Source organism: Panthera uncia, assembly GCF_023721935.1.
Source record: "Panthera uncia isolate 11264 chromosome A1 unlocalized genomic scaffold, Puncia_PCG_1.0 HiC_scaffold_17, whole genome shotgun sequence".
In the NCBI taxonomy this organism is placed as follows: domain Eukaryota; kingdom Metazoa; phylum Chordata; class Mammalia; order Carnivora; family Felidae; genus Panthera; species Panthera uncia.
This window is the reverse complement of record NW_026057577.1, coordinates 130092646-130164734: the sequence shown is the minus strand read 5'-3', so window position 1 is coordinate 130164734 and position 72089 is coordinate 130092646. Positions and strand designations below refer to the sequence as shown.

At 34.9% G+C, this 72089-nt stretch overlaps 1 long non-coding RNA gene across 1 annotated transcript; it reads right to left on the bottom strand.

Annotated features, from left to right (window-relative positions):
• Window positions 1-23340: 23340 nt before the first annotated feature.
• Window positions 23341-57851, bottom strand: LOC125934690 (uncharacterized). The gene is made up of 3 exons (XR_007461494.1): window positions 57670-57851; window positions 54468-54596; window positions 23341-23500 (listed from the first exon to the last, which is right to left on the bottom strand). It is a non-coding gene; the product is annotated as an uncharacterized LOC125934690 (long non-coding RNA).
• Window positions 57852-72089: the final 14238 nt, after the last annotated feature.

Sequence of the window (72089 nt, the reverse complement as noted above, 5' to 3'; positions counted from 1 at the left end):
TGGGAATCAGAATGAATACAGACAAATATTTAAGATGACTTTGAACGGGAAAAATGATTTAAAAAATCAAGTTAGAATATTTTTTTGCACATGCACCCTTTAAGGATTCTAACAATGGAATGCTAATAATGAGATAAGGGAAGGAACATGTTAGTATAGCCTAGATAATGAATTAGATGCCTTGCATAGAGTGGACTAAATGTTCACACAACACTGTTTTGCCTCCAGTGTTTTAATATATGCTATTAGAATGTTAACATTTCAGACACAGACGTTTGGTCAGAAAACATACTTACATTCATGAGTAAAAAAAATGAAACAAAGGCAAAAACATTATCAATGCTATTGATTAATTCCTATTGAAAAATTAGTTTCCATTATGAAATTTTATAACCACTCTATATTAGCATTAATTTTCTATATGGACGATAAACATTCTTATCACATGTCTTCACCTAATGTAACTTAAATTAGTATTATTTTAATTAATTTCCACATAAATATTATAGTCATTTTTCCAAAAATATTACAAGAAACACTAAAATAACATTTTTCTGAGTTGTGTCTCAAGTTCAATTTTCCTGGGTCAATTTAGCTGATCTACATTTTAAAATGAATATTTAATTATTTCCTTTATTTTAATAAAGAACATATTTTATTGAATGCTATTGTAGTCACTAAAATTTGTGGAATTTATACTAGCAATATAGATTATTAATGTGCTATTGAAAAAATTGTGAGAAATATTTTTGAAACAGAACCAGATTATTATCAATTTGTATTATTCAAGAAGTATAATCCCCATTACAGTATTTTTTTTCCAGTGAGAAAAACTGAAATAGCAGGGCCAAATATTTTGGGGGCAAATTTTTCAGGCTCTAAATGAAGGATTCAAAATAGAGTGACAAAATCCTTGTTTTAAAAACAGAATCCCATTTCAATGCAATAAGCACATTGCAGAAGTATAAGTAATGGGATTAAATCACAGTGTGAAGATTTCTTCTACTGTTGCTCTAACTTTATTCAGCGGGTTGATTTTAACCTGTCACAGAAAATTTTTCTGATTACTCAGTTTCCTAGATATATTAAATTTGCCAAACTATCTTATTTCAGTAAAATCAAACGTCCAGTTCTTGAAACAATCTGAATTTTTAGTTTGCTTGTCTTCTTCATGAGCAAGGGCTCACAGGGAGTGGTAGTCCTAAAACATGGGAAAGGGGTACAAGAACCTTTTCTCCCATTTTCAACTTCGTATTTTTTTTCCTAGACTAGTCAGCACCTATTTCTAACCCCTAAGAGAGGTGGGAGAAGGGAGAGAGAAAGAAGGAGGAATAGTAGTAAAGTCTTTAAACTTACTAAAGCAGTTTCAAACTGGCTTCCTGGGGCTCCTGGGTGGCTCAGTCAGTTAAGCGCCCAACTTTGGTTAAGGTCATGATCTTGTGGTTTGTGAGTTCGAGCCCTGCATCCGGCTCTGTGCTGACAGGTCGGAGCCAGGATCTTGCTTTGGATTCTGTGTCTCCTTCTCTCTCCGCCCCTCCCCTGCTTGTGCTCTGTCTCCCTCTCTCTTCAAAAATGAAGAAACATTAAAAAAATTAAAAAATTTAAAAAAATCCCACTTCTGTGTATGCATACAAAGGACATCGAAAACACATCGACACTCTCATGTTTCTTGTGGCCCTCCCTATTCACAATAGCCAAGATATGGAAACAATCCAAGTGTCTGCCCAGGGATGAATTGATAAAGAAGTGTGGTGTGTGTGTATATGTGTATATATATATACATACACATATGGCATTAGGCTAAGTGAAATAAATCAGAAGGAAAAGGATGGATACTGTATAATATCACTTACATATTGACTCTAAAAAAGCCAAACTTGTAAAAACAGAAAGTAGAGTAGTGGTTACCAACAGGTGGGGTGGGGGTAATGGGAAAATGCAGTTTAAGGATACTGACTTGTCACCAGTAGATAAAAAAATTCTGGAGACCTAATGCAAAACATAGTGATTAAAATCAACAATACTGTGTTATAAACTTCAAAGCTGCTAAGAGATTAGATCTTAATTATTCTTTCCATAACAAAGAAATGATAATTATGTGATATGATACAGGTGTTAGTTACCAGTAAGTTTGTAAACATGTTGCAATATATAAATGTATGAAATCAACATGATTCGTACCTTAAATTTATTCAATGTTACAGATCAATTATATCTCAGTAAAAATTAAAACATAGGGATGCCTGGGTGGTTCAGTCACTTAAGCTTCCGACTTCAGTTCAGGTCATGATCTCACAGCTCATGGGTTCGAGCCCTACATTGGACTCCGTGCTGAATAGAACCTAGAGCCTGTTTCAAATTCTGTGTCTCTTTCTCTCTCTGCCCCTCCCCGACTGAGTCTCTCTCTCTCTCTCTCTCTCTCTCTCTCTCTCAAAAAGAAAAAAAATTAAAACATGAATAAAAATTTTGCTATACATATTTCTAAAAATCTTTGTGGTTGGACTTCGGTTTCCTTCTCTTATATTTGTGTAAAAAGTAATTCAGAGAAATTAACTAATTCCGTTAAACTCTATACTTAACAGGAGTGATAGCAGCTATTTGAAGCCAGATTTTTCTCCCTATTTTTATTGTGTCTATACCACGTGTGTAGCAAAACAAAGCACTATGGTGCAGTGAAGTTAATCTTATCTTGATATAGTATGTATACGTATATGTATATGTATATGTTCAAACAAACACATTTATGCTGCATTATTCTATATATTTTATTTCCAACTACTCCCTTTGCTATTTTCATCCTAACATGTGTTAATATACTGCCTTCAATAGTTAAAGACAGAATTAGCAAATCACTCATTTGCGGTGATTATCAGCATGCTACTAATTCTCTAACCAGATAAGCAATGTGTTTATACACCACAGCCTTGGGGGTATGTGCCATTAATTACACATGCCCAGCAGCTGACATATGATTAATTAGAAGTGGGAAAACTATTCTTCAGGTGACCAGAAAACTCCTTCCAGTTGTCAATGTTTATCTCTTTTTCAAAGTTGCATTATCCCAGAAGATATAGGAAATAGTATTAAAAAGAATAAAGCTGATTCAGAAACTTTGACAATCAAGCTCCTCTAAATATATTTAGAGGATCAATGCCAAAGCTATTTGAGAAACCAGATCAAGAGTATACCAACAAAAACCCAAAACCCCAAACCAAACAAACCACAGGCCAAGATCACTGATAAATATTAACAAAAAAATAGGGCTAGAAGGAATTTTTATTGTGTAATTTAATCTGAAATATCATAAATAAAAATGTTCTAGAGTAAGGTCTCTGGACTAAAAATTAAATGTTCATTCTGTAATTATACCCATTTTCACTCAAGTTCCAAAAATGCAATTTAGAGTTCTCTCTTAACCCTAATGTTACGAAACTTTTTCACCTTTTAATCTATGTTGAGTCTAATGGTTTGTATGGAATGAGAATGAATGGATTATTCAGTTGAAACTCAACCGCAATTTTTTTAACAAAAATTTTAACGTTTATTTATTTTTGAGAGAAAGAGAGAGACAGAGACAGAGACAGAGACAGAGACAGAGCATGAATGGGGGAAGGGCAGAGAGAGAGGGAGACACAGAATCCAAAACAGGCTCCAGGTTCTGAGCTGTCAGCACAGAGCCTGACACAGGGCTTGAACTCACAAACTGCGAGATCATGACCCAAGGCGAAGTCAGATGCTTAACCGACTGAGTCACCAGGAGCCCTTCATCTGCAATTTTTTGCTTAAACTTGGACTCACAAGCTTTGGATTCTATACAGGATTACTCATTTATTGTATTGGTGTTGAAATTCTCCAAGCATCTTATAATCATGAGATTAAAATATTTTTTTTTAAATAAGGGCTAAAATTGTCAAGGAGAAGCTAGTCATAAATATGTACTTTCATATCTGACAATTTTATAAATGTGAAAATAAATCTAAATTTCTAATTACTAATAGTTAAATGATAAATTGTATATCTAATTATATGAAATCTTAAAAAAAATTGTGTTAATTTGAAGGAAAATAGTGTTAATTAAAAAATCACAATCAAGCATACGTTGGTGGCCCAGTCAGTTAACTGTCCGACTCTTGGCTTCAGTTCAGGTCAAGATCTCATGGTTCGTGAGTTTGAGCCTTGTGTCGGGATCCACACTGACAGCAAGGAGCCTGCTTGAGACTCCCTCTTTCTATCTCTCTCTGCCCCTTCTCTGCTCACTCTCTCTGTGTCTCTTTCAAAAAGAAATAAACTTAAACAAAAATAACAATCAAGTTTTTGCAAATACACATACATAAATACACACATACACATACACATACTTGTAGATTATTATACTAATGTTTTTTATCAATTTTCTGAGTTTTTTACACAGTGTTCTAAATGCATGTATATGGAAATAGCCTCTTAAAAAAATCTGACAGTTTTGTCTAAATAGGATCTGCAGACCATTTGTTAAAACACCAATTCAGGTAAGTATCCCTCATCTACAAAATTGGAATCTTTGGAGTTGGGTTCAGGCACAATTTTGACAAAGTCTCCAGTATATTTTCACTAAGCTACATTGTTTAAATCATTGCTATAGGAGGTATATGCTATTCTTCCATTATAGAGGCAAAAATATTGGGCCTCCGAGAGACGATGTGACCTCAAAATGTTACACAGCTGCTAAATTGCTGATCACTGAATCCAACACAGAGTGTTGTCCCTCTAAAGCCCAGGCTCATGATGATGATGAGATATATATATATATATATATATATATATATATATGTAAAACCTTGGACTAATATTGTTTTTAAGCTCTTACTATAATAAAAGGATGCCCCAACAAAAATCATATATTGGTTCAGAAGAGTGAGTTTAAAATCAAACTAAAGTATAATTTCAAAACATTAAAGATTTGCAAAGCTATGTTTCATAACCATTATTCCATCAGTATGTTCTGAATTTTTCACTTCTTGTTTTGCCCATAAATAATAAATTCAAGCTAAATTTTATAAAGTGAATAAAAACAAAGCAGAAAAACGTCAATCTGAAATTTATAGGTAAAGACATATGTGTGTGTGTGTGTGTGTGTGTGTGTGTGTATACATATATTTTCAAATTACGAGATGTAACAGTGAAATAAAAAATGCTATGAATGAAAAGATTCTCAAGTCCAACCAAAAAGACTTTCACCTTCAGAAGCCCCACGTGTCACCTCCCTTTGAACTGCCATTGTTTCAAACAACGGTCAAGTTTTACTTTTAGTTTAAAAAAATGAGAAACCGTGACCTTAGGTAGTGGTGGCAACAGTCTCAGAGGACAACCACGGGTTCCAGGCCCGGCAGCAGCCGCTGTGTGTGGTCCAGCCACGAGCAGTATGACAACAGCAGGCTTAAAATTCTAATCGGATTAATTCTGCCCTGTGCTTTGGAGAGGTGTTCCTGGCTCAGTAATGCTCAGCTTACCCAAACAACTCCAAGTCCTTGTGACAAATTAACTTTCTGCAAAAATCCCCAAAACTTAGTTTCTGTTGTTCACATACATGTAGGTATGACAATCTCATTTTCCGTTTGACAGTTAATTTAGGGAGGTTAATTTATTATCCAAGTGATGGAGCTGGTAGGCAGCAGAATCAAGTTCCAAATCCAGGTCTATCTCACCCCAAAGGCCACTCTCATTTATGTCCTAAGAGAAGCCACACAATAGAGGTAAATGGAAACTAACAGATGTTCCCACGGATATACATTTGCTAAGTACCTCAGATAGCTACAGCTGTTTTGAAGCCCTATAACTTAAATTTACAGTGTGTTAAATTTAAAATTTATTTTAAACTTAAACCACATTCTCTTTTGTGATTCGGTTATGATTATGCTTGTTCTGCTGCTATTTTCTGGTTTCAAGCATGCATTTTGCATTGTCATAATTTATATGCTGGTAACCCATCAGCGTATCTCTGATCACCATGTTTTTGGCTCCCTGAGCGGCGGTTAATGTTGTGATTCAGTGCAATGTAACCTTATTTAAATTCATCTCTTCATCATAACAAATAAGACTTACTGCATGCTGTTTGCATGCCGCATAGATCCATGATACAGTATTTAGCATGATTCACAATAGGAAAACTACAGAAGAACTTGAACTACCAAGAGACCAGACAATGGAGTCGAGATGAATATCGGCTTCTGAGTTTAGCGACTGACAGAGATCATACAACAGGAGCACTTTGGTAAAGAGGTAGATCTTGACATAGTATTAACAATCCAAGCTGGAACAACTGAAACCTGCCATGAAGTGATTCATTGGTTCATTAAGTGGAAAGAAAAAGAACACTCTTATTGACTGATGATATCTCTGGGACAATGTCTTTGAGCCTAAAGCTAAGAATCTGAAGAAAAGTGAGAGGGAGAAGTATAGTAGAATGTGGAGGTAAAGGAGGAAATGATCAGGGAACGGCTAGGGGGACAATGGACTGCAGCCTCTGTGCTCTGGTAGCTGAATCAGAGTATAAAGTCATTGTGGATGGGGTGGTTCCGGGAAGCCATGATGGATCTTCACTTTCAAAAAAGGAATGGCTCCACCGAGACCTTATCAATCAGTAGGGCAAAGACACCACATGAAAGTCCAGAGAGTTTTCCTGGATTGACCCCAACTCCTCCCTTTTTGTCTCTGCCTGAACTTGTCTTTGCAATTTTTCCTGATCCCTCTTTCCATTCATACAATGACTTTGTTTCCATTGTGTTCCAAAGTTGGCATCTCATCGCATTATCCTGTAAACTCAGGTAAAAGTTCAGAAGTAACAGAAGTAAAACCAATGAATCATTAAAGTGGGAATTCGTAAAAGTTTATGGTGCACGCATCAAAAAAAGACAGTTTCTAACTAGCAGCGCTCAAACCTAAACATGGAATGAGGCTCAGGGGTGTATTATTATAAAGCAGCTTATATGGTGGGAAGGCAGTGACTACTTACTCTTCAGAGTGACTGGTTAAATTTTTTTTAAATAATAAAGAATTGGTCAGTAGTTACATCATATCATCCCTAGGAAACATGTGTTGTGCTTACGATTCCCAGAAGTATGGACGAGAAATGACCCAGGGCAAGTTAGTCTTTCAAAAGAAGCTAAACTAAGCTTTGTTTGTGTAACTAAATTGGTTGTGTCGGCTCAGGGAATTTTCAAGCCTGATCACCACTTTTTTTTAAATTTTACAATCCACTATTTTAGCCTTACCTCATACTTTATCTTCTATATCAGGCTCCTATCAGAAATTCTTTATGGTAATGAAACTCCAGACTTGGAAAATTACTTCTCAAATTTCTTCAGGGATGCCTCTAGAGGACCATTCCCTGCTGGCCCAGGTAGTAAGTAGCCTTACATAGGCATACTGAAAGATGGAGAAGTGCTTGCTTTCAATTTGTCTGTCTTCTGGAGTTACAAATGCATGCCAACAAATTCCCAGCAGAAGGCAGGAAAAAAGGGACATTAATTTTATATGCATAGGACAGTAGCCACTCTCTGTCATTATTTACCTTGAAGAAAAATTATAAACTTAGAAGAAAAATTGTATACCTTATAACTCATAAACATATAAGTCAACAAAGAAGCTCTAAACTTTCACAAACATAGCCTGATCACAAATAAATATTATGAAAGATGAAAATTTCTGCTATCATGTCATTTAAGAGACTGTACTAATGACGTCAGTCTGCCAAAATTTGAAACTACTTCAAAAACATGGGGTTTACCACATATTAGTATAACTTTGCTTTTCTGCAGAAAATGCTACCTTATATGATGGACTGTGCACAAGAACTGGGGCCCAAGACACTCAGTATAATCTACTCCGCTCCCTGGAGCTTTGCTGGCGTCAAGGCAGTATTTGACTGATACAAATTCAGTGCACACACTTTTGATAATATGGTCAACCATCATATTGCAATGTTTTAACGAAAACATTGTGTACCCAGAGACCTCTCTTCCAACCTTCTCATTAGCAATTATTTGAGAAGCAACTATCGATTAAAATAATAACTAAGAGTAAAAAGTTCCTTGTAGGACATTATGCTGAAGTTGATGTTGCGTTGCTACTAAGGTAAAATTCAACTCTCTCAAATATTAATCTATGGCAAAAGTAATCAGCTTTTGCTCAGTTAATCCGAATCCTTAGAAAGGCATTGAAATTTTCATGAATATTTCTGAGATAATTAGAGAATTTCTCTATTTGCAGTGTACTGACATCTCATAAATATCACATTGTGCTTTTCTCTTCATTCGTGCCTCTTCTCACTAAATATAGACAAGTGGTAATTAGCCTTAAAAATATCCATTAAGCACAAAGGAAGATAAATATAAGGACTGCAATACCATTAACTCATTAGATTTTACAAAATAAAAATACCGTTAATTCTTCAGTTTCAGTTATTAACATGGCAAAATATTGCCTATTCACATAAAAACCCGAAACTCACTGTACTCCCTGTGCACTAGAGGTTTACTAGGATAGCATTGACCATGAAAACAAGATATGATCATTAAAATTGGAAGAAAAACTAGTAAGAGTGTGATCTTTTTAAAACATTATTTCTTTTAATAAACTACAAAACAGGGTAAAATATTAAAAATGATTTAAAATGTCTACAAATTTTTATGGCAATATTAAAATATTATAGATATTAAAATTTTTGAGCATGGGCAAAGGGGGTAAAAAATGTAAACTAAATTACATTCCTGGATGAAATAATTAAAAAAAAATTTTAAGTTTTATTTTATTTTTTGAGACAGAGAGAGACAGAGCGTGAGCAGGGGAGGGGCAGAGAGAGTGAGACACAGAATCTGAAGCAGGCTCCAGGCTCTGAGGTGTCACCACAGAGCCCAACGCTGGGGCTCGAACTCACAAACCGTGAGATCATGATCTGAGCCGAAGTCGGACGCTTAACCAACTGAGCCTCCCAGGTGCCCCCCTTGATAAAATAATTTAAACATCAAATAGTTTGAACACATTGAAGTAGAGATTGCTGCTATAGGCCTCTAAGATTATAAATATAATTCTACTTTTATTCCTGCTATAATATTTAATTATAAATATTAGGATAGCTATTTATTTGTATTTATTCTCTCAGACTATGTCTTATAAAGACAAGGTTAAATCTGTAAAACAAAAATCTAAAGAATAATATACGGCACACTTGTGTCCCAGTTGTAATAATTATTAGTAAATTACTTCTAAGGGCCAAATTACAATTTTTAAATGTCACTTTTAAAATGTTGCATGTTTGACACAGCTTCTAAGACCTGTGTAAATTTTTGTCCCTCTTGAATATTTATATTTCTCAGTTAGTTATATGAAAGTATTTCTGAGTAAGAACAAATCTATATTAAAAAAAATAAAGTTAAATAACACCCCATTTCTCAGTCTGATGAATGAATTACATTAGTCACCATTTGTTTCTAACAGAAACTTACCTTTTAAAAGGATTTCTTATTGGAAAAACTGCATATAACATTTATGTATGCACATAATTATTAAAGTAGTAATGCACTAATTATTTAAGTGTAAAACAGGAATATGACTAGAACAAAATACAAACTTTAATAGTAAGAAATAAGGGCCATCCATTTTCCCTTATTGAAAACAATAAAAATTATCATTATTAATCTATCAATGAGGAGGATGCCACCCTATAAGAGAACCAGTTATTTGAATGTGAATATAAAAATCCAATTTAAATCCAGCTAATATAAGCTAATATAAAAATCCAGTTTAAAATCATGTAATTGATAAATATAATAAAATTAAATCCAAATGTCAAGATCATCTATACAAATGGAAAAATATAAGCAGTACGTTTATTTTTAGTTTTAAACAGAAAATAAAATGTCTTGATTTCTGTACTTTAATGAAAACTACAAGTAAAATTAAATGTCATATAAAAAATTGGGAAAATATTGACAATTTATGATAAAAATTGAAAACCATATCATATAAAAAACATAGTCTAGGATAAACCTCAGATTGGTAAAGAGTATTTACAAAACACCCACAACTAACATCATACTTAATGGTAAAAGACCAAGTGCTTTCTTCCTAAGGTCAAAAAAAGAAAGGAATATCTATTCACTACTTTCATTCATTGTTTTACAAGAAGTTCTAATTAAGGCATTTATGCAAGAAAATTAAATAAAATCCATTCAGATTAAAGAAGAAGCAAACTCATCTGTATGTTGAGAAAAAATATATATATATATATACCCAAAGAATACACTAAAAACAACATTAGAACTAATAAGTAAAGGAAGCTTATAGAGTACAAGACTAATGTATAAAAATAAACATTATTTACATAAACTATCAATAAATTATCTTAAAATCAAATTATATAAAGAATTCATGTTCTAATAGTATTACAATAATATAGTTTGGCATACTTTTTTTAAAGTGCAAATGTATACTCTGAGAATGGCAAAATCAGTTATAAAGGAAATTAAAGACCTGCGTAAGTGGTTACCATCCTATGACCATGGATCAGAAGACTTAATATTAAGTCAGAGCTAAAACTATCAAACCCTTAGACAAAAATATAGGAGTAATTCCCATGACCTTGACTGAAGCAAATCTTCCTAGATATGACACCAAAAATATAACAAAAGAAAAAAATAGATGAACAGGACATCATCAAATTTAAAAATTTTGTGACTGAAGACATACCTTTAAGAAAGTGAAACAATAGCACACAACAGGAGAGAAGATGTTTCAGATCATATACTGATAAGGAGTTTTTATCTAGAATATATTAAGAACTATTACAACTCAATTATTTTTTAAAAACTGATCATGTAGTTCAAAAGTGGACAATTTGAATATACATGTTACCCAAAAAATTACACAAAAAAACAATAAACACATGCAAAACTGTTCAATATCATTATTCAACAGGAAACGTAAATCAAAAGCACAAGTTGGGGTGCCTGGAGTATCAGTCAGTTAAGCGTCCCAATTCCCCTCAGGTCATGATCTCACGGTTGGTGAGTTCGAGCCCCGCGATGGGCTATGTCCTGACAGCTCAGAGCCTGGACCTGCCTCAGATTCTGTGTCTCCCTCTCTCTGCCCCTCCCCCACTCACATTCAGTCTCTCTCTCAAAAATAAATAAACATTAATTTTTTTTTTTAAATAGCACCAGTCATGCGATCCCATTTCATGCCCAATAAGATAACTATAATCAACAAGAAAGATTATAACAAGTGTTGACGAGGATGTGGAAAAATATGAACATGTATATATTGCTGCTTAGAATATAAAGTGGTGCAGCCACTTAAAATGCATCTTGACAGTGCCTCAAAATATCAAAAATAGGGTTATGGTATGACCCAGTAGTTGCACTCCACGGTATATACACAAAAGAAATGAAAACGCAAAAGTGCATAACAATATATTCATAGTAGTCAAAAAGTGGAAGCAACCCAATGTCCATCTATTGATTAATAAATACATTGTATATCTATTCTATAAAGTGGAGTATTATTTGACAACATAAAGAAATGAAGTATTTTTTTTTAATTTTTTTTTAACATTTATTTATTTTTTTTTTTGTGAGACAGAGAGAGACAGAGCATGAACAGGGGAGGGGCAGAGAGAGAGGGAGACACAGAATCGGAAGCAGGCTCCAGACTCTGAGCCATCAGCCCAGAGCCCGACGTGGAGCTCAAACTCACGGACTGTGAGATCGTGACCTGAGCCGAAGTCGGACGCTCAACCGACTGAGCCACCCAGGTGCCCCAAGAAATGAAGTATTAATGTGTGATAAAACGTGGATGAACCAGAAACATTATGCTAAGTAAACAAAGCCCGTCACTAAAACCTGAACTAAAAATGTGAAAGAAGCCAGCCACACATTACATGATTTAATTTATATAAAATGCCCAGAATAGACAAATTTATAGAGACAGAAGGTCGATTAGTGGTTTCCGAGGGTTGGGAGGCTGGGGAAGGTTAATGATAAGTGATTGCTAAGTGATTTTAAGAGGATAGATTATCTAAAATTGATACTGGTAATGGTTACCCAAGCCTGAATATACTAAAATCCATTGAATTGTACTCTTTAAATGAATAAATTGTATAGTCCGTGACTTTCTCAACAAAGCTGCTATGTGTTAAAAAAGAACAACAACAACAACAAAGGAAACGGCTTCTTAGTAGATATCACTACATAAAAAGGGAAATATATGGGGAATTTTCTTACATATTTGGCTTTTTTTCTTTAATAGAAAACATTGTTGGTGTCATAAATTGTATAATAAATATGCATTCAATTGTTTTAAGTTTTCCATTTTACTTGATCTTCCGTAGTTCTCTAATTCTATCATTACAATAGTTTGATGCAATAGTAAAGAGGATTTGGTAATATTCTTATATCTATAGATTGTATCACCTGACGCTTCTCAATCTGGTCCTGAACACCAGATGATGCTCTTTGAAGGCAACGCAAGATGTGGGAAAATGTGAAGAGAGATGAGGCAGAGGAGATAATAGCCCCCCGTTCCCACTTTGTTCAGAATATTTGATCAAATCAAAGTCTCCACTTGAGAAGTGAAGGTGCCCAGCTCCAAGATACGCAAAGACTTTATCGTTAGCCAAAAATGTTCGTAAAGAATTAAAACTAGAAATCAGATTCCCTGATTCTCCATTCAGTGAGTTTTCACTGTAGCCTACTTAACTTAAGGAGATTTAACTATTTCATGAACAACTCTATGGTTCAAATAAAAATCAGATTGATATGACAAGTGTGAGCTGTTTCTGAATTAATTTTTGAATATTTATTTATAATTTGCTATTTTTCCCACCCTTGTTGTATTCATATTCATTGAATAAATTTATTATTTCGACTAATCCTTTTTGGGGGAAACTGGCCACCCCTTCCATTTTAATCATGTTTTTTGGAATGGACAAATTCATTACAACATTTTCTGCCTGCTAGAGCCAAGGCATGGTGATTACACAGAAATAGGTGTGTACCCAGGAAAGACGGTATACACGAAAAGACGTGCCTTCTTGGTTGGAAGTTTTAAATATGTGAGGTGTATGATATTTTTGTATACAATGTATACATTGTATACATGTATATAATTGTGTCTGCAATGTATACATGTATACATGTATACAATTGTGTCTGCACTAGGAAATTCAGATGAAAATAAGGAACCAATATGTAGATAGAAGCCAGAAATGAGGCAGCAATGACTTCTAATGGTGCTTAGGTCCCTAAACTTGGTTATATCTGAGTTCCATCTCATAGTTACTTTAGTCCTACATATCTGAAACCACTTTAAAATTACCAACAGTTCTGCTGTTTTCAGTTATTTTACCCTTATTTTATAATTGTAAACTTTCCTGTTCCAGTAAAAAAAGACAGAGGCATGCTTGTATCTAAGAAAAATACTGAATAATAGAAGATATAAAAACATATTTAGTGAAACTGATATTAAGATACGAGCCAATTATCTGTGTGTGACCTTGGCTTAAAGGAGTTCTATGTATTGCTCTGTATGTGCACTAATAAAATAAGTTTGACATATGAATATTAATCCCATAAATTTTCTTATCTTTCCCACATTATGTAAGTCACTTGAACATGATTTCATTCACTATTTTCTTCCTGGCTCTTTATAGACACCATCTTGTTCAATGTTCCTAACAAATTTTCCAAGAGGGAAAATTAGATGTGACTGGCTTTTATTAAATTTCCCATGGTACAAGGAACAAGGGGACTGTCATTCAGAAAGGCCAAGGGAGCGATGTCAGTGACAGAACTGTGAATAGTATACATTGGCTCTTAGCCAGACCCACCGTATTTGGTGTTGTTTTGGCCATAAATTGAGAGGAGTTTGTGAATTCACATAAGTGCTTATACTATGCGACACATCTCGGATTACCTAAATTCTCTCTGCCAAAGCTGGAAAAAGATACATATGAAATATTTATGAGTTGGAAGGAATCCTGGAGAGAGGTAACAATATCAAATGATTGATTAGGATTCAAAGGTACAGACAAATTCAAATGTGCCTAATATATTCAAGTCAATCCTTAAAACTAAGATTTGCCCATAGATGGTTACTATTCCCTAACATGGCCTTTTCCTCACTTCTAGTCAGCTACAACTGAGTGTGAGAACCCTAGTATAAGTTGTAAATGGTTAGAAATAGACTTTTCCTTGAAATACAAGGTAAGACTAGGTATATATCAATAATACATATTTTAACAAAAATTATTCAAATTTGATATCCTCTTTTCTTAAATGGTTTGTTAGTATCTATAGTATGTTTTCCCTGTTTAAAAACAACCAAAATATTATGTTAAATCTGTGTCACAAGGTAATTCTCATCATTTTGTAAAAAATTCCAATAAGTTGCTTATTTTAATAACAAAAAGAACCATGTTCTATAACAAAACCTATATTTTACAAAGAACTCTTCCCAAGTCCTAAACAGTGATGTAAGGATCACAAGTTTATTGTAATTAAAATATAATTAATGTTAGAGGTCTTAATTAATATTGGTAAGAATTCAGAAGACATACTGCCTTGCATAAAATTAATTTGACAATCATGTTTTACATATCTTTTATGTATGTGCCAGAAAATAGAATCATCAAGTATATTTTCATTATATTCCTCACAAAGTCACGCACGGCTTGGCCATTTTTATTTAATGTGTGTCAGCTCATTAGCAATCCCTTCTGTAAAAATATTCCTTTAGGCTCTGTTTCTTAAAAATTTCCCATCTATAAACATATAATTAAGAGACTGTATTTTTATTCATTTTATCATAATATTTTATCACTCCATCTTGTAGACCCTAGAGGATATAAAGAGATGATTTGATTGGTATAACTTTTGAAGATAATTTGGAGTGAATCAATGTCCCTTACTGCATCCGTTACCTATTGCTGCTCGTAAAATCTACCCCAAAACTAGTTCCTTAAAACACCACTTACTTAACTCGCAATTCTATGACCTGACTGGGATTCTTTATGCATCAGCGGTCAGCTGTGCTAATATTAGCGTGGCTCTTCCATTAGTTTTGGACCTCACGTGGGAAAGCTGGGGAGACCTGGCTCAGATCCCAGTGACCTCCCATCTTCCAGCAGGCCAGCTCGCTGTTCACTCAGAGGGGGCAGATGTCCTGAGAGGGCAAGTGTGCATAACCTTTTGAGTGCTGGACTCAGTATTGACATTGTATAACACGTGTTATCCTACTGGACTGAAAATGTCACAAGGCCAGTCCAGATTCAATGGGTAGAAAAATAGACTCCACTGCTTTAAAGTGGAAGCTTGAAGGGTCACGTTGTAAAACACGTGCATACAAGAAGGTTGGAGAAATGGTGCAGTTTTTATACTCTTTCTACCTACTGCTGAAGCCTGACTCTGAGTGAGACTTGAATGAAGTCTCATAAATTTCCAAATTATAACAAATATCAAAATGTCATACCCTTTAGCTTATCTTCTGCTTTCTCAAAATATCCACCATTTAGAGATATTGAAATCCCCAGACTGATGATTTCTATGATGGTAGATCTTTATCTTGACCGATCTCTGTTAATATTTTTTCTTCGTGAATTTTGGACATCATGGCCTTTAGATTCTGCCTGTACATACTGGGACATTAATAATCAAAGCTCAAAGTTGTATACTAACAAAAGAGGAGAAGGCTTTGTTGCCATCCCATCTTACACACTTATCTCCTTATTTCCAGAAAATGATGTCACACATGCTCACACTTATACAAATGCACAAAACATGTCCATACGTATAATTATACAATGATTGCCCTCCTTGTATCCACGCTTCCTTGTAATTTACCTTTGAAATTCCTCTCATCAAGAGAAGATTATTTTCCCTATCCCTTGCATATGCTCTGGTCTTATGACTTACTTTGACCTTTAGAATATGGCCGATATGGCAGTGTGCCAATTCTGAAGTTGGGCATTGAGAAACTTTGAACACTTCTGCTAGACTTCTTGGAACTTTATTGCTTCAGGAATAGTAATCCAAGCTAGCCTTCTAGAATCATTGGGTAAGAAATGCAACACCCAGCAACTTGATCCCGCTACCTAACAACTAAGCAACCACTAAGATATGTGAGTGAATCCACTGAAGACAAGACAGTCTTAACTAACCCATCGTGTTACCACACACACATGAATGCACCCAACTGAGGTCCTTCAAAACTAAGTCTGATTGCCAATGGTGCCCAGTGACCAATAGATTTGTGGAGAAAAATAAAATCGTTGCTCTATTGTTAAACCGTGAAATGTACGCATCACTTTTTACAGCTAAAACTAATACATCTCATTGGTATATATGCCATAAATTAGGGAAAAATGAAAATAATTATTCAGATATATATGTCATAACTCCTATCATTGACTAGAAAGAAGATGATTTTAAGAATCTTGCACTCTTTAAGTACATTTAAATTCTGGTGTATTTTTGGACTTGTATCATTTTAATGTTATTTCTCAAAAATTTATTCTACAAATTGGATCAAATGGATCGACCAGTGTGCAAAACAAGTACATACTGATGAACTAATTCCTTCAGGACATTTGCATTTTCAATCATAGCCTAACATATGCATTGCCAAGATATTTAGTTAGTAGTTTGAATTCTTCTTTGCGAGACCTATATTTTGCTGTAGTCAGATACACTATGAATTTGAATTAGACCTCCCTTGGTTTTTTCACCTGTCAAACTCTATCCTATTATAGCAACATCAAAAGCTTAACTGTCTTCCCTGACCTAATTTTTACTCAAGTGGCCAGATAAAAGGGAGTGGAAAATAAATTATAAAACCATCAGTTGCAGCACAAGAAAGTAAATATGAAAAGAGGTTAATGAGAGGACAAAGATCAAACAGCTTCCGCCAAAATAACAAGCAGCCTCTTCTTAATGACTGCACATGTTCACAAGACTTTTACTTTTATCCTGTAAAATAAAACATCCTAAAACACAATGAATTATATTGAGATGTGAGTGAATACCACCTCAAGGCCAGGGTTCATTGTCCTTATGTTTTTATCAGAAGATTGTTTCTCACAAGTCTCTCTACATCAAAGCTTTCTATCAGATCACGGTGGTTATTTTTTAGTTGGGTGTTTATTCAACAGACTCATTCAGCACTGCAATAGGGCAAATGATTATGTTCTTATATACTCCCTTTATCAAGATTGTGTGAACTCACAATTCTTTGCCTACACAAAACTGAAATAGAATCACGAGATGACCGACTTTATGACTCAAGAGAACACCTTACCTCTGTTGACCAATTACTTACTTGTTATTATACATATTAAATCAAGGGCTTTGCATTGCAATGTCAGAGCTTCTTATAAATTTGTATCCATAAACAATGATAAGAACAGACTTAGCAATTTGCATTTTGATAAATCCGGCTATTCATTCCCAAAGTAGAGGAGATAAATTTCAGAAACCACTTTTTCAGCAACTTGAATCATTCTGTCACAAGTTACATCCAGTCTCACGGTATATAAAAACACCAAGAACACTCCTGGAATCTTGCCTCTTAAAAGGCCTTTTTTAATATATGTGGAATTATAAAATTCTTGAATTCAAGTAACTTGAAAATATCTTGATCGATGTATAGTAAGCCCTAAATGAGACCTTCTATTTTTAATATAGTGACTTTTCACAAATAAGTCTGATAAACCAGGAAGTAATTTTTTAACCAGGAAGTATTTTGTCAATGATAATTTCTGTTCCATTTTTTTTCTTTTTTCTTGCAAAACCTTGGCAGTATCTAGGTTGTGTATCTCATTTGTCTTCCTGCAACTTTTATGTTCACTTTTTCCTCCTCTTATATGTAAAGCTTCAGGTGAGTTTATTGCACAGCTAAAGCCAGGAAAGCTTCTTTTCTAACTATATTGAAAGTTTTCTCCATGCACGGATGTGAGTTCTAGTCCAGTGAAGGTGTGATCTGCTGGGCATATCAGAATCACTTGACGCATTTATTAAAATTACATTCCTTTGGTTTACAATAGAAAAGTTATTCTTTTTTTTCTTAATGTTTATTTATTTTTGGGAGAGAGTGAGACAGAGTGCTAGTAGGGGAGGGACAGACAGAGAGGGGGACACAGAATCCAAAACAGGCTCCAGGCTCTGAGCTGCCAGCACAGAGCCTGACGCGGGACTCAAACCCAGAAATGGCGAGATCATGACCGAGGAGAAGTCAGACGCCCAACCGACTGAGACACCCAGGCGCCCCAAAAAGTTATTCTTTAGGTCAAAAGTGGGCCAAGAAATCCATGTTTAGTTTTCCAGGTATCTGTAATGTGCACCATTCTTTCAGTGAATTTAAAATCTCTTTAGTTTTTTTTTTTTTTTTAATAAAAACTCTATGTTGCAGAATTATAATTTTCACTCTGAAGTACTTCTTAGGCTGTAAGCATCAGTACTTTTCCTCTAGGAAGGGTCTGTATGCTTCTGTCACATCCATACAGCCCTCCTGGGTTGCGTAAAGTTAAATGGAAAGGTTGGCTAAACATCCCTAATTTGAGGATGTGTAAATCTTGTAATTAATTACTTTCTTTTCTGTTGGCTTACATTCTACATTTCTAAGTTAGAGAAAGACGATGAGATTGGAAAAACTCCTCCTCTCTTCTACCCAGGCAATAATGATATTCAGTGACGGTCTGTGAAGCACATTTTTCAATTCATTTCAACTCAAGTGAATGAAGTTGTACCCCAGATTCTGTTGTGTTCTGTTATTCTTGCTTCTAAACAGTATATATTTGTGTGTGGTATTCACAGACAGATGAAGAATGATGGTCTTCTGACTTGTTTTATAATCATGGGGATCCTTATCACCAAATAAATCTGTAATCATTTATAAAGATATAGATATGAAGACTTTGATTATAATTGTTTCTGGATATTAATTTCTACATACGATTTTAATTTACATTTATGTGCTCTCCATACTGCTCTTATTGTAGGTCCCACTTATTCCAACCTTTCTCTTGTTTTCAAAATTTAATGAAGAATGTAATCTCGTTATTCCATAATTCCATAATTCTATTGAGATAGAAAATGGTTTGATACAAATTTTTGATGCAACATTGTTTATTCTAGGGAAATTAATAATAAGTAGTAATAATAATAGATCTTACCATATCTCGGGCTACAAACAAACACCAAATTAAACATTTTCTATAACTAATGACCAATGATTAGGCCTTTGTTCATTTTGATCTATATTTCATATATGTAAGCTGTCTTTTAATTTAAACAGTTATAAATCAGAAAACTACTACCATAGAATCATGTTACTTATGTGATCTGCTTTTCCAAAGAGGAATCTAGCAAGCGTATGAAATAAAAAATAGAGTACATTTTTTTAGATGAAAACCAAAACAAAAACAGAAAGTTTTTATGTATTTCATATGCAATTATATACTACATAACTTATTTGATAAAATAGACATGATTTGAACTTGATGTTCTAATTTTATGGTTGGCTACTTCAAAAGTAACAAAGTGCAAAGTCTTGGAAATGTTTAGAATGAAAATAGTTGTAAAAGATGCTTCACAAATACTGGTTGCATCCAATCAGCAGCCTTGGGAATGTGCTTTGGCAAGACACAAATGAATACACAATCAGAAGTGTAAAACAATGGAGGTTTATTTCTTTTCTGTGCTCCATGTTCATTTTGGGCAGGCTGAGAGCTCTGCTTCCCATCTTCTGCATTCTGGGGCCCAGGGTGAAAAAGCAGTTACTATCTAGAATATTGCTGGTTATAATGGCAGAGGGAAAGAGGATGGCATATTATGTACTGGCTATTAAAACTTCCATTCAGAACCACATCCCTTCTCAAATTTCATTGACCTAAGCAGATCACGTGAGCAACATCAACCAGCAAGGGCCAACCATCAGTCGTCCAATCCTACAGGTTCCCATCACAGAATCAAAAGGTGTAGTGCATATTGTGACCACCACCGTGGTTCTTTTTTTTTTTTTTTTTAATTTTTTTTTTTTCAACGTTTTTTATTTATTTTTGGGACAGAGAGAGACAGAGCATGAATGGGGGAGGGGCAGAGAGAGAGGGAGACACAGAATCGGAAACAGGCTCCAGGCTCCGAGCCATCAGCCCAGAGCCTGACGCGGGGCTCGAACTCACCAACCGCGAGATCGTGACCTGGCTGAAGTCGGACGCTTAACCGACTGCGCCACCCAGGCGCCCCCACCACCGTGGTTCTAATCATGACAAAACATAGATCAATTTTTTAACATATTAATTGCATTGCAAGTAGCTGCATAATTCACAAAAATTTTATTAAAATTAATCTTATAGTGTTATGTTTATTAACTATTCTGAATTTTTTTAGGTTTGATGTTGTATTTGAGCTGTTTTATATTAAGTCATGTTTTATTCAGGTACTGATAAATTAACTTTTGAGTTGTACTACTGGGCATAATTCTAGATGTCATGATTTCACCTTTTTTAGAAGTCCAAAGAAACTTGTGGCTTTTTAGTCTACCTGTGTTTTTGTCTAACTGCTGCCTAATGAAGTGTCAGATTCCCTTGTGCTTCTGCTGCTACTTTAACTATCCAATGGTAAGAGCTGGAAGGGTCTATGTGGATTTTAATTTAGTCACCATGGTGAGGATTTTAGTGTTACAAATGTTACAGATTACTTCTTGAAAAACAGCTGCTGGACTAGGAGTTCAAAGGCCAACGCTTTATGTTATGTACGATTGGTTTAATCTTCATTCGATCTCTCTTTTTATCTTATTCCCTGGAAGGTTGATTCAAAAAATGGGCTTTATTTCTTTTTTGCTATTATCTTATCAAGGAAAATATATTGAAGACAATTTGACAACTTGACTGGAGAGTGCTTGATGGTGTAAGACTTTCAGCCCAGTACCTTTTATTTCAAGTCTAAAGGAAAAACATCCAACTCTAGCTAAGAGAATAGACCACATGTTTTCTCGAATAAGAATCCACAAACTTGTAGGGTCGCTAGAGGACTCTGTAAGTGACATATTTCTTGGGATGTTTTAGTTCATTGAGACTTTAAAAAAACAGGTTTTTGTTTGGTTTCAATCCTAATCTAACAAAATCACTATACTACATTCTAAGTCATCCAAATGGCTATTATAATAACAAGGCAAAGTAAATGAATTTAGTGCCCACAGGTGTGTTTGCTTTTGAATTTATGATTACTTTTAAACACGATAGATATCGATGAGATAAGGAGTGGCTGCACAAAGGACATTTTTACCACAATTTAAGAACAAATATTCTAAAAATTATGTCACCTTAAGCCATTACATACCAGCATATTTAGGACAAGGTCAAAAGTATGTAAATGGTATAATGAGTGACAAAGTCACATGAAGAGTCTAAGCATTACTCAGATTCTGGTTTTGCATATTTGAACTTGAACTGCATTTTTTTTTATTATTATGAAAGTCAGTTACAAATAATTATTGGGAAACATTTAAATACTACTTTGAACTTCAGTATCTCATTTTATGACATTAAATTAACTCATCCAAATGATTTATATATGATGAATGTGACTTCACTCTTCAAAAAATAAGGTAACAAAGACAAAAAGTGATAGTGTAAATATTTTTCACCATATTCAGAAAAAGAGCTAATATAAACAATTGATATAAAAACAATTGATTCTTCCACTAGAAAAATCATTTCACTACACCTCACTGTTCAACATTTAACTTTAGCGAGAAACATTTTTCACATTGAATTTGTATTGCCAATTGGAATTATATAATAATTTTCAATATTGCCTGTGTCTTACTTATAAACTTGTTTTGAGTTTATAATTTTATTGCTTATAAATGAAAGTAACTTAATTTTACTACTTCAACTGTTTAAAGATTATTGGAATAAAAAATTGTGAAAAATTGGAATCAATGAAAATATTTGCTTGCCACACCAAACTATGGGTTTAATGAAAACTGACGTTTCTTTCCCATTAACTTCTCATCTCATGTCCTATTTTTCTGGCGATTATTCATTGTACTCCAGTAAAATTGGCCTACCTCTTTTCATAGGAAAAAATAATTATATTTTTTTACATTTTTTTTTAACGTTTATTCATTTTTTGAGAGACAGAGCGTGAGCAGGGAGGGGCAGAGAGAGGAGACACAGAATCCAAATCAGACTCCAGGCTCTGAGCTGTCAGCACAGAGCCTGACGTGGGGCTCAAACTCAAACTGTGAGATCATGACCTGAGCCGAAGTCAGACGTTTAACCAACTGAGCCACCCAGGCGCTCCCCCCGACCCCCCCAAAAATATGAGAATTCTAAGGTCACAGTTTCTTTGAATGTGTTCATCCCTCTGGAATAATTTTTCACTAGAAATTTTATGGCTTCGTCCAAGGATCACACTCTTGGGGAGGAGTTTCTATACTACTCCTTATAAAATTGCACTCACTTCAAAGTCTCAATTCCTATCTGCCATTTTCATTTCTTTTCTCTGGAGAATGCATCTCTCGGTTTACCATTTACATATTTATTTTGTTGACTTTCTATTCTCACTAAAATTTAACCCTGAAGAAATATGGATTTTTGCCTCTTTTGCCTATCTCTGGCACACAGGTTATAGATATTTTGATTAGTTTTCTTTCTACCATCCTCACTCAAGTGTTTATAGACATAATTAAATTAATAACTTTGTAATGGTATCACAAAAGTTATCTTTTCCAAAGTTGTTAAGAGGAGGCATGTCTTGATTAACCATTGGCATATAATTCTAATTCATTACTTATTCAGTTAAAGGCAGATGAAACAGATAAATGTACACATCAATGCATAAGTAAGTGTTTAAACACATGAGAAGTAATTGGAGATTTTTAGTGTTGAATGAAGTATTATGAAAATGTTCAGCCCATTCAGAATTCAGACTCAGAGGTAAGTCTGAATTTCTAAACCTCTATCTTTATTCTTTTATCATTACTTTTAGTGCATTTTGTCTATTCTTAAAATATATAATAATATTTGAAATTTCATTCTTTGAGCTCTAAAAAAAATAAAAGGAAGGGCACACACCTACATGGGCTTGGGAAAAAAATGCTTTACCCAATATGTGTTGGGGCAAGAAATGAATTGCGGTGGTAAAATCCACTGTTCCTTTCAGACTGACTTGTGAACAGAACCATGAGGCACTGAAAAAAATCCCTCCACAAAGGAACACAGTTGACAAATGAAAGATTCTCCTTGCATGACCTTAAAATAATCTAACATTACTCCATTATTACACTGAGCGATCACTGCAGTTTTATTTTTGGTCCCGACTGAATTAGGGCTCACCTTTCGATGGTTGCCATTTTCTGCTTTTTGTGCGTAATAACTGACTTGACATTTGTGATGTTCCAATGTGTCTTTCTTAATGTTAAGGAATCATCTGTGCATTAATGAACTGGCTTGATGGATCTGCCAAACCTTTCAAAGAAGCAATTAAGTCTCGGTAAGAACTTGCATGAATGGCACGATTTATTGTAATCTAAGAAGAAGAAGTATAAACAAAAAGTAATTAATTTTTAAAGGTGGCAGTCAAGTGGTACAACACGAGAACTGCGTCTTCCGAACTTCATCTACAGAGAGCATAAAAACAACATGCTATTTTTTAAATGTCTTCTCAAATTTCAAATATGACTTTTGGGAAACTGTTCAACTTTATTACTGTTCAAAATGTTTAAATGAAAATGACGCGATATCATTTTTATCTATCAAACGAGAGAGGCTAAATTGGACACAAAGCACATGAATATTCAGGGTTATGACAGAAATGATAAAGTAAATTTCGCTCACCATTGTTAATGGCAGGCTGAGCTGCAATCATGTGGCTTATTGATACATTTTCAGTATGTATGAGAAGCTTAGGAATACCACATACTATACTGCATAAACTACTCATAGTAAATAACCACAAATATAACCGTACAAAGCATTGATGCCTGAAGATCCGTAAATGACATTTATTACGTATTTTTCACATCTACCATGAAAGCAAACATCCGAAATGTTTAACAATGAAGGAATGGTAAGTTAAACTATGTTAGTGCACCTGTGAAATTGTATACAGCATTTTCAGTGATTTTTTTTATACAAAATGAATTTTCCATCTTGCATATATTGAACACTTTTGTGCTAGGCACTATGCTAATTGATTTACATTTCACTTTTACAAAGCCTATTTCAGTTGTAGGATCTAATATTTTTCTCAACTTACTGACAAAGATCATTTTGATTAAAGTAACTTGTTCGGGGTCACATTGTTCAAATGGGATGCAGCAAAGCCCAGAAATATGTCTGGTTAGAAAAATCCACGTTCTTAACCCATGAACCATACTGACTATTCAGTGATGTAATCTTATTGAGCAAAAAAAAAAAAAAAAAAAAAAAAAAAAATCTTCAGGGACACTTTGCGTACAGGTTAAGTGGTTAAACTGAATTGTTATACTCCAATAACTTCTTTTTTTTTTCTTTTTGCTATTATTACTACATGTTATATCAGGAATACATTAAATGGTTGACTAGGTAAAGGAATTATTCACACAATATATTTTTCCTCTATAGGTCATAGCAAGCTTTTGCTTTTTCAGTTGGCTTCCTTGATTTAATCTTTGAGAATTCATATTATATTCATTTGGACAGTTTGGAGGCTTCTCAAACAGGAATCTGTATCTTTGGGGAGGTTTCCTCCATGCACTACAGGTATATTTGCCATAGTATATGTTTAGGGAGATCTGGAACATAAGGAAAGGACTCAGGGATTCAACAGCCTTTGTGGAAAACAATAATATAAACCCATAAATTTTTATATAATCTGATTGGAAAATAAACAGAAAAATGCTATGATCCAGAAAACAGTTTTTAAAAATATATAAAAGTAGTGTATGCTTTTATGTAAATTTCATTATTTTTTTTCATGATTCATTATCTTCCTTCTTGCTTATGGCACATTTTAGCTGATGTTTGTAAGTCACTCTCAGTGTCAGTTTGTCAGAAATGTCTTTCTTATTCCTTCAGACATGCCATTTTATCCCTTATCTAATACCCTGGTAAGTGGCATTTAATGCAATTGGGTTGATTTCTTTGGTTAAATACTTATTTAACTAATGTGACTGTGAATTCTATACAGGCAGGGCAGGATAGACACTGTCATGATCTCTTCTGTACCACCAGGGTATAGCACAGTGATTAGCCCATAACCAGTTTTTAATAAGTATTTATTGAATAAATAAATGAATAAACAAATGTATATTTCAGATATGTTTATAATAAATGTGAAGAATGTATTATTTTTTGATTAAGTACAATACACATATTATAGAAAATGGGGAGATCATATCATGAGCTCATGAAATTGCACTGATTTTAAGAAGCCTAAACTGAACCCCACATGGGGGGTGAGATGATATTTTTGTTTGTTCCGTATGAGAGGTAGAAAAAGTTATATTTTCAGGATGGATTTTCAAAAATACACTATTCTTTATAAAAAAAGATTTTGTCGACTTCATTATATACTCTTGAATTTTATTTCATCTTTATAATTCAGGGTGAGAATAGTGTGAGACAAAAGTAAGAATATATGACTTTAAAAATATCAAGTTTTTATGTTGACCAATGGGAGCTTTTATTTATTTTAATTTTTTATTTTCAACTTTATTTATTTATTTTGAGAGAGCAGAGTGAGCACAAGCAGGGGAGGGGCAGAGAGAGAGGAAGAGAGAGAGAGAGCCCCATGCAGGGCTTGAACTCATGAATTATAGATCATGACCTGAGCTGAAACCAAGAGTTGGACACTTAACCGACTGAACCACTGAGGTGTCCCAACCAATGGGAACGTCTAATGACATCCAGAAATATAGAGGCAGGTATTGATTGTTCTATGGTTTCTGATAATATAATTAATAAGATAAAAGCTATTACCACCATTTCTTAGGCTTTCTTTCAGGAATGTTGGTAATTTGTCTACAGTCACAAGTAAACGCATATATTGTGGCTCAATGCACATCTTTTTGCTTAATTTTCATGCTCTTTTAAATCATTATAATTTCAATAATGTTGGGGTAAGTTAGGATGAATGCTATTTTATTCTCCATTTTTTTTCCTACTAGTTTTTGATGGGTGTGAAGAAAGAAAATTGATATTATGGTCTGCCCAATGTTTTAAAAATCTTTTTGATTATGGACCTAATGCTCAATTTAAGAACAAGATTTAGCAGGGCAAAGTAAAACACCCCCAATGTCTCTTTTCAGTAATTACTCAGGTTCATAACACCTGGGATGAGGATGTGACAGTGAGAAAGAAATAGTGATGTTTGATGACTTTTTTGTTTAAGAAATAAAGAAACAATAAAAAATTATATGAAACTAATTGAATGCTATGGTTGAGGCTAGACATTGTCTTCTCATGCTTGCGTGTACCATATTTAAAATGCGTACAAAAATTGGTTAGGGTGATTTGGACTTACAGTGCTGTTTCCCGCTCAGTACAGGTAAAAGTGTGTATTTTGTGTCTTCATTTTTACTTATAACACCAACGTCTTTTGTGAATATATAATGATGAAAAATCTAATGTGCTAAAGTAAGTTTATGTATGAATTAACACATTACTATCAGCTGCTTTGAGGAATGCAAAAATCCCTTTAATCTTTTTCAAAGACTAAACGTGCTTTGAGGTACTTTACAATTTTACTGAGCATAGTTATGTAATCTATTTTATCTATTAGTCCTTATCATAAAATTGGGCTCTCTAATATACTATCAATAGAAAAGGTATGGTGTGCAAATAGAATACTTCTTTCTTCATTTTCAAAAGTCACTTAAGTGTGAATACATGCTGTGCTGACTATTCTAAAAACAGTGGACTGATTTCCTGACTTGTTTCATAGGATGGTCATAAAATTATAGTTAATTTAATATTCTTTTTTATGTATATATGAAAAATAATTTCAAGGACACTTCATTACTTTTGAAATGACAAAAATAGCAGTATTACATAAGTACAAAAGAGGAAGTCTTGTCATATTTATTTTAAAAAGTAGATGTTACTCAATCTATAGATTCAATGCAATCCCAACCAATATCCTGGCAACTTACTCCCTGACAAAGTGATTTTAAACTTTATATGGAGAGGCAGAAGACCCAAAATAGCCAACTGTGACATAAAAATACATGAACAAAGGTAGAGCACTGACATTATCAGACTTTTAAGACTTACCTTAAAGCTAGAGTAATCAAGAGAGTAATGCATTAGTGACAACATAGACAAACGGATAACTGGGATGGAACCCAGAGCCCAGAAGTAGACTGCATAAATATAGGCAACTAATCTTTGACAAAGAGCAAAGGAAATACAATGGAGGAAAGATACTCTTTTCAAAATATGGCACTGGAACAATGGGACATCCACATGCAAAAAGAAAAAATAAAATCAATCGAGGCACAGATGTTATATCTTTCACAGAAATTAACCCAAAATGGGTCATTGATCTAAATTTTAAGAATCAAAACTATAGGGGTGCCTGAGTGGCTCAGTTGATTAAGGGTCCGACTTTGGCTCAGGTCTTGACCTCACAGTTCGTGAGTTCCAGTCCACATTGGGCTCTTTGTTGACAGCTCAGAGCCTGGAACTTGCTTCGGATTCTGTGTATCCCTCTTTCCCTGCTGCTCCCCCACTCATTCTCTGTCTCTCTCTCTCAAAAATAACAAACATTAAAAAAAAGACTCAAAACTATAAACATCCTAGGAGATAGTACAGGAGAAATTCTAGATGACCTTGAGTACTGCAATGGATTTTTTAGATAAAACATCAAAAGCATGTTCCATGAAAGAAACAACTGATAAGCCACAATTCATTAAAATTAAAAACTTCTGTTCTGTGAAAGACCCTGTCCAGAGAATAAGACAACAAGCTGGTGACTTGGAGAAAATATTTGCAAAAAAACATGTCTGATAAAGGACTGTTATCCAAAATAGACAAAAAATTTCTTAAAACTCAACAATAAGAAAGGAATCTATCTGATTTAAAAATAGGCCAAAGAGCTGAACAGATAGGTCACCAAAGAAGATATATAGATGGCAAATGCACATATGAAAGAATGTTCCACATCATACGTCATTAGGGAAATGGAAATTAAAACAACCGTGAGACACTGCTATGTGCATATTAAAAAGGCCACATTTATAACGTGACATTACTCAAGGTTGGCAGGAATGTGCAACAATAGGAGCTCTCATTCATTGCTGGTGGGAATGCAACGTGGTTCACCCACTTTGTAAGACAGTTGTTTCTTACAAAACTAAACATCCTCTTCCATATGATCCAATAATGGTGTTCCCGTGTATTTACCCAAAGGAACGGAAGTTAGGTCTATGCAAAATAACCTGCACACAGATGTTTACAGCTGTATTCATAATTATTTATATGAATATGTAGTGCTTTTTTCACAGTTGACCAAGGTTGACAGCAACGGAGATGCCCTTCAAATAGTGGAATAGACTAAAAACAAAACAAAACAAAACAAAACTCTGATACACCTATTCAATGGGATAGTATTCAGTACTAAAAAGAAATGTGTTATCAAGCAAATGTGTATTTATACGAAGCAAAAGAATGCTATCTGAGAAGGCTGCATTCTGTATGATTTCAACAGCATGATATTCTGGAGATGGAAAAATTATGGAAAACTTAAAATAATCAGTATCTGTCAAGGGATCTGGGGAGGAAGGGATGAATTCACAGAGCACAGAGGATTCGGGGGGCAGTGAAACTGTTCTGTATGACTTTGCAATTGGGTACACCCGTTAAACATTTTTTCAAACCCATAAAACATACAATACCATGTGTGAATCTTAATAGAAACTTTGGATTTAGGGTGATACTGATGTGTCAAAGTAGATTAATCAATTTTAACAAACGTATCACTGTGGTGAAGGATGTAGATATGGGGAAAGACTGAGTGTAGGGTGGAGAAGGGGAGTGCATGAGAACTTTGTACTTTCTGCCCAATTTGGTTATCTACTTAAAACTGCTCTGGGGGACAGCTCAGTGGCTCAATCTGTTAAGTTAGACTTCGACTCAGGTCATGATCTCACAGTTCGTGAGTTCGAGCTCCATGTTGGGCTCTGTGCTGACAACTCAGAGCCTGGCCTCCTGCTTCGGATTCTGTGTCTCCCTCTCGCTCGCTCTGCCCCTCTCCTGCTCATGCTCTGTCTCTTTATCTCTCTCAAAAATAAATAAACATTAAAAAAATATAAAATCAACTGCTCTAAAAAATCAAGTCTATTTCTTCTAAGTCAGTATGGTTTATTTGTAATTGCATCCTAATTGAGCTTATTTGGTCAAGCTAAAATGCTTAGATAATTTAAGTAAGTGTAAAAGTTTATTTTGCAATTTATTTCCAGTTTAATCTGACAACATGAAAAACAAATGTTTACATTGTAGAAAACACAGTACATATTCAGTCTGAATTAAATCCAAAATAAGGGAAACATGATTTCTTTTTAATGACTATATAATTGCATTAGAAATTTTACCGGCTTTATTGAGATACAATTGACACGTATAACACTGTGTAAGTTTAAGGTGTAAAATGTGTTGACTTGATGCACTTATATATTACAAAATGATCACCAGCATAGCATTAGCTAATACCTCCACCATGTCACATAATGACAATTTTTTGTCACTTAAGATGTACTAAAGTGACACTTAAGATGTACTCTCTTAGCAACTTTCAAATATATGATACAGTATTATTAACTGTAATCACTATGCTGTACATTAGATCATCAGAACTTATTCATCTTATAATTAGATGTTTGTATCCTTTGGCTTAATTTTACTGGAATTTAGAAATAAAATTAGGCTATGATATTAAATTATAGTTTCTTTATTTGGGGCTTAAGTTTGTTTCATGAAGATGTTAAGAGAGCTTCTTTGCTTTCAGTCAACGAACACATCTGCTACATCCTTTCTTAATGTATAGTCTAAAAACTGTATCAAAATTATATGAGGTTCTTGTTAAAAAGGCAGATTCCAACCACAACTCTGAGTCCTTAGTAATTCTTTATTATCATTTGATATATATATAAAACATATATATGAACTTTAGGATTCTTTTTAATTTTGTCTTATTTCCCTTCTATTAAAAATAATATTAAGTTTAAAAATATGAGTAGAGTAGTATCCACGGGCTTATTGCACTCCATAATATTTCCAAATGAATTAATCCTGATATATATGCATGTGTCTGTAAATATTCAGACTTATCACATATAAATAAAACATGCATTATAATATATATTTATAAGCATATATGTGGGTATGTAAATCTGAATAATGTTTTCCCATAATTTGTGGTTTCTGCCATTTGATGACATTTAGATATAGTTTGTTATTTTACTATTTTTTTCTACCTTGTTAGGTAAGTTTAAATATATCAAGCATCTATTACACATCTTTATTCATTCTAAATGCATATTCCTGGGCCTGTTGCATTAGTACATCTGGAGGTGAAGCATCTAAATCTGTCTTTACAAAAATTTTCTAGGATTTTTTGTTTATATTATCATTTAGAATCATTGCAGTAGTCCATAGGATCTTACCACAAATGATATGGTAAGCTTAGAATTGGAGTTTGAAATAGGGGGGGTGATGTTTGCTCCCGAATTCTTTCCCCATCCCTTCAATAAATCTTGTTTCCAGAATCTGATTAGACAACTTTATTTTATACCTAATATCTTGGATCTCTAGATTAACACTATATAACATTATTTATAACTAATTTAACATGATATAGACATTTTATTCTGTCTCGAAAAAAAAATATATATATATTTAGGTCTTAATTATTTTCCATATTAGTATATAGTATTATGTATAACATTAAAGCTAATAAATGCAATGTTTAGGTTATATATTTTTCATTTACATGGTTGTATATAATTTTTCTAGTTGTCGGAAAACAAACTATAAACCTAAGAATGAGCTGACAATACTTTTAAAGTCTATTCAAACTATTGCTAAATGTCCTAATTTATAGGAGAGGATTTTACTCCTACTAGTTGTCCTGACTGAAAACTTAGCATAATTTATGTTACTATCTACAAATTCCATTATATATGATGTGAGATGACTATATAAAATCATTAAATGAGTGAATAAATGAATAATAGACAAACTCATAATAAAGGAGACATGATATATAAAACTAATCTTGGAATGAATACCCAGAAATTAGTAAAAATTATTACTGACATTTTTATACATTATTATTATTGGCCCCTCACTCGAGCAATTACAACATAAAATCTCTAAATATTATAAACATGTGAATCCATATCTGAAGGCCTAAAATTTGAATAAATAGATTCTAGAACATAATTACCTCAGTAAACTTACAGAATGGCCATTCTGTATAGACACATGGAGAACAGAATTTTCCCAGCTTTCCAACCAAAGTCCAACAGGCACCCTGGGAGTAGCACAGGTTACTTTCTGTTAAGGTCTTAGAATTTCTCCCACACAGGAAGGAATAACCTATTACTGACCTATTTTGATGGTGTTCTGTGATCTTTTACCATCTGCATACCAGAAGGCCTGGTCTTTCTGGATATATTAGCTTATCAGACTGCATGACACAATTTTTTTCTCTCGACACATCATCTTCTGTTTTATTAATTTAAGATTTTTAAATAATGTTCAATTGTATACTAGTTATCTCTATATAAAGTTCAATTTGAAATTCACATGTTGATAACCTATGAGTCATAGCTGGGACTTTAACAATACAGTCTGTTATTAAACACATTTAATGTTTTATATCAATGTGAGGAACAATTTATGTGGTTTTAATATTACACAAATGTATGGCCAGGTAATATTGTGAAATAATATGTATTTATCTTTATGAGAGTGACTTTCCTGGATTTTCCATCAATTTGATATGATATTTTTGAATTTTTTTCTTAGTAGTATTATAGACAGAGTCAAAAAAAATGAAAAGAAAAGAAAAAAGAAGTAGTTAACACTTTCTGGCTATTAACTTCCAAATACTCAAGCCCTTAAGAAAACCTAGAAGAAGAAAGAACACTCTTGACTATAGGCATTATGATTTAAGAAGTAAAAAGGAGAGGAAATCTTCTTTTTTTTTTTTTTTTTTTTTTTTTTTTTTTACACCTAGTAAAAGAACCTCCAGGTAGCATAAGGAGACAGAAGTCACATGGATCCAGTGCCATGGGCCAGGCCTTACCATCCTGGAAGTCACTAATGCTCAGCTGAGCCCTAGAGGTCACCAAATGGGTGATACGCTGAGATACATATGGAACCATTTACTTTTTTTCCCAGCAATATTTTAGTGAGTGTATGTACATGCCAAGCACTATTTTAAACTTAAAAGAAGAAATGGACTGGTAAGAGAACAACAAACGTGAAATATCCAACTTTATCCTCTCATGGATCCTACATTCTAATTGTATGGGGTAAAGGGTAGCATGTGGGGAAAGAAGTGAAAGATTGTCAGGTGGCAAAGAGCTATGGGAAAGATTTGGAAAGAAAAGGATATGGAGGGTACCCAAAAGGTACTGGAAAACACACTTATTTTACACAGAGGTGGGTAAATGAGTCCTCAATGAGAAAGTGATTTTTGGGCAAATTCCAGAAGGAGCTAAGAAAAGAGGCAAGTAAATTTCTGGGAAAGAGCTGTCCAGGTGAAAGGAAACAGTTTCTATCAACAGTTCTTATATGTCTGCCTATTAGTAACCAAAAGCTCAACAGACAATTCGGGTATGTATTCGAGGTTGAGAAAAATTGTCCTAGATTAAGGAGGTAAGAAAAAGGGACACAGAAACACCAAGCTGGTTATTGATACTGAGAAGAGAACTGTTTAATCCCATAGTCTCTACAAATCAAATCAGTATGCTCAAGATGTCCACTCCAAAATTCGGGGCCCAGAAATGAGAAGTAGGTAAGAAACCCAAGGCTCTGATTACAAAATTAGTGTGAGTGGAACCAATTTCCAACACCAAGCAAAACTCAACCCTCACCCAGCTGCTTTAAGTCAAGATAGTTACCTCTGGTGTGTGATGGCCGGGGAGGGGGGTAGGTAGGGGAGATATTTTTTTTTTTTTTTTTTGCCAGGAGTTAGAAAGAAAATATAGGGAAAAAAACATATATGAGAGAGAAGGAAATAAAGCTGCACAAGACTATCAAGAGCCTCAGAACTCCTAGGACCATTCAGACCAATAAAGAAAACAAACAAACAAACAAAACTTTTTAGACTGGTAGCCAGTATATCCCTGAGGAACCAAAGACCTATTTGTCTCATGGTGTCTCACAGTCAGTAACCATAATCTTAGCTGTGCTTACTGTAAAGCAGTATGGGTCTATTATGAGAATTCTGTTAAGTATGACCTTAGTAGGCTGGAAAATAATGATACGGGTTTCAAGATTGATCATTTGAGAGCAATCCAAGGAACACGACTTGTGCAGAATTCTAGATCCGTTTTGAATTTAAAATAACCCTGAAAGGTCCAAATGGAGATATCCAGTCAGGAAGCAGAACTTTGGGGTTTAAAGCTCACGAGGAAAATTAGGGCAGGGGGTAAACATTTGGGGATCATCACCACATAGAACTTTGGAAATATGAAAATGAATGATATTGTTCATATATGGCATGCGTACATAGAAAAGAGAAATGGGCAGAATGAAATCCCAGGACCGCACTAAATTTTAAGAGCTGGGCAAAGGAAGAGGGTTCATGAAAAAGAATAATAGGGAACATAGGTGCCTAGAGGGTTTACAAGAAATATCATATGGCCTTTAATGTAACCTGCAATGTAGTTTAGCCACACTCCAAATACCCATCAGGAAATATAAGTGCCAATTCCTTGGTGCTCTGCTCAAATTATAACCTTTTTGATATAACCTTTGGGGTATGCAGTTTATCCATTCTACATAATCTATCCCTGGATCACATCAGAACAGCTGAGGTTGCAAATAGAAAGTCCTTTCTTTCAGTGTGCTTAGAATGGTAGTACTGAAGCACTTTTGGCAGCAATGATTATGTGATACTATAAAATATAGCTTTGTTAAACTTTTCTATGTCTTTTTTCTGTAAGTTTGCTGTGTTCCATAAATTGCAGTTTGCCGCGTGAGGACCAACAGTAGGAAGGTCTCCTTGGCCACCGTACTGGGAATAGCACTCCTACACTTCGGGAAATTCTCCGTTCGTTTATGATACCATCACTCATTTAACTGACCGAAATTTGATCTTTGCATTGGCTGGAAGAAGCAGATAAATTACCTACCTTTAGCTCACAAGCATTTAAGCCATATTTTTTCCCATGTAGCCCTCACCTGGTTTCTTTTCACTCATTCTACTCTCCTTTCACTCGTTTTTCATGATCTCATCTTAGTAAAACTATATTGTGTTGTACTGTATGTATGAAAGGCGAATTATGCGAGATATTCTCCATTTACCCGCTCAAACCTATCATCCTCCAGTTTGAACTATGTCCCGGAAAGCTGAACTTTATGTATAACGTCAACCTGGCTCATTTTCCCTGACTTTTGCTTAGCTTTGGTTAATGGAAAGTGCAGCCTGAAGGTCCGAAGACTGGAAGGTGGTGATTTGGAGACATTATTGTCTCATTTGTCTGCTGTGCTGTGGTTTGTCAGTGGCTGTATCCTTTTCCAAAAGCCATCGGCCCTCTCAAATTGTTGTCACTCCTGGCTCCGGAAACCTCCAATTTCTCATCACAAAATCCTGTCATTTTTCACCTCACACTGGGTGTGGCATCGTCACCCTGCTGTTGCATTTAATTCAGTGTTTAGTCGTCTTTGTTTGCCTAACCCTATCCAAACTTTGTAAAAAGGTTATTTCAATATCTGCTTTTTGCTAATGCTTTCAATATGTCACGTTTCCTGCTGAGATGTTGACTGAGGAAGCCGTCTTTGTACATTTTTTAATTAAAAGTTGTTCTCTATATTTTTACCAAGTGCACCCATACATATGCAAGCTTGCATGTATGCATATATCTGAACTGAATGACTTATTTCTAATTTTGTGAGCCAAGATCCTGAAATCCAGAATGAGACAAATAATGTCCTAAAATTATTAATTGGCTTATCTTGATTTTATTTCTCTCTATCCCTCTCAAACTCACACAAAAAAATGAAAGTTAACTTGTTATAGACAGCTTCCGCGTTGGTCCCCGATCTTCCCTTCCTCGTGGTATTCACACCCTTGCATAGTCCCTTTCAACGTTATATCAAGATCAGTCTGTGCAACTGGAAACATATGGCAAAATAATAGTATGAGTGTCTCCAGCAAAACAGTATAGTTGTTACCTCCAAGCTCTCATTCCACCCCAACAGAAACATTGGAAAACATGCAGAAACTGTCAGAATCAACTCAGTCAGAAATCTGGAAAACAGCCAAAGGTTTACAGCAACCAAGGAAAGACTGAATCAAGCAAAAGGGCAACTTCAAAATTGTGGAAAGACTTTGCAGAGTTTTGACTTTCCCTTGCCCTGCCCATCCTGCATGTGGCAACACTCATAAAGTGGGAAGAGCACATTCCCAGAGAGTGGGGCTCTGGTCCCAGTTTCTGGAGGGATTACAGCAGAGGCAGTTTGCAAATTATTTTGTATATCTGTTATAACCTACTTGGGGGACATTTGTAAGAGTGACCAAAAATGTTAATACATCTGTTTCCTCCAATTCAGAATTCAGGCCAAAAAAGAAGTGGTCATTGCTCTTCGACACTGCAAGCCAACCTAACCAACTTCAGACTCATTTGGCAAAAGATTACAACCGAAACATGCGATAGACTGCTTATACCTGGGAGCAAAAGCTGGGAAGAATTTAAGACATTAAGACATCTGAAAGAATATGTTTATAAGGGGAATCTTAGAGGGCTCTCTTCGCACCCAGAGCAAGACAAATACTTGGAAAGACTTGAGAAGGTTGCAAGAAACACAGTTAATATAAAAAGTCATTTGTTTCTCTCTGTGCCCGCAATGAACAAGTGAAATAGAAATTAAGCAACACAATGCCATGTGCACCCCATAATGAGGTGCTTAGGAATTAATCTAACAAAATATGCATAAGATGTATATGAGAAAAACTACAAAATTGTGATGAAAAGAACCGAAGAAGAATTAATTTAGGCAAAGTGTTCTATGCCCATGAGTAGGAAAATTCAATATTGTCAAATTGATCTATTGATCTATGGATTTGATGCAATCCCCATCAAAATTCCAGCAAATTATTTTGTAGATGTTGAAAAATAAAAGTCTATATCAAGAGCAAGAAATCCAGAATAGCCAACACAATACTGAAGGAAAAGAACAAAAGTTGGAGGACTAACACTATCCAACTTCAAGCTGTAGTAAGTAACACTATCCAACTTCAAGCTGTAGTAAGCTACAGCAATCAAAACATTGTGGTATTGTGGTGGGGTCCCCTCCCTAAGAAAAGAAAAGAAAAAAAAAAAAAAAAGAGAAAACTTCAAAGCAACCTAGCTATACTCCTAGGAGACAACATCCCTCACGACCTTGTAACATGAGACCACTTAATCAGACTGCATCTTTGTGTGTTACCATACGTGGGAGACAAAGAAGTAGAAAATACATAAAAAAACATTCCAGGTGGCATTTGGGGCTCAGTTCTCTGGGTACAAACCCAACTGAGTGGGGCCAGCAGGAATAAAGTTGCTTCCTGGAGAGAAAAACCTTGGTGTGAAGACTCTCTGTGCGAGAATACTGCCACAGTATTAGCAATAGACAGAACAGATCCATAGAACAGATCAAAACAGATCACAGGAAGTCCCCCAAAATAGACCTGCTTAAACAGAGCCAACCGATCCTTAACCAAAGGCAATACAATGAAACGAAGATAGACTTTTCATCAGATGAATGAATGAATGAATGAAGAATATGTGGTATAATATTCATGCAATGAAATATCGTTCAGCAATAAAAAATATGAAGTTCAGATGTAACATGGATGAAACTCAAAAATCTTGTATGCTAAGTAAAATAAATTAGACACAAAAGGACAAAATTATATGGAATGTATACCGCATGGAACATTTAGAATGGCAAGTTGAGACAGAAAGCAGATCACCATTTGCCAGGGAGTGAGGGAACAACAAACGGGGGAGAGGTTGCTTAAAGGTTACAGTATTTCCGCTAAGGATAATGAAAAAGTTTTTTAAATAGAAACTGATAATGGTTTCACAATACTGTGAATATAATTAATATCACCGAATGGTACTAAAAATAGTTAAAATTATATGCCATATACATCTTACCCACAATGAAAAATATTAAAAATGAGGGGCGCCTGGGTGGCTCAGTCGGTTGAGCGGCCGACTTCGGCTCAGGTCATGATCTCACGGTCCGTGAGTTCGAGCCCCGCGTTGGGCTCTGTACTGACAGCTCAGAGCCTGGAGCCTGTTTCAGATTCTGTGTCTCCTCTCTCTGACCCTCTCCCATCCATGCTCTGTCTCTCTCTGTCCCAAAAATAAATAAACTTAAAAAAAAAATGAAACAAAATTGGGGCACCTGGGTGGCTCAGTCGGTTAAGCGTCCGACTTCAGCTCAGGTCATGATCTCGCAGTTTGTGAGTTTGAGCCCTGCGTTGGGCTCTGTGCTGACAGCTCAGAGCCTGGAGCCTGCTTTGGATTCTGTGTCTCTCCCTCTCTCTGCCCTTCCCCTGCTTATGCTCTCTCTCTCTCTCTCTCTCTCTCTCTCAGTAATAAATAAACGTTAAAAAATTTTTAAAAAATGACACAAAATAAAAACTACTGAAGAAAGAAGGCTTGCTTCACCAGCTGAGACGATTTAATAAATTAATCCGTGGATGACAAATGTCACATTCAAACAGAGCGCATATTCTGTTACTGTATCTAGCCCAGGGGTAACAAATAAAATAATTTCATTATACAAACAGCAAAATGGAGGCCAAATGGCATGTTGCCATGTGTTGCTCCCATATCTTTGCTTCGTCTGTGTTAAGTGTCTGCTCTCTATGCCCTAATATAACTTCACTGTGTGTGTGTGTGTGTGTGTGTGTGTGTGCGCGCACACACACACATAATATATTTTAAAACTGATGATAAGACACTTCTCAGATTAGGTTACAAACACTAAAATTTCCATCTTATTCCCCTCTCTCTCTATCTCTCTCTCTCTCTCTCCACTTCTCTTTCCTCACTCACTTTTGGGGAAAGCAATTGCTATCTCCTTAGAACACTAGGGGTAGTCTTATGTAAGGAAAAACCAGATGGTAGGAAACTGAGGCACTGACCACTGGCCGGTAGCGACCACCAGACAAGGGGTAAGTGTGACTTATTTTTGACGATCCAGTTCCAGCTGAAGCTTTGACTGCAATCTTACATTGACTCTGAGTTGAAAGTTACAGCTCAGCTATCCCTGGATTCCCAATCTTCAGGATCTCGGTGCAAAAATACACACTTGTGGTTTTAATCCACTAATTGTGGGGGCAGTTTGCTTTGTACCAGTAGATAACTAATACCTAATTTATCCCTTATCCATAATTTAAGACTTAACCTTTCCATGACAAAGAATATTTTGTTTTAGAAGAGTAAGGCCACTTTCTAAGACCAAAGTGAAATAATGTGAAAGGTTTAATTATAATTGTCTTTATTATTTTTCAGAAAAAAGAAATAACTTTTTAATATATTTTCCCATTTTTTCCCCTGAATAGGCCACCTTCAAAAATTATTCTTATACATGACTCAAAATCTAATAAAAAATATGAGCTTTCCTTCTTCACTCATATTTTACAGGTTTATGAAATTAATTGAAACATGAAACACTGCAGTAGGCTTCCAGCGATTGTGTGGTGCAAAAAGTTCCGTAAAAATTTAATCAAAATTGGTTCAAAGTGCAAAGTATCAACAAACACATACTCAGAGTCTCCATCTATCAACAGAAATTCTTACTGGAGTAAAAGGTATACATTCTAATTGCAGTGCGATTTATGATGATGGTTCACAACTTATGGGGAAAATAATTACTTTGTCTCAGAATAAAATTAATAGTTTAAATTTCAATGAGGTGAACTCTATTACTATAACACTTATGGGAAATAAAATTGCCTCATAAATAGAGCAACTGTAGGAAAATATATTTCCAGGTGATAGAATTTACTAAAAGCGGTATTTAATTAAGTAACGGAAGACATTATGAGGTCAGAGTGCAAGCACAATTATAAAACACAAAAGATATAATTAATCTGCCCTTGAGCATTAGCAATAAAGATAGTTAATATACATTGCATCTGTAAAATATATGTATATGTATATATCTATATATAGATATATATACATCGTATTAAACCTTCTTCTTAACATCTTCTTCTTTAACACCTTCTTCTTAAACATCGTATTAAAACTTCTTCATTTGTGGAAACCATTAGCATATACAAATGTTTTTGAAACTTTTTGAGTAATTATTAATTGGCTTTCTGGTCCACAACACAAAATTTGCTGGAGGAGGGGGCAAAAATCCTGGCATTTAAATAGTGGTCCATGCCAATGTAATAAGTATAAAAGTAACAAAAGGAAAGTATTGCCTTCTTAGCTTAGATCACCGGAGCTAACCTATACTTTACTCTATGAACAACTTGGAATTGATTCATTTGGATGTGTCTAGTTAACCGAGGGTCACAAAGGCACCCTAAATGCAAGGTAAGTGAATGCTACACTTATAAAGAATCATCGAAGAACCATAAAGCACTACCTCTTGGCTGAAGCCTTCTTGACAGAGCTCGGGAGGGGCTGTGTATAAACTCACCTGTGAGAAAGCAAATGTACGGCCAGGGGATAAGAAATATGTCTGGAAAATAAAAGTAGATGGTAGATTTTAAGGGTGAGTGTTGGGGGGTTGGGTAATGGACAGCAGGAATTAAGGCGGGCAGTATGCATGATGGAGACAGTGAGCTGAGGAGAGTGTTACGTGGCTACGCTGAGTGGGTTATGGTGGGAGGTGAGTATATCTGAGATGCGTTCTTCTTCCAGAGGTAGGAAGTTAGGTGATTGGTGGCAGAGGGGAGGAGTGTTAGCATTTCCACAGTAGAGACAGACTTTTCACTCATTCTGCGGAGTAGATGAGACTTTTAACAATGTTGGACACAACTTTGTAAAGTCCACAAATGAAGATTATCCAGTTGTAATGAAAGGGACAGAATTCTGTTTCTAGTTACAGATGGTGATCTCTTCTACATAAGGTCCAATTAAATAAACAGTAGCTATTATACTTTAATTAAAAAAAACCCTTAAAAATAAATGAATAATAAATCAATGGTGGCTATGTCCAGACGGTGAAACACACATTAAACAATTAAAACAGAGAGTGATTGTCCGGGTCACAAATTTCCAGTAAACGCGTGAATGACTGAAAGTAGATAAAAGCATATTAATAAAACACTGCAGCTAAAATATGACACATGATTTTGAACAACTAGAGAGTGTCAGGAAAATAAATTAATGTGCGATTGAGTCTATAAATTCATGTGCATTTCAGATGACTTTATGACAGCAGAAAATAGAGAAACAAACACCATTTGTAACATTATCTTACTCTCTGGTAAAAAATGTCCACAGAGTTACACATTAAAGCTTCTTGTTGATTTTCACAAATATTCAAAGCAGCAATGATGCTGTGTGTTTTTATTTTTTTTAACTTTTTTAATGTTTATTTATTTTTGAGAAAGAGAGAGAGAAAGAGGACAAGTGGGGGGTGGCAGAGAGAGAGACACACACACAGAATCAGAAGCAGGTTTGAGGCTCTGAGCTACCAGCAAAGAGCCTGACACTGGGCTTGAACCCACAGACTGTAAGATCATGACCTGAGCTGAAGTTGGACACTTAACCGACTGAGCCACCCAGGCACCCCTGTGCTGTGGGTTTTTAAAAGGATACCCACTCATTTGCAAGAAATTGAGCAATGTAGACATACAAAAGGGAAAAACAAATCATAAAACAGAAGCAAGGAAAAAGGCCCAAAAATACTACCACACAGAATTAATTTTCTTTATTTTGGCAAAAGATTCCAGATCTATCTGTAAAAATAGAATGACACGAGTTTAAACCTGAGTACCTACTATTTAAGCTATGATTAACAAAATATGCTAAAATGTACTGAATTTGAAAGAAACTGAGATAAAACTAAAGCACCCCAAATAAATGTTCCTTTATGATAGTCATAATGCATAAAAATATGATAGTTATAATTTATAACATGATAGTTACAATGATTAATATGAGAAAAAGTAGGCACTGCCTTTCATTTATTTTTCTAATAATTACAATTCTGTTTATTATACACCACTTTTGGATTTCAGGGAAAAAACCTGAAGTCAGCATATTTACACTCTCCCCACTCCATCTATCCCCTACTTTTTCACTGCTCAAGTTTCAGTTATTTCAATTTTGCTCTTTAAATGTGCTTAGTCTTTGTTATATACAGGACTAGCTGTAATATTCACCAGTGATGAATTGTCATGAGGTTTTAATTACCATTTTTTTTTGTTCCCCCATTAAGTTGACAAGGTTTAAATATTCAAGATCCAATGTTAATCTTTTTTTCAAAAATTCATGGTTGCTGTATTCCTTGAGTTTTGTTTTATTTAAAAAATGCTTGCTAATTTTAAATTGGAACACCAAATTTACCAGACATAAAATTTTAGTGACTTAACTTCTCATTATCTGTGAATATATATTAATAGTCTTCTGGAATTGAGTGTTACCCAGGAAAAACATGGGAATAAAGCTTCCCCAGATTAAATCTAACTTAAACCCTAATTCTAAATTAATCCCTCAAATCAGCTCCTTCACTTGCCATGATTTCTGCCATACCTCCGACCTCATCAACGAATTCTCACCCATGCTGACTCGATTCCTCTCAAACTTCTGTTGAGCCAGAAATCTGTAATCCTAAATTTGGTGGGAAAAGGCTAAACTGCTTTAAATGCTAATAGTAAACATAAACTCCCCAAATCCTTTCCAAAAAAGAAAAAATAACGAATCTCATAAAGTTAGTATTTCCTTGTCTTAAATTGTGCTACCCTGGAAAAAGACAAAGATTTGAGTGGAAGTCCATTCTAAGGAGATTGCAGGAAGAATGCTTAAGGGAGGGAGGTAGTAAGCTAGGGGAGAACAGCAAGTTGAAATCTAGTAGGTTAAAAGCAAGTAACTTCTGGAGCCCACTGGACATCTACCCACAGGACACCCTTGAAAGACCCTATGGAATGTTCCCCAGTGATTATCTATTGGGTGAGGAAGCTTGTTTATTTATCCATGAATTCCACTGTCATTGGTTGAGGGTTGCTTTCTGAGTCATCAATTCCCTATCACCTCTGGTGCAAACGCTCAGGCAGACAGGCAGGCATTTGTAGTAGGAAGCAGTTAACAGAAGTTGAGTGCTGAGGATATGTCCCAGCACTGCTATATCCTGCCATAGCCAGAGTGAGCTCAATCTCAACCTCTACCCCCCGATTTCATCCTATATCTGACACATAACACTCCTATTCCAATAGGCAGTTCTTTTGGGTCTAGCCTCACTTTATTTTTTTTTATATTTTTTATTATGAAATTTATTGTCAAATTGGTTTCCGTACAACACCCAGTGCTCATCCCAACAGGTGCCCTCCTCAATGCCTATCACCCACCCTTCCCTCCCTCCCACCCACCCATTAACCCTCAATTTATTCTCAGTTTTTAAGAGTCTCTTATGGTTTAGTTCCTTCCCTCTCTAATTTTTTTTCCTTCCCCTCCCCCATGGTCTTCTGTTAAGTTTCTCAGGATCCCCATAAGAGTGAAAACATATGGTATCTGTCTTTCTCTGTATGACTTATTTCACTTAGCATAACACTCTCCAGTTCCATCCACATTGCTACAAAAGGCCATATTTCATTCTTTATCATTAGCAAATAGTATTCCATTGTGTCTATAAACCACAATTTCTTTATCCATTCATCAGTTGATGGACATTTAGGCTCTTTCCATAATTTGGCTATTGTTGAAAGCGCTGCTATAAACATTGGGGTACAAGTGCCCCTATGCATCAACACTCCTGTATCCCTTGGGTAAATTCCTAGCAGCGCTATTGCTGGGTCAGAGGGTAGATCTATTTTTAATTTTTTGAGGAACCTCCACACTGTTTTCCAGAGTGGCTGCACCAGTTTGCATTCCCACCAACAGTGCAAGAGGGTTCCCGTTTCTCTACATCCTCCCCAGCATCCATAGTCTCCTGATTTGTTCATTTTAGCTACTCTGACTGGCGTGAGGTGATATCTCAGTGTGGTTTTGATTTGTATTTCCCTGATGAGAAGTGACGTTGAGCATCTTTTCATGTGCCTGTTGGCCATCTGGATGTCTTCTTTAGAGAAGCGTCTATTCATGTCTTCTGCCCATTTCTTCACTGGATTATTTGTTTTTTGGGTGTGGAGTTTGGTGAGTCCTTTATAGATTTTGGATACTAGCCCTTTGTCTGATATGTCATTTGCAAATATCTTTTCCCATTCCATTGGTTACCTTTTAGTTTTGTTGGTTGTTTCCTTTGCTGTGCAGAAGATTTTTATCTTGATGAGGTCCCAATAGTTCACTTTTGCTTTTAATTCCCTTGCCTTTGGGGATGTGTCGAGTAAGAGATTGCTGCGGCTGAGGTCAGAGAGGTTTTTTTCCTGCTTTCTCCTCTAGGGTTTTGATGGTTTCCTGTCTCACATTCAGGTCCTTTATCCATTTTGAGTTTATTTTCGTGAATGGTGGAGAAAGTGGTCTAGTTTCATCCTTCTGCATGTTGCTGTCCAGTTCTCCCAGCACCATTTGTTAAAGAGACCGTCTTTTTTCCATTGGATATTCTTTCCTGCTTTGTCCAAGATGAGTTGGCCATACTTTTGTGGGTCCAATTCTGGAATTTCTATTCTATTCCATTGGTCTATGTGTCTGTTTTTGTGCCAATACCATGCTGTCTTGATGATTACAGCTTTGTAGTAGAGGTTAAAGTCAGCCTCACTTTAAATTAGCTGTCAAATGCCATTTTTAAAGGGGTTCTATGTCCATATTGAGAGAGAACTTAACAAGTGTCTTCCAACCACTATGCTGGTTAGAGATTAAAATTGAGGAAATATGGTATAAGAGGGAAAAAAGGGTTAGTAGTGTAAGCATCTGGAAATTACTTATGACCCATGGAAAAGGAAGTTATACAAATAATATGACATCTTCCTTCTCTTTTTCCAATCTTCCTTCCCCTGATGAACCAGGAGAATCAGTTTTGGATAGATAGTTAATGCAATTCTGAACTCTGCCTGTGCTGTCTCTTTACGAATGCATGTCACATTTTGGTATATATCACTATCATCTAAAATTTTTTGTGAAAATGAAGATTATCAGACATCTTTCCTAGGGAATTTGATTCAATTGTCCCTGGGAAAGGTCCAGGACCCTCCGGTTCTAATAAGTGCTTTAAATAATTTTTGTGGTCCTTGAACCACGTTTCAGGAACCCATATAGTATATTTCAGGGATATTTACATTTTGGTTGAGAATAGCCAAAAAATAAACAGTTTTTCTCTGTACTGTTACCCGTGGAAATTTATGAATAGAAGACCCAGAGACCCAGAGAGAGTCAGACTCTAAAAATTCAAGTAATGTTAATATTTTAACTTCTTTCTTTACTCTGATTTTGCCCCCCACCTCATTCCTATCTAGGAATATTAGCAGATCTATTATGTGCAGGTACCACCCACAGAGGAGTTAGAGGCTCTACTTTCAAAAAGACATTTAAAAATTAGCAGGATGGGGGGAGGGATGAAGATTCTTGGAGAACAATACATGTCATTTATGGATTCCCAGATCTCAGTGAGAAAAATGGAATCTCAGAAGCCAAATAGCAGTGGTCCATCAGAGACGAGTCTCCAGAAATGTTTGAGATAGGCAGTCTATGAAGGTGCTGCTTGATATGTACAGAAGGAGAAAGTCTAGGACGGATAGGCAGAACATTTACTTAAGTGAAAGGTGGACCCAGGCTATTGGAGGCTCCTAACCCTTCCCCTTGAATGTACGTTTTACCCTGTTCTCACAGTTGAAGCCATTTTCAAGGGTTCAGTCTTGAGAGAGAAAGGTGTTGTTGAGGCCATCTGGACAGTATACATGACAGAACCCAGTCAAGACCTCTACAGAAACTTCTCAAATTCTGGTGGGTGGGTGCAGAGATCTACTCATATTGAAGCTGCTCATAACAAGCCTCATGGATAAGTTCTTTTGCTTATTAAACCCGCCACCTACCAATCTAGATGGCCTTTCAGGGACCAGTTTACAAATTATACTGATTAAATTAGTTTACTAGCTGTCTGTCAACCTTCGAATGTCTTCATTCAACACAGGAGGAAGATATGCAGCCAAGGTTAACACATGAACCTCCATGATATGCCAGAACCAGTTGAAAGCTGGTCAAGAACTTAAAAATAGTAACATCGGACAACTGGTAACAAAGATGGCTTCCTAGAATAGGCACTGAGTGTAAAAACACTTGAATTGAAAGTGAAGGCAAACAGTGAGCATCTAAGGTAGTAGAAATTCTCAGTGATAAGGGGCAAGGTGGCCTGTCCTGTGGATGACAGTCAACCTCTTTACCTCGACACTCTAATAATGCCTTTAAAGGCTTATAAACAGCGATGATGTTAAGAAATTAAGTTATTAACAGTCTTAATAACCCATGGTCTTTCTCAAACCAAAGCTGTTCTGGTTAAAGTACTGCTCGATGCCTAAAATTCTAATATTCAGGAGCCCACACTGAGCCCCTAATGACATTATTCTTTGGAGTCCATGAGTTTTCAGGCTGATTGTATTGAAACCCTCCCATCAAAGGGGAGGACAGTTCATTTTCTGCATTTAGATAAACATATGCAGTGTTGCTGCCAGCACCAGCTACAATAAGTTTCCAGAATGTCATTTCTATTAACAGGGTATCCTACGCAGCATTACCAGTAATCTATGGGCATATTTTTTACATCAATATATATAGCAATGGATTCCCTCCTATAGAATTCACTGGTCACCACCCAGAAGCCAGTTGGGTTGAAGGTTGATAAGCTTATTGACAGCTCATTTATGATATTACTCTGGAAGACAATATGCTGAGAAACCGAAGTGCCATCCAGTAATATGGCTTAAATCATAAGGTAAAATTTAGTGTTTCTTACAGTCTGAATACACAAATTAAGAAAACCAAGGTAGTGAGGAGAGTGAGAGTGTCCTAGCATACAGGTACATTTAACAATCCCACAGGAAACAATTTTTGCTGATTCCCACAATCTTTAACTCCATTGGTTTGGAGATTTTAGCCCCCAGTGGAAAAAAGCTTCAATAGGAAAGATGGCCGTAGTTTTGATGAGTTGGAAGCTAGGTTATTCCCCTAGTCATTTTAGAATTCCTATGCCCCGGAACCAACAGGCAGAAAAGGAGCTGACTTTATTGACTATTGTGATTGATCTGGATTATCAGGAAGAAACAGGATTGCAGCTACATAATTTAGGGGAAAATAATCATATTTGGAATTGAAGGGAGTCACTGAGGATTTTACTAATGAAAAATTCTGGCAGCATAATAAAAAGAAAGCTACTGAAGAATCATACCCTGCATAATGATTTTTTGGGTCACCTCTCCAGGAACAAACAAAACACCTGTCTAAGTGGTAGAAGACTATAAATGCAATGGGGATTGGGTGGTTGAAGAAGACAAATTCAAAATTCATGAAGTAGGAATCATGCAAAATATGCTTTAAATTCATTATTTCCTTTTTCACCAATTTTAACCCTTACTACCTTTGATTTTCAATCAAAGATGATTGCTGATCTCAAGGCTTCCTTCTTTATGTGTTTGCCTTTTGGTTTTTGATAACTGCTACTCCCCCTGTTCCCTCCAGTTACAACTAGGTACATGTGACTTACTTATCCCTTTCCTCCACCTACACCTCCCCACACTTTGTGAATAGTTCATTTATTAAAACTCTCCTGAATTATCGTAATTTAAGTTGTCACCTGCCTCATGTTGGAACCTTGACTAATATTTCCTGTTATTATTATACGGATGTGAAATACCTCAAGTTTGCCAACAGAATAGATCTATCTTTTTTTTTAATTGTAACCTTTATTCACTTTTGAGAGACAGAGTGTAAGTGGGGAGGGGCAGAGAAAGAGAGAGAGACACAGAATCTGAAGCAGGCTCCAGGCTCCAAGCTGTCAGCACAGAGCCTGACGCAGGACTTGAACTCACGAATCGAGAGATCATGACCTGAGCCCAAGTCGGTGCTTAACCGACGGAGCCACCAAGGTGCCCCTGTCTTTGGAGTTTTATAACAATGACTGTAATAGCTGTGCTGTAGAATATTTATTGTCAACTGTAGTCAATATTGCTAAATTGCTTTATTAAATGGTGATAGATAAAATTCATATCCCTTAAAAGTATACAAGATTCTACATTAAGTATCTTTGTCAAAACTCTGTGCTACAAAATTTGTTAACTTTTACACATATTGCATATGATAAAACTTTCTTCTAATTTGAAATCTCACTGGGGGTGCCTGGGTAGTCAGTGTCCGACTGTTGATTTCAGCTCAGGTCATGATCTCATGGTTTGGTTCATGACATTGAGCCCCTTGTCAAGGCTCTGCCCTGACAGTGTGGAGCCTGCTTGGGATTCTGTGTCCCTCACTCTCTGCCCCTCCCCAACTCCAACTCTCTGTCTCTCAGAATAAATAAATAAAACTGTAAAAAAAAATCACCGTTGGGGCGCCTGGGTGGCTCAGTCGGTTGAGGGAACAACTTCGGCTCAGGTCAGGATCTCACGGTCCGTGAGTTCCAGCCCCATGTCGGGCTCTGATCTGACAGCTCAGAGCCTGGAGCCTGTTTCAGATTCTGTGTCTCCCTCTCTGACCCTCCCCCGTTCATGCTCTGTCTCTTTCTGTCTCAAAAATAAATAAACGTTAAAAAAATTTTAAAAAATCACTGAAAATAACTTCTTTTATTTTAAATTTTAATATTATAATTATTTCCTTTACTGTGGTGTGTATGCATTTTTAATCTTTTCAAATAAATTGTTCAGAACAAGACTATAAAAGATTTTTACAAGATTTTGAAGTTTGCTTCTTTGTATTATGTATGTGTGTATGTATGTGTGTATTTATTTTAAGAGAGCATGAGCAAGGGAGACGGAAAGAGAGAGAGAGAAAATCTTGAGCAGGCCTCACGATCGATCAGTGCAGAGCGCAACACGTGGCTCAGTCCCATAACCCTGGGATCAGACCTGATATGAAATCAGGAGTCAGACACTTGAGCGACTAAGCCACCCAGCTGCTTCTGAAGTTTGCTTCTTTTTAAAGAAATCTGTCAGGCCTAATGTCATAAAAGTATTCCCTACATAATAGTATTATATTTTCTTGCAAATATTTTTGTAATTTTTTTTACATTTATTTATTTTTGAGAGACAGAGAGAGAGAGAGGCAGAGCACAAGCAGGGGAGGGGCAGAGAGAGAGGGAGACACACAATCCGAAGCAGGCTCCAGGCTCCGAGCTGTCAGCACAGAGCTTAATGCGGGGCTTGAACTCAAACCATGAGATCGGGACCTGAGCTGAAGTCGGATGCTTCACCAACTGAGCCACCCAGCCGCCCCTTGCAAATATTTTTATATTTATAATTTTAATATATATAAAAGGTTTATATTTTGAAAAATAAATGCCAGGTGTGCCATGTATTGTCTCAACATTACTCATTTGAAATGTATCCATCATGTATCAAAATTTCATTTATGTGTGAGATCTGAGTACTATGTTTTATTGTTTTACGTACTAAACCTTCACAGTATCATAATAATGTCCTTTTTTGATATTTTTGTCTACAATCTAGAAATTTTTCCAATTATTTTGTTTTTTTTTCCAGTTTCGGCTTTCAGCTATATTATCTTGTTTTCTTCTTTTTTCAGTTCCTACTGCCAGCGATTAACCTCCTTTGTTCTCTAAAGGTTATATGTTAATGCTTTTAAACTTAGTATTGCAATTTCTTCTCTCCTGTGAACAACTTGCCTTATCTTAAAACATACCCAGACTTCTTTTTAGGTTTATTTTGTCTTGATTTAGATTGTTTTCTCCAGGCATTTACTGAGGTTTCTTCAATCCTTTTTTGTTGTTGCTGCCACTGGTTTTCTTTGCCTTTTGTGGTAGAGGCTTTCCTACTTTCCTCAGCTACCTAGCTATCATTGTCCTTTGCAGCATGGACAGTGCTTATCGAATGGTGGACACTCTATAAGGTGAGGACATGAGTAGATGTGTTACTTTTGCGGGGGGGATACTCTAGTATTCAGTGTTCTTAAACTTTTTATTTTTTCTCCTATCTTCTGATTAGAGAATTTAAGACTGAGTCTATTGATTTTTGTAGACAAAGTCAGGCAGGTTGCTGAGGGACAGAATATTCTTCATTTCTTGGGCCTGGTGATTTCACCATCTCCTTAGAATCAAATCTCACCCTCCTGAAATGGCTGAAGTTTTCGTGCTCTGACTGCTTCTGAATGAGACTTTCCAGCCATCTAATTCAAATAGATCTTTTTTGTTTTTTCAACAAGTCGATAAAGACTTTGCTAGATCCAAGTTTTGTCAACTTTAATTCCCTTATATTTTCTTCTGCTTTCATAATTATCGTTCTCATTCTTTTATCAATTTCTATCTCTGGACCGTATCTTTGTATAATAAAATTACTATAAGTAATTCGAGGCAAGTTGTATTTGGTAAAAATCCTCTGTATTTCTTTAGTTCTTTTTAGATTAATTGTTGTAATAGCAGGAATTTTGTAGGGTTACATTATCTATTCGACCATAAAGAATAAATTACATCTAGGATATGATTAAGACACAGACCTAGGTTTACAGTTTGTGACAACTATATTATCCTTGTGTATTTTTTTTCTAGCTTTATGTTAAAAACATAGGTTTTGCTGAAAGTTTACCAGTATAGTTTCATGAAAATTATAGCCTTTAAAAATGCCAAAATACAAGTATTACAAATATACACAAAAAGATATGATTCTTTAGGAAGTATGTTTCCCGTCCTTTCCTCTTTATCTTTTGAATATATAGAAAGCATGATTATGTAATATGATTTGTTATATCCCTAAACTTTTAAATATTTGGATAAAAATAAATGAGCTATATTTGGATACAGTTTCATTGAAATGAAGGAATCAACTTTTTTTAATCATTTAATAAACATTTCCTTTCCAAAAATATACCCTACATCACCAGCCACAAGTTTATTTTTAATTATGTTTTCCAAGATTTCAGAACTACTGTGTTTTGCTGTGCAATTTCAACTCAGTTTGTTTCAAAAGTAATACTATTATAAATTTATTCTGATTTCTATTTACCTTGGCAGAACACTTTGGTAAAATTGCAAACAGCAGTCAGAAGTGTCTTCTTTGTGTTGGTTAGTGAGACATCCCCTCCCCCCTCAAAATCAACCCCTATTCCCAAAGGTCCTTAAACTGTGTAAGGGCACTCATGGTTTCAAACCTCAGAATTTCAGTTTATAAAGTTTTGGTTGACATTATGATTACAGGTTTAAGAAGTGTGATAACGGTATTAACATTTGAGCAGTCATGTTCCAACATGCTGTGGAAAGGAAATGGAGCATTTTCATACAAATTAAGAGAAATTTGCTCCTACTCTTAGTCATTGAGTAATTACAGCTAATCAGTCAGTCAATCATGACAGAGACATCTTTGGGAAATACTCCTAAAATAGCATTTAATTTTTTTTTTTTCATTTGGCAAGGAGAGCTTCACTTTAAATATTTAAGTGAATCATTAATTTAACTATATAGAGTATGAATTATACATATTCACATCCCAAAAGAATCAGAAAATCAAACAGATAAAATAACGTATTTTGTTTTCTAAAATTTTAATTAAAAATGTACATTAATTTTAAATTTTACAACTAAGTTTTATACATTGTTTTTGTTTTATTTCTATACACTAATTTCTTGAGGAATTTGATGTTTATTACCATTTTTTTCTTATGGAAATGGTGTATTAGTTTAGCATCTGAGATAAAATAACTTGTAAATTTGTCTACAAAGTTAATATAAACCAAAACAATCATGAGTAAATATGGTAAATCCTATACTAATTTTGAGATTTAGTTTGCAACCTAAAAGTAATAAATTCCTAAAAACTTTTAAAGTATTTTTTGCTTTACTGCCGTGTTTATCAGAAGTATTATTAAAATGTCAAATCATTTGTATAGTCAAAACAATAGTCTTTTTTTGTTGTTTTTGTTACCTGACATGCCCACTGGAGCATTTTAGTTATTCTTGTTAGAAAGGTAAGTTAATTAAATCGTTAAGAAGTTGGTTCCTTTTCTTTTTCATGAAACTTAAGAAAAAAATAAACTAATGGGAAAAGATGTATGTTTTTGTCATTTAAATATACTTAATACATTAAAAAAACATAATTCTTCTAACAAGCAAAATAAAGAAACGTTTCCCCCTAGGAAAATTATTTCATTACATTTTATTCCTGACAATACATCCTAAATATCTAAACAGGTTAATGTGGATGAATAATATTCATATTTTTAATTTTGCATAGTATTTTGTAGTATAGACGAGCTATCATTTTACCCAATGAATCTCTACCGACGGCAATGAAGAATATTACATTAGTTTTACTACTAAAAATAACAGTATAGTAAGCATTCATGTTGTTATAGACAGAATTGTGTCTTCCAAAATGTATATGATGAAGTTCCAAACCACAGTCACTCAGAATTTTCCTGTATTTGGATATATATATATATATATATATATATGTATATATATATATATATATATAAAATATTTATTATATATAATAAATATATAAAAAATTATATATATAATATATATAATTATATATCCCTGGGATCCTGACCTGAGCCCACATCAAGATTTGGATGACCAACCGATTGAGCCACGCAGGCACCTCTGGAGTTGGCTTTTTAATTTAGTAATTAATGCACTATGGCAGGGGTCCTTAGAAGAAGAGATTAGGATGTAGGCATGCACGGGGAAAATCATATGAAGATGCAAGGAAAAGATGGACAACTACAAGCCAAGGAAAGAGGACTCAGAAGAAACCAACCATCCAACCATGCTTATGCTTTTTTATATATATATATTTTTATTAAAAAAATTTTTAATGTTTTATTTATTTTTGAGACAGAGAGAGACAGAGCATGAGCAGGGGAGGGGCAGAGAGAGAGGGAGACACAGAATCCAAAGCAAGCTCCAGGCTCTGAGCTGTCAGCACAGAGCCCGATGCAGGGCTCGAACCCACGAACTGTGAGATCATGACCTGAGCCAAAGTCAGATGCTCAACCGACCGAGCCACCCAGGTGCCCCAACCATGCCTTTGCTTTTATCTCAACCTTATACACTCCAAACTGGTGAGAAAATACATCGAAATTTTTTAAGCTATCCAGTCTGTGGTACTTTGTTTTGGCAGCCCTAACAAGCTAATATATATGTATATTATTTTTACAATATATGCATTTATTTTATTGTATTGATATTTCTATAAAGAAGAGTTTTAAAAAAAGAGTTTCAATAGAGAGTTATTAGGTCAGTTGGTCTATATATTTAATTTCAACAGGCATGGGGAGATTACTTTCTCAAATATTTATAATAATATATAATGCAAATAAATATATTACTTTCCTTAGGGTTTTTTTTTTCATTTTAAAATTCTAGGGGTTCCTGGCTTGCTGCTCAGTTGGTAGAGCATGTGACTGTTGATCTCACGGTTGTGAGTTCAAATTCCATGTTTCATTTAAAAAATGAAAAAAAAAATCTACTAGTTTAATTATTAAAGGTTGATACTCATTCACTTATATGCGTACACATACATATATATTTAACACATACAAATTATGTATATGTACAACCTTAATTTCCTTTTCCAGTTACTAATGATTACAATGAACAGTTATATTTGCTAGCCATGTGGATATTTTCCTTGTTTTAGTCGACTGCTGGGCATTCACATCATTTGCAGTTTTTCTTGGATAGTATTTGCTGTGTTTCTTTTCCCATTGTTTTCTCTTCTTGAAAAAGAAACAAAGGAAACCAGGACAAGAAGTTGTTAAACAAGAGGCTGAGAGAAGTCTCAATGCAGAGTTTCAAGGCAGTGAGTGTATCTTTTCCTTTATTTCATAAAGAGACAAAAGTACAAATCAGGTTCTCACAGTAAATAAGTAAGTGATATCATATGTTATAATCATATATATTCCACATTTGGAAAATGCACTCAAGGTTGACTTTAAAAGTACTTTTTGGCTTTCAACTTCTATGTTCATAGAGTTGAGTATTTGTATGGTAGATTAGTTTTGTGCAGTAATAATAAGTAGGTAATTTACTATTGAATCTATTCAGTAGTAACATATAATTTTTCAGAGCAATAACTACAGTGTTATTTATGTAGGCTTAATATGCAAAATGGTAATTTGTGTTTGAATTATCACCTAGGAAAATTAAGCTACAATCTAATGGTTTTTGCTGACATTTAATTTCACAATAACTGATTACAGTATTATAGTCCATTATATTTTTGAACCCATTATAGCTTTATAGTATTATAAATAATTAATCTTTTTTTCCACTGGTTCTTATGGTATATAAATATTCTATAGTATGCTTGCATAGCAACTGTTCTTTTCATGTTAACATAATTTATCTCATTTTACATATTAATGCCTTATTATATCCTTAAATATTCAACTAGTGTTTTAATTTAACGCTACCAGTAATGTTTTTCTATATTATTTTCTTTTTAATTTATATAAGGGGAACATTTAATGCATTCATATGAAACACACGTTGATATCTGGCAACTCTATGCTCACTGAAACGTAAATGCAACAAAGACATTTGTAAAATATGACATTGATTTAATTACATCTTTATTTCAACTAGAATGTAAATAATACCATTTTGCTATTTCAATATTTTGGTGCTGGATTTCATTAAACTCTAAATAAATGTTACTTATACATCTACAGTTTACATATGGAATAAAGAAACAACGCTATTCTGTTTTGAAACAATCTGTTATAGATTTTATAGGAAACTTCCATGGAAACTGTCTACCTAAGTTTCACATTAAGAATACAATTCGTGAGGTGCCTGGGTGGCTCAGTTGGTTAAGCATCTGATACTTGATTTCAGCTCAGGTCTTAATCTCGGAGTTATGAGTTCAAGCCCTGTGTTGGGTTCTGCACTAGGTGTGAATCCTGCCAAAACAAACAAACAAACAAACAAACAAACAAAATAATTCTAAGGGTACCTGGGTGGCTCAAACATCCAACTCTTGATTTTGGTCTGGATCATAATCTCATGGTGTGAGATCGAGCTCCATGTTGTCCACTCCATTCTGGGTGACACGCTCCCTCTGTCCCTCCTCTGCTCACCCTCTCTGTCTCAAAAAAAAAAAAAAAAAAAAATTAAAAAAAATTTAAAAAAAGGAAAATAAAAGAAAAAAGAATAGAATTTTAAGGTTAACTTCTAATTTAACTACTTTAAATTAAAGCTGCACATTACCAGATGATCCAATAGCATCATAGTAACATATGTAATAATAATAAGCATTTTCATACTTACTGTCTAATTTTCAGAAATTACACATATCACTAATTTCTTCTATAAATTTATTGTATTAATTTCATTAGTCCTTCTTGTGTTTATTTATATTTATTAGCCACAATATTTTAATCAGTTAGACCATATCTCTTTTGTATTATTTTTTCAAATTATCATTAGTATGTATATTTCCTTCTTTCACATTAAAAGTGAAATGTATTATCAAAGTAATTATCCATTTTTTCAATCTGTCTATTCCAAAAATTATTACTGTAACAACCTTTTATCATTTTTAACAACGGTTTTTGAAATTTTGATTTTCAATATAAGCCAATTATTTATTGACATTCTCAAGTGGTGATGGATTTTGTACTTGTTTCAGAGAAATAGGCAGAAAGTAGAGCATGAAGTTAAACCCTGTTTGAAACTGGCTCTTGGGCTAGAAAATCTGCTCTGTTACTGTGAGGACATTGCAAATAAAAATGCATTGAATGTGGCCAATACTGTTTTATGAGGAAAAAAAAATTAATGTTTATTGATTTTTGAGAGAGAGAGAGAGAGAGAGAGAGAGAGTGAGCAGGGGAGCAGCAGAGAAAGAAGGAGACAGAGGATCCAAAGTGGGCTCTGTGCTGATAGCAGAGAGCCCAATGTGGGGCTTGATCTCATGAACCATGAAATCATGAGGGGTTCGATCTCATGAACCATGAAATCATGACCTGAGCTGAAGTCAGACGCTTAACTGACTTTGCCACCCAAGTACCCCAAGAAACAAAATGTTAATGATTTTACTACTTCTTATGCCGCAAACATTAATAATAAATGGCTGTAAGAAACAAACCAGCAAACAAGTAAGAATTGCCTTGAAGGAATGTTTGCTGTGCGACCTCTAAATTATTATCAGAAAATCAAAGGGGTAAAGTAATTTACCTACAGAGAACCAGTGATGATGTAGACACTGGAATTAAACAAACAAACGAAAAAACAAACAAAACATTTTTAAATGGGGAGAGATGAGGTCTCTGGGAGGACAGTTGGTTAAGCAAGAGTCTTGCTTTCAGTTCAGGTCATGATCTCAGGGTTCTGAGATCCAGGCCCATGTCAGGCTCTGAGCTGTTTTGTGCAGATCCTGCTTGTGATTGTGTCTCTCCCTGTCTCTCTCTGCCCTTTCCCTGCTCCTGCACATGTACACACACTCTCTCTCTCTCAAAAGAAATAAATAGACATTAAAAAATATTTAAAAAAAAATAAAATGAGGAAAGACAAGCAAAAAGTGTAATAAGATGGGGTATATCAAAAGAGAAGTAGAATATATAAAAACGCAACAAAATAAAATTAAAACGATAATTATTAAACAAACAATGTAGTAGAAGAAAGTTCAGAGAAACTGATAACTAGTTAAAGGAGAAATTTTAAAACAGGTAAACAAAATATTCTTTAAAGGGTTTTTATTGCATATAGGACAAGTATACTGAGTGGATTCATAAAAAACAAAAGAAGTAGAACTTAATATCTTCTCCATAATTAGACTGCATTTTGATCGAGGCTCTACTTTTTTTTTTAATTTTTTTAAATGTTTTATTTTATTTTTGAGACAGAGAGAGACAGAGCATGAGCGGGGGAGGGTTAGAGAGAGAGGGAGACACAGAATCCGAAACAGTCTCTGAGCTGTCAGCACAGAGCCCGACGCGGGCTCGAACTCACGGACGGTGAGATCATGACCTGAGCCGAAGTCAGAAGCTCAAGCGACTGAGCCACCCAGGCGCCCCTCGAGGTTCTACTTCTTACTCTGCTTTTCCACTCTCTCCTTCAGTTTTCTCATTTATAAATGGTAATAATATAACTAATTCATATCTTTTTTGGAGGATCATCGCTTAACGTATGTAAACGTTGAAAACTGTGGTTAGCATGTAATAAACAACCAATGCATTTTGTTACTTTTTTTTTTTTTACTGTTATGCTCTGGCTTCTGCTTTCTGTATTCTACTGCATATTACAATACTGAAGATAGATGATAATTCTTAAATGTTAATTTCCAAGATAAGATTATTTTCTGCATGTTTTTATGCAGTGTTGTTTCTTCAAGTTACAATATCCTTAGAGTTAAAACATTATATTTCATAGCAAAACTAACCTGTACATTTACGGATTACAAGGCAAAACTAAATAAAAATTTAAGAGAAAATTCACATGGTATTTCACCTTACCACTGAGCTTCTTTGGGGTATTCAACAACGGTAATAAGAGTTTGATTTAACTCTGTTCTGTCCCTCAGAAGCACAGTTAGACCTTACTCAATTTCCTGTCTGAGCACTTCTGGCATGATTGTCTCTCTCTTTTAGAATGCACGATGCTGAATGAAAAATTGTAAAGTTTACATATTTTTCTATCCTGACCACTCTGTACCAGAATATCCTCAGAAGTGTGTATTGAAAACAAATGAATGAATGAATGAATGAATGCTTGAATGAATGAAGCTTTAGAGGAGATAAATCCAAAATGAAAAAACCAAGGTATCTTTGCAGTCACTAGCTCTAATTATGTCTTATCTGTTTGAAGAAACTTCAAAAAACTTTCTCATGCACCCATCCTGCTTTAATCTTTTGTATTTAAAAAATGGAAATCTGGACTCATCACATTAATTTCTTTGAGAATTACTAACTGAGGTCCTATAATTATACACACAAGGTATTATGTTAAGTGCTCTTCTAAGGAAATGTTAAGAAAAATCTTCTAACCTTGAAGAGGGATTGAGAGGCTGCAAATGAGAAACTATTTCCTAACCTAACAAGACCTTACCTCTTTACATTTCTTTCCTATTTAAAGTACAAACTGGCCACTTTTTTCAGCCCCTCTCTTTCTTGCAGTCATACACAGTTAAGAGCAATTAGCTGATGTTTTCAGTATTCTACCTGGAGATCCTCTGAGTCAAACTCAGATGTTTACGATACAGCTTCGATCATTAAAATTTCCTGTTAAAAGTTTCACCAGCTGCTGTGCTATTACATATCACAGGTTTCCATTTTACCAGCCTCCAATTACATCTTCACACTTTTGCAGACTTCACTAATGATGGACTTTGCATGTTTCAACCTCTGCCCATTGAAAGTCAGGGAGTCAATGCCATATATTCTAGGTTTCTGTTATGACATCATCCCCCACTGAACAATTCCTGAATCAGGTAGCTATTGCTGTATAACAAACATGCCCAAACTCAGTTTAAAAAAAAAAAAAGTTTTTCATTCAAAGCCATAGGTAAGTTGGAAATCTTCTATGTGCGATTATGTGGAGAAGGATCCAGCAGTCTGAATGGAGACCATTCTAGACCAGCTCTCCTTCTAACAGAGAGGCCCTACCAGATGGACCGGACCACTCACTTGACCTACACTTAATTGCTAACTTGGAAGAAAACTTGTGTAGAAATGTTAGCAATTCCTGGAGGTCATTTTAGGCTACTGACATTTAAGATAGCTTTTATAAAGAAATAGCTAGCAAATTCATCCCTCCAAATTGAAATATTTTGTAAGAATTTTTCTTCTTAAAAAATGTTCTCAAATTATAGGCTAAAGTATAATGCAAAAAAAAAGAGAAAGAGTAAGCCTGCAATGAATATTTAATTGGTGAATATGTTGGCCCAATCAGTAGTACTGAGAGGGATTTAGGGCAAAAAAAAAAAAAAAAGAAAAGAAAAGAAAAAAGAAAAGAAAGAAAGAAAGCATAGAAGCTCCTGAGTGGCTCAGTCAGTTAAGCGACCGACTCTTGATTTCCGCTCAGGTGATGATCTCACGGTGGAATCAAGCCCCATCTCGGGGGGGGGGGGGGGCCTGTCCTTTGACAGCAAAAACCCTGTTGGGGTTTTTTTCCCCCCCCCCCCCCCCCCCCCCCCCCTGCTGACATTCTCCCGCTCAAAAAAAAAAAAAAAAGAATAAAAATGAAAGCATAGCTTAATATTCAGTACCTTACAAAACATGTATTTTACTGGATTTCTAAATATTAAATGGATTTTGATAAAACACAAATCCAATTCTTTAGTTTTATTTATTTTTGAGGGGGGGGTGGGGGAGGAACAGAGAGAATGGGAGACACAGAATCCAAAAAACAGGCTCCAGACTACACAGAACCTGATGAGGAGTTCGAACTCAGGAACAAGTACAACATGACCTGAGAAAAAGTTGGAAGCTTGACCTACTGAACTACCCAGGCATCCTTTTTTTTAAAAAAAAAATTTTAATCTTTATTTATTTTTGAGAGAGAGACAGAATATACAAATGCAGTTCTTAATAAAGTAGCAATAAATATATAATTGATTGAGATAATAATATTATAATTACTTACTGACATTTCTTTCCAGGGTTTTTCTAGGCATTTTAAAATATGCAAGTAAAAGAAAATCCTCCATAAGGAGGTCAAGGTCAGAAACTTTTTTAAAAAATTGTATGTAAGTAATGACAATGCAATTTTTAAATAAATCTATGTGTAAAATAGAGAAACAACAATTTGAAAACAACATGTAATTTTCAAAGAACCAATTCATGTAAAAGATTTGCCTATTTTGGATCCTGCTTTATCTTTAAGGCTTAGAATTCTGACTGACAGAAGGAGGGCGCTTGTTGGGACGAGCACTGGGTGTTATTTGCAAGTGATGCATCACTAAATTCTACTCCTGAAATCATTATTACACTATATGTTAACTAACTTGGATTTAAATAAAATTTTAAAAACTTAAAAAGAAAATAATTCTGACTGACACATTGTAGGTACTCAATACTTTTTTGGTTGAATGAATAAATGAATTGCAAGAAATGGTAAAAAAAAATTGTAGTACTGACTTTATTTTTCTTCCAGGAGACGGCTAAAGATTGCCATTTAATTCTACCTAATATTTTCAAGAACGTGAGGGGAAAAGACAGTCATGTTCAAATGCCATTGCTAAGTGATTTGTCATTTTTTTTTTTCAAAGTTCAAAATGTATGTTCTTGGGGAATGTAAGAAAATGTCAACTGGAACTTGTGGTAAGAGAAATTCAAACAATAGAGTATCTTCTCACGGAGGTGAGGCTGTGATGCAAAAGACCCTTGATGTGTCAGGAACCTCAGTAAGTTCTAGAAGACAAAATAAAACATAGAGTCAAAGGAAAATAAATAATACATAAAGGTATTCTAATGACTCCAGCAAGATTCTTAATGTATATTAAATATTTGTTAAAACTCTAAGTTTTTCGGAGCGCTTGGGTGGCTCAGTCTGTTAAGCGTCAGACTTCCACTCAGGTCATGATCTCACCATTTGTGGGTTTGAACCCTGTGTCAGGGTCTGAGCTGACAGCTCAGAGCCTGGAGCCTGGAGTCGGCTTCGGATTCTTTGTCTCCCTCTCTCTCTGCCCCTCCTCTGCTCACGCTATGCGTGTGTGTGTGTGTGTGTGTGTGTCTCAAAAATAAATAAACATTAAATGTTTTTTTTTTAATTTTTTTTTTAACATTTATTTATTTTTGAGACAGAGAGAGACAGAGCATGAACGGGGGAGGGTCAGAGAGAGGGAGACACAGAATCTGAAACAGGCTCCAGGCTTTGAGCTGTCAGCACAAAGCCTGACGCGGGGCTCGAACTCACGGACCGCGAGATCACGACCTGAGCCGAAGTCCGCCACTTAACCGACTGAGCCACCCAGGCGCCCCTAAATGTTTTTTTTTAACAAAATAAAACTCTAAGTCTCTCAAGGTAGAGGGTACTTTTAGAATGTATTGCCATCCTTTATTTTCTTAGCCAAAGAATGATTAGGCTTAGTTTAGTTTACAACTTAATAACCATTGCAGGGATTTTTATAACTGTAATTTGAAAGACATGAATCTTATTTCATTATAATTATCTTTATGCTTAAACACACTATTTAATTATTTAGAGTAAAATTAAAATTAAGACAGATTGATTACTACATATCATGCAAATTTCAGTAAAATTTCTAGTGGTATGTTTCTAAAGGTAAAATTTCTAAAGGACTAGAAATGTCTTTAGATTGTTAATAAGACACACACTGAGTGAACTATCCGACTGAAATTTGATGAGTATGTTGGATCCAGTTTTGAACAAGCCAACTGAAATTTGGTTACAATTAATCTTTTTAAGTTACCCTCAAGCGTGTTTCATTCATGAAGTCATACAATAGACGACTGGCTCGAATATCTACAAGAATCTGAAAAATCGCACAAAATATAATGTGCTTGTAAATTCTATGTTTCTGAATTAAAATGGCAAGATTATCAGGGGAGTAAAGCACGGAAGGAAAAACAGTGCATTTGTTATTTGATAAAAACCTAAATTACCATACTACAAAAAATAACTTCAAGAGAACAGTTTCTTAATTGGTTGATCAGAGTCACCCACGAACAGGGTATCTGTGTGTGTATAATGCTTCCATCTACCAGGCAAGTCTGGCTTCTGCAGTCAAGTTCTTCATGAAAATCATCACTTAGCCTGCAGCTGGCCACAGTTATCTACTGCAGGAAAATTAGCCCTTTCACTGTCATTTATTAAGAACCTATCGACATGAGGCATTTTGTTCTTGGTGTTACAAAACTACCTTACGAAAATAATAGAAGGTTTCAAATGTTACTGTCTTTCTCTGTGCAGCCATTGAAGGTAATTAATATTTTAGCTAGACTGAAGTAAGCCATAAAGCAATGGATAAAAGCATTTTTATTTTTGCTTTGCTCCTAATAAAATAATATATGTTTATTGGAGGAGAAGACTCAGGAAGTGCACAAATGTATAAAGAATAAAACCTACCATAATCCTGTCATCGAGCAGCAGCCATAGGTAGTATATTTCCAGGGATTTTTTTCCTATTCATTTTAATATATGTGATTATAGTGAATATCAATCATAAATATTTCCCATGTAATTAATATTCATAACACACCTCTCTGCAAGATAAACTTCTTTTTTTAATGTTTATTTTATTTATTTTTGAGAGAGAGACAGAGAGAGACAAAGTGCGAGCAGGAAAGGAACAGAGAGAGAGGGAGACACAGAATCTGAAGCAGGATCCAGGCTCCGAGTTACAAAAACAGAGCCCAATGCGGGGCTCAAATCCATGAACTATGAGATCATGACCTGAGCTCAAGTTAGATGCTTAACTGAGCCACCCAGGCACCCCTAAGATGAACTGTACAAGTGCATATATTGTGTTAAACTCATGAAGCTGTGTAGCATGCAGGGTAAATTTAGACTAAGGAGCTAGTCTGGAGGGGTGTGATCCTGGACTCTGTCTCCACCAGCTGAGGGTGTCAGCTTAGGGCTCAACTTTTCTTTGTCTCCATTTTCTTATCCATAAAATGGGAATAAAAAATAGTTCCTGTCTCATGGGCTTGTTACAAAGATGAGACACTGGCTAACTCATGCAAAACCCTTGAAATGCCTAACTTAAATCAAGAGATTTTAAGGCTCGTACTGTAGTATATATATCCAAATAGGGGCACTTGGGTGACCCAGTTGGTTAAGTGTCTGATTTTGATCTCAGCTCAGGTCTTGACCTCAGGGTGGTGAGTCCAACCCCACATTCGGCTCTGTGCTGGGTGTGAAGTCTACTTAAAAAAATATGTGTGTGTGTGTGTATACACACACACACACACACACGTACGTACATATATATCCATATATGTATATGGATATATGGATATATATTCCAATAGCTTTACAGAAACATTTAACATCCTTTTCAGAAGTAATCTCACCAGTAGCAAGTGGGTTCACATACAGTATTGAGTATAACTGTTCATATAATAAATTAAAATGATGAAACTTAAAAATAACTAAAGCGTAACATTTTAACATCATGAATACAGTCTTAAACAGAGAAAGAAACTGGAAAAGATATCCAAATATGAGACCAAGAATATTGCCTCTAACCAAGCTCCACAGAGTCAGATCTCTCCATCACTCTTCCTGTATTTCTGGATAAACCATAATTATACGTACATGATTTTAAATCAAGGCATCCTAATTCCTTCTCGGAGATGTCTACTCACTCATTCTCATCCTCCCAAATTCACATGATCCAAGTAGTTGGAGGCTCCAGTGATTTCATTTTGTGCTGTCTTGAAATTGTCTTAATGCGCTATGCCATTAGCACAAACCTCTTTCTTTATTATGCTCTGTAGCCTTTATTTATGGAGGAATATGGTCTTCTTTCTTACCACCGGGGACCTGTTGAGCTCTAGTGACTAATCGGCAGAACAGTGTGTTGACATGCACGTCTTCATGAAAAGCTTTGTATAGAAAAGCTACCCAAACGATTATTTCTATTTCCACTCACTCACTGTCAGCATCACTTTTCAATTGCCTGTCACGGGGACTTTCCCTCTCTCAGTCTTTTCTACCATCATATGAAACTGCCAGCAAGATCGCTCACATGCCAAATCCATGTGTACCAGTTCAGGCCAAGTTTGGAAATGCCTCAGTTGAGACATCATTGAAGTCCATTGAGCTGCAATGGGGCTATTAAGGCTGTATATCATTACTGAAAAGGATTCCACTGAAACTTCTCCATGCATACATACTGTCTGGCTTCTGGGTTCATAAATTTTCAATATATTATACTGTATATGACACTTAAATGGCATTATTTAAACAAGTGTGCAAGTTCGCAGTATGTTTTGCAAGCAATCTATCCACTGCCCACAATATTCAATGCTATACCATTAGGGATATTTGAGGTTTCTCTACAGCGGAATTGGCTATAGTCTCTCACACCACTAATTTGTTTTTCTATACAAGAATCATTGTCAGATTGATAAGACTTCTAGATTTGCTAGCCTATACATATTTTTTCTAGCATATTAGCTTATTATGAAATCACATTTTACCTAGTTTTAGTGAAATATCTTAAAATCATGAAGAATATGTCATTTTTTTCTTTTCCCTGATAAATATAAGTATTCCTACACAAGTCCAGTTCAGCCTAGCTTAACTTCCTTTAGCTGAGATTTAAAGCTTAGTTCACAGAGATTTTTAATTTTTTGAGAAACATTATGATGATATGGTTTGCATGCAGAAATAGAGATTTCCTACTATGGGTTCCTTTCATTTAATTTTATCAGAGTGTATCTGGTGAACTTTCTAGATTTTTGAGGCATAGGGTAACCATTTTTATATTCTATTTTTAAATGATATCTTCTTGGCACGAAGAACTTCTATGGCACAAATAAATATAAAACAATTAAAAAATAATTTTTAAAAACCCAGCAAGTACAATTAGCAATTTCTGATGTACCTGATAGATTCCAATTTGGGCATTAAAAATTACTAACTCAGCAGGGCTCACAGTCATGAGGAAGATGCCAAAATTCACGTGTAGATCATTAAATTTAAGTAGTGTTCTCCCCTCGGTTTCAGGATCTGTGTATTTTGGTGATGAAAGAAATGAAACAAATATTAACTTAGGATTATATAAAAATCCCTTTAGGACAATACCTCAGACTCCGAAGGTGCATTTTCTCCCAAGGGGTACTATGATCAAATCTTCAAGAGACCGTGTTCCATTGTATAGTTCCAGGTTCTTCCGATGTATAACTTAAAATAGTGACCACTTAATCCATGGGAACTGACACACTGCTTTACATTTTTCTTATGAATTCCACCTTGTGTTCATATGTGGGATACCACAGATTGTGAGACTACAAGTAGGAACTACTGAAAGTGGGAAACTGACAGCTGATATACATATGCTATTCAACAGAGTAGATAATAGTTCATCCTCTCATCTCCTACTTCTATAACCTATAATGGAATCTACTTAGTAGCATTACCATTATAAAGGAAGTGATTGTCTCCTTTAGGTTATGGTATCTTAGCGTGGTTCCATGATGGGCACTTAGAACAGACTTTATGGAGGGAAGTTCATAATATTGAACACATACGATCTTTCTGTAATTCTTCCCACACTGTTCATGGGGCCATTAATCAAATCCTTGTATCATGAAAGAAAAAGTTGATTGATATCATAGGACAGATTATTAAGAATCTCTTCTGCAGTAGGGCATTTGGAAAGCATTTACATGGGTCACAGGAAAGGCAGTCTCAGGTAGTGTTTTGACATCTGCTCAGCCATGTGAGAATGGACCCTGAGTTTGTAACACTTTCTAACATAGACATAAAGCGCTCACAGCCTGTGCTGGATTTATCGCTCTATGACACCTTGCCAGTGCTACATGTGTTCCGAGCAAAGAGGGAATAGGGTCCTTTGCTTGCAGCATGACAGAGGTGCCTTGGCCATGGGACCTTGGCCATTAAAGACCAAATCCACTGCTGAACCTTATTTTGCTCTATCTCTCCTCCATGTGAGTCAAGTGTCTTTTCATCCAGTGCTGTGTGAGTGGGCTGATGTGAGGGACCGTTGCCCTTGAAGAAGTGAGACTTTTCCTCTGGAGGTTGTAACAGATGTCACTCACTTGACAATGAAACACACATACTTTAAGACTGAAACACTTTCAAGAACATCATCTACATACATCTTCTTAGAGCCTACCTGCGTATGTTCTTATTTAGTCCCAGACTATTTTTGTAAATTATTGCCAAAATATTATCATTTTATATCTTATTTCAGACCATCTAAACTTGGGGAAAAAGGGTCAGTGAAATCAAGTGCTCAACGTTCTGCTTAATGGGCATATTTTCTTGTTTACTCTCTTTCTCTGCCAGTCCTTGGCAGACCAAGACACCTTGAAAATCCATTTCCAGCTCAAATCAGCAAGCTATCTGCAGATACACAGTAGATCATTATTAATTTTCTTCAAAGGACAATTTATGATTTTCCATCACAGGAAAATCTCCATCCCTTCTAAACTGCTTATACACTTTTATATCCATGAACACTTTCTTACAGCACCTATCATAGATGCAAATTTACATTTAGTTATTTGCTTATTTTATGGTTTGCTGGGTTTCTCACTAGTCTAAGACTCCTTTGGGCAAGGATGGGTTTGTTATATTTCACTATTGACTCTCTTGCACAAAATACTCAGTAGGGATTAACACACATTTATAAGTCTATGAAAATAAACCATAAATATACTACAGGTGTCATCAAAAGCTAATGATCACCATTCATGGAAAAATTGTCTATTTGTTTTTCTTTTAACATTCCTTCCACCTATAGAATACTTTAACTTGAAAGTTGAAAAGGGCCATATAAGTTGCTTGGGTATAATTTCATAATGTGTTCTGATAACACTCCCAACCCTTTCCCTTCTTGTACCCTTGCACATTTTCAGTCATACAATCTTAATTTTGCACAATAGCTTTTCACAAAAGATTGTATTTAATGACAGTGTTTCTTTTATTTGTATTTTTTAAAGTTTGATATATTTTTAGATTTAAAAACTTTTTAAAATGGCAAATATGTCTATAAATCTTCACTTAGCTTCTCCAGTGTCAATATTTTATTCTATTGTGAAGCACTTGCTTAATGTTAACATTTGGAAACTAGTTATATAGATTTGGAATATAAATAAAGTCAGCCACTCCCTTCATTTGCTGGGTCTCCACATATCTCAGGCTTATTCATCAGAAACTATACATAAAAGAAAGGAAATAATGTCCATTTGACCAACATTAGTGGATATTCAACATTTTCCGTTCTCATAATTTGTTTAAAACTGAATGTATTCCAAAGTATTTAATAACAGTTACCGTTGGAAAAGGATAGTGGCTTTTAGATACAAGAAACTTACAAACTTTAAATGTTAAAATGTGGAAGAATTAAGAAGTGCTGTTCTGTATCTCTATTTATCACTGTTCAAAAATGGCTCACTCTTAGAGTATAAATGGAAGGATATAAAGTAAGCCCAGCAGGACAGTGATCATAAACAGGCAGGCAGCAACCAGCGGCATGCCTTATTTACTTGCTATGTTTTTTACATTATTTTCATAAGGAAGATTATTCAAGGACAGTTGCTCTTAATCTCTACGGGGTGAATCATACACTCTCAAAATTGGATGATATTTATGGACACTTTTTGAAGAATAAATATACTTGCATACATATTCATTTAAATACACAAGTTTTCATAAAAATGACTGATTCTCTAAAGTCAAACTTGCAAGGAACAGAAGATTAAGGGGCCATATTGTGTTATTGGGCTATATATATGATTTTATAAGCACATGATTTTGGAATATTCCCCTCTGATTTAAAAACGGTATCATTGTGGGACATTTTTAAACCCACTACACAGGCTTCTAATTGCATTGCTCAAGAATCAGTAAACTACTGTATACTATAAAGGACATAGGACCTTGATATATACTAACTAGCCATCCACTCAAACTTGTTTAGAAGTAGATCAAAATAACTTGCTACCTTTAGTTGCTGATGGAAGGTAGAAACAGTCATTCTGAGATCATACAAGTTTGGTGTAAAATAGAAAGAAGGGGCACCTGGGTGGCTCAGTCGGTTGAGCGTCCGACTTCGGCTCAGGTCGTGATCTCGTGGTCTGTGAGTTCAAGCCCGTGATGGGCTCTGTGCTGACAGCTCAGAGCCTGGAGCCTGCTTCGGGGTCTGTGTCTCCCTCTCTCTCTGCCCCTCCCCTGCTCATGCTCTGTCTCTCTCTCTCTGTCAAAAATAAATAAATATTTAAAAAAATTAAAGCAATGAAATAAAATAGAAAGAAAACATCTTGCTTGTAATTTCCATCTGAGTGCTTTCTTCACTTTTTATTGCAATATTGCAAATTAATAAAACTTAAATTTAATAAATTTAAAATGCTGTATCAAGAAGAAGAAATATTTTCTCAAACTTTTTAAAGGTAAAGTGTATATCACAATGTTTAGCTCAAAACCAAGAATTTGAGAGTGGGAAAAGATTAGTTCTGGAATGAATGAATGTTTTTTAGAGAACTTTGATATCACCACCAAATTGCTTTCTGCTACTAAAATTGTGTAATGCATAATAAAAATTTTATAGCTACATGGGGTCATAAGTATTGCCTTTGATAAATTAAAGTGAACTGGGCAAACATTTTTAATAGAACACAAATAAGTGTTATTTCTTCTTTTTTTTTTTGAGGTTTATTTATTTTTGAGGGAGAGAGAGAGAGTGTGAGCGGGGGAGGGGCAGAAAACGAGGGAGATGGAATATGAAGCAGGCTTCAGGCTCTGAACTGTTAGCACAGACCCTGACACAGGGCTGGAACCCACGAACTGTGAGATCATGACCTGAGCATATTGCTAAGAGAATAGATCCTAAGTATTCTCAGCAGAAAATAAACGAACAAAGGTTAACCATGTAAAGCGACTAACATGTTAATTAGCTTGATTGTAGTGATTATTTCTTGAAGTATATGTGTACCAACCTACCAAATTGTACACCTTAAATATGTACAATAAAAAAATTGTGCACATTAAATATGTACAATAAAAATTAGTTGCTTTTCATTAAATGACACTATTAAAAGACTAAAAGAAGATTGTACATGCATATGATAAAGTGTCCTTTTATAAGGTATACAAAGAACTTTTACAAATCAAGTAGCAAAATAGAGCAAACTCTAAATTGGCAAAAGGCTTAGAATGCCATTCTAAAGAAGAGGATTTCAAAATGATCAATAGACACGTAAAAAGGTAATCAACTTCATTAGTCACTAAAAAAAGTAATTAAAACTTCATTGTGGCACCTACGATAATCCATGTTCTGTTAATGAAAAAAATCAGACAATAATACTATGCGCTAGTAAGAATTTGCAATAGCTGTAATTCTAATACTCTGCTGTTGGGAGTATAAATTTTTACAGCCAGTGTGGAAATCTTTTTTGCCAGTATCTACTATAAGCTAAACATATACAGCACTGTGTATTTAACTTAAAAAAAAAAAAAGTTTTCACATTTATTCATTTTTGAGAGACAGAGAGTGTGAGTGGGGGAGGGGCAGAGAGAGAGAGAGAGGGAGACACAGAATCTGAAGCAGATTCCATGCTCTGAGCTGTCAGCCTGGAACCTGACACAGGGCTCGAATTCACAACCTGAGATCATGACCTGAGCTGAAGTCAGACACCTAACCAACTGAGCCACCCAGGTGCCCCCAGAAATTTAACTTCTTTGAATATATATATGACAAATCTCCAAAATGTGTTCACATGTTAAGCAAAAAATGACAAAAATGGTTGTAGAACCATTTGTATTACTCCCAATATGACAAGCAATTCAAATGCCCAGAAACATCAAAATGATTAAAAATGTTGATGCATTTATAAAATAGAATACTACACAGCAATAAAATATAATTATTTCTACCTGAAACAACATAACAACAAAGTTGAATCTTATAAAAGAATATTTAGCTAATGAAAAGATGCAAACTAGTGATATAGGCAGAAAAATAAATAAATAAATAAACCCCAAAAACCTAATCTATGGTGTTAGAATTGAAATAGTGGCTTTTGGGGCTATGCTAATGACTAAAATATTACACAGGGAGGTTTGTTGGTAATATCTATTTCATGATATGGAAAATTTCAATATATCATAAAATTAAACATTACATATAAAATGTAATCAAATTTTAAAGCTATATAGATAGATGCATGACTACACATCAGATCATTAATATATTTTATAAATTAAAATAGCTTTATACTGTACAAATATTTCATAATAGTCTTACAAACAGAATGAGGCATCTACAAAAATTCAGAACGGAAACTAAGACTTACTGTTCTTGAACTGGTAGGGAAAGCTTGTACAAAAAATAGAGATTAAAATTATGATCACTGAGTTAAATTATAGGTGCCAGATCCTTTCCAAGATAAGAAATTTAATTCTAACTATCAGAGGTGTCCAGGTTTATTGGAATAGCACTTGGATTCATGAATCCCACACTTATCAAATTTATTGAAAATAGGATTGATTTTCATTGTTAAGAATTATTTATCCAATTATCCATTTTGTTTTGTTTTGTTTTCCCTCAACAATTACTCAGAATTTGTTGGTGCTATTTATTTTTCTAGGAATATCCTGTAGACTGAATTTTTACCCCCATTGGAACAGATGCAGATTAAATAATAGTTTCCATTATTCACTTTAACTCAAGAATCGACGGTAGTCAAACTGAAGTGTGATATATCACAGTAGTTAAATTCAAATGCTCTGAATTCAGACTTGTAAGGTTTAAAAACTCTTTCCCAGCTTACTGGTTCAGTGACCTGGGAAAAGTTATTTAAACCTTCTATTCCTCAGTTTTCTCAACTGTAACATATGGATAAACTGGCTTCTACTGAATAAATCTTTTCTGAAGACTAAACAAATTTTATGAGTAAAATAACTACAGGTATGCCTACCTACTTTAAAAGTATTGGATGTGTTTACACTATTAGTGTTATTATCAATGTTATTCTTTTAATTCAGATGAATATTTACATATTTACATTTACATGGACACATTTACATATTTAAAACCATGAGGGACTCTGGGTAGCTCAGGTGGTTAAGCCTCCAACTTCAGCTCAGGTCATGGTCTCATGGGTTTGCTCTCTCTCTCCCTCAAATATAAATAAACATTAATTTTTTTTTAATCCTGAAAGGTGATCATTTTCATATTCACAATGCTACATATAGACACATATATTTGTTCAGGGATAGATGATAGAGATGATAGATAGATTAGATAGACGGATAGATAGATAGATAGATAGATAGATAGATGCAAGTTGGGTGGAAATTAAAATACGTCCTGGAAAGAGGATTATTTTTACCAAAGCTTAGTGACATTTTAATTATATTTACTTATATAAAACTTATATCACATTTTCTTGACCAACTCAACCATTTTGGATGTCCCACCTCCCTCCCTGCACCATATTATTCTGGGTTCAAAATTGTGTGATACTCCATCAACAACTTTTCTCCTTTCACATCCAGAAGTTATTCAGTTACATTTCTCATTTCATGGGTCAGTTAATTTCTTTGTTCTCATCCGTGAAAGATAAACCCAACCTTTCTTATTGGATTAGAGGCAGGTAGTGTGAGTCTTAACTCTTTTATGGCTCTTGGTTTGTCACAGATGAATTGCTTCTCTTTGATACAACTTGAGCAATCTATCTAGTATGTTGAAAATGCCATCTCTGTGGAAGAAGAATCACAATGCAGACCAAAGAGACTCTTCTTTTATTTAAAATGAATGGGTGGCTATTGGCGGATGACAAATCCACAGTCACTTTAAAGCCGCTAGTCAATTGTCTGTTGAAGGATAGACACAGCTTGAAAACCTGCATAGAGGCTGTGTAGGTGAACCATGGGCAGTTTCTCTTGGAATGAGGTTAACTACTCAATGTGAATAATAGAAATCGGAAAACTCTAATTAATTTTTGTTTTCTTTTGTAAGTGAAATAAGAGAAAAAACAATCTTATTTTCTAAATAAGCAAAAGAGAAAAATTAGGCTTATAAAAATCAGAAAAGCTGAAGTGGAAGCAACTGAGATAAGATAGCCCCTCTCTCTCTCTCTCTCTCTCTCTCTCTCTCCCTCTCCCTCTCTCCATCTCTCAGGTACAAGTCCTGCTTTATTTCCCTGATGCCATGATATGATCAAATTGCAGAGGCCATTTGATAGTGTCAAATTCCAAACAAAGTATAATGTTTGTGAGATTTATGTAATATCTTGCTTTTGAGTAAACAAGAATTTAATAAAATAATGACTGGATTCATGGGTAAAAAGTTATTTCAAAAGTGGGTTGTGATTTTTAGCATTTTTAAATATGACATAGACATTTATACTGTCAACAAACTGATGTACTTCAAGATAAATAAGATACTACTTACACTAACTATATATTTCACTGGACGTCTGGAGACTTAAGTGGGAGTGCAAAGAATAAATGTACATATACACCTTCTTTACACTTTGGACCTATCTGAAGTATTAAAATGTATGAAATAATGTGTTAGAGCACAGCTCCAGATCCCTGAGATTTTATACAACCAATAAGAAGCAAATAGATTTCAAATGAATAAATGCGGCATGTATTTTTCTTAGAGAAATAGCTTGTGATTAATTTTTCCAACACAATAAGCTGTACAAATGAACAAATATATCTATCCCAAAATTAGAAAAAATGAAAAAGTATAAGAAATAAATAAATGATCACAACTGTAGATAGCAGTATTTTATAGAATGAACACTAAATTCTGTATTTAGAAATATGTTTCATTCCATGTTATATATAAAATTTAAATAAAGTAAGTGGTGAACTTTAAGGAAAATAAGTACTTAAAGTAGGTATTTACTTTTTATTATTTATTATATGCTATTGTATGATATAATTATAATTTGAAGAAAAAGGAGGAATTGCA